The 62,500-nt window shown below is 41.9% G+C and overlaps 2 protein-coding genes across 2 annotated transcripts in view; one reads left to right on the forward strand and one right to left on the reverse strand.

Annotated features, from left to right (window-relative positions):
- Window positions 1-26,510: 26,510 nt before the first annotated feature.
- On the forward strand, window positions 26,511-48,074 carry plppr1 (phospholipid phosphatase related 1). The gene is made up of 8 exons (XM_083670126.1): window positions 26,511-26,622; window positions 34,357-34,450; window positions 39,274-39,462; window positions 42,240-42,372; window positions 44,487-44,737; window positions 45,432-45,608; window positions 45,945-46,076; window positions 47,489-48,074. The coding sequence occupies exons 2-8, from the start codon at window positions 34,391-34,393 to the stop codon at window positions 47,519-47,521; spliced, it is 975 nt and encodes a 324-aa protein (XP_083526252.1). The 5' UTR covers window positions 26,511-26,622; window positions 34,357-34,390; the 3' UTR covers window positions 47,522-48,074.
- Window positions 48,075-52,953: 4,879 nt separating this feature from the next.
- The window catches only part of grin3a (glutamate receptor, ionotropic, N-methyl-D-aspartate 3A), a gene marked incomplete at both ends in the record, with an annotated part of 11,485 nt that continues 1,938 nt past the window's right edge, over window positions 52,954-62,500 (reverse strand). The window contains 8 exons of the mRNA XM_083669979.1: window positions 52,954-53,308; window positions 54,315-54,385; window positions 54,507-54,668; window positions 54,914-55,065; window positions 55,260-55,375; window positions 56,640-56,785; window positions 57,061-58,111; window positions 59,854-60,455. Of these exons, the coding sequence (XP_083526105.1) occupies window positions 52,954-53,308; window positions 54,315-54,385; window positions 54,507-54,668; window positions 54,914-55,065; window positions 55,260-55,375; window positions 56,640-56,785; window positions 57,061-58,111; window positions 59,854-60,455 (2,655 nt within the window). The remainder of the gene's footprint in view (window positions 53,309-54,314; window positions 54,386-54,506; window positions 54,669-54,913; window positions 55,066-55,259; window positions 55,376-56,639; window positions 56,786-57,060; window positions 58,112-59,853; window positions 60,456-62,500) is intronic.

Raw genomic sequence — 62,500 nt, forward strand, 5'->3', positions numbered from 1 at the left:
CCATGGACCGACAGCAGTTCTGTGGCTTACTTCAGATGCACATTTTCTTTTCTTCCTTTATGAATTTCATCTTTCTTTTTTTGTCTGTTCTTTTCCTGACAAACATCTAGCTCAACTTCTTATTCATCGATGATTAAGCAAATTCCAATAATGGTTAAGTAATTTCAACGGAAAACTGGGAAATTTGTTGAAATGAATGTCCATGCCAGAATGGTATTCTAGAATTGGTATACAATACACAGTATTCATTTGACTGTATTGCTAGTCTCAAAGCACACATCAGAGCATTCAATGTCTCACCAGTCTACTGTATGTGGGATTATCAGTGAAAAGTGTGTGTGTGTGTGTGTGTGTGTGTGTGTGTGTGTGTCTTATAAGATACAACTGTAGTCTCTTAGTTAGGTGATTTACTTGTTTTTACAAGTTAGAAACCAAATGTCAGAAAAGGTCACCAGAACCAAACACGAGTTAATCTGAAAAGAAACTGTCTATGTGTTTTTGACTTGAACCCTACATTTTGACGAAAACCATGTGTGTGTGTGTGTGTGTGTGTGTGTGTGTGTGTGTGTGTGTGTGTGTGTGTGTGTGTGTGAGAGAGAGAGAGAGAGAGAGAGAGGACAACAGAGACAGCAGCAGAAGAGAGCAAAATATGAGAGCAGAAGAAGCATGTCTCCCTGAGAAACGCTTCTAGTACAGAGTGTAACAGCTGACTCTTCCCCTGTGGTAGCAGCATAACCCTGTCAGCCCTGGGAGACTGGAGAAGACATGGAGAAGCATGGAGGAGGCACTGAGACAAAGCAAACCTGCTCAGTGACAATGACTGACCCAACCCTATGAACAATATACAGTACATGACAACCACCCATATGAACAGGGGAAGGGGAGAGATAGATAGAGAGAGAGAGGAAGAGAGTGTGTGTGTGTGTGAGAGAGAGAGAGAGAGAAAGAGAGAGAGAGAGAGAGATGATGACAAGATTACACATTCAGCAGCAGTCTCCCCTCCCTGCGTCGCTTCATGACTGAGTGCCCTGCCCATCCAGCAAAGCTGCCGTTGCCGCGGCAACCCCGGGATGATGATGTCCGACGGAAAGAGGGAGAGAGGGAGGGAGAGGGATAGAGGTACTCACTCTGATGCAGGGGCTTTCCTCCGCAGAGGTGTGCCCATCATGGCGGCCGGCACGGCTCCCACTACCCGCTCTCCTCTCTGCTCCTCTCCTCCGATGCCTTCTTCACCTCAAAAATGACAGCTTCTTCTCCTCCTCCTCCTCCTCCTCCTCTCCTCCTTCTCTCCTCCTCCCAGGGAGTCACTCCAGCACACCAACGTGTGTCAGCAGTACACTGCGTCTCAGCACTCTGCTAGCAGCCTGCATCTCTCCAGCTCTGCCTGCAGGAGGGGGAGTGAGGTGTGTGTGTGTGTGTGTGTGTGTGTGTGTGTGTGTGTGTGTGTATGAGGGAGGGAGGGAACAGTCAGTTAACGTTTATCACTGTAAAGACCTTGACTACTGCACTCCCAGAGTGGGGAGTGGTTACATGCTAGGCTATAGGTTGTTGGATTCAAAACCTGTATAGTATTACCTCATTCATAAAATCACAATGAAACGTAATGCTTTTGCTCCATGCGCTGTGTATGTTAATTGATGAAAAAAAGACTTTTACAAAAACATATAGCTACATATTTATGTCAGACATTATGGTACAGCAAACTTGAGTGTCAAAGCTAGAGAACATTTTACAGAGTGCATCTCTATGGGTGTAAAATATTATAAAGACAAATACATTGTGGATTCCCAATTGTCACATCCCAATCTGTTCAGCATATACAGTAGTAGAATATAAATTGACATATTGTAAAAAGAAAAAATAGATTCTCCTCATCATCAACTTCTAAATGTTCATGTACTTCCCCACCACTCAGGCTGCACACAGATGGTGAAACAACCATTACATCTATTCATCTAATGCGTGCTTGATTATGACTGCATAGTAAAGTGATTATACCCGCATGGTTGTCTCTCAAAACCTCAGGGAAGCTGGGTGCAGGTGGCGGGAAACCAAACACTTCAATTGGAAATCCCAGTCAAAACAATCAAAGACCCAGTCAATGCAACTTATCACAACTAAGGCCAGCCAACTACAACAAAACCAATAATCAGAAAGGCAGCACAACTGAAAACAATGTTTGTTTGTGTTTAACTGACCAAGGGGAGCACTTCCGATAACTTTTTTTGGCATATTCTTATATTTGCCCACAATGGACTTAAAAATATATTCGTGGTAGGTTTCTCATCAGATCAACATTGATACATTATGGTCCCAAAATACCCTTACTTTGTCCATACAAACCTCAGATATCCTGGTAGCAAGTTCAGATTTACTTAGTCTCATTATAGGGATCAATTGTAGGCTGACTAGAAACATACTTAGTAAAATTCTGAACATCAAGATCAAGTGTTGCAATGCTTTTGGGAGAGTCACACCAAAACAACTGTACTGTATCTGGGTTAACAGAACATGTTTCTTTTCAAACCAGTCTCTGGTTAGCTTCTATCTGAATACTGTTTACATTCTCACAGAGACTGAAGGGACTGTCACACCAGGGGACATTCCATGGCAAGACTTGGGGGACAAAGTTAAGTTCACATATTATTATCGCTGAAGTGTTAAGACATTTCACATGCCTCAGTGTCACACACTTGCATGCTTGCGATTGTGGTCAGTGTTTTGGGATTTGTTATCAAATTGCCTGGAATGTAAGGTATGCTCTCTCTCCTGTGCTCTTACCAACTCCTCAACATCTTAACAGATAGGTATATAGAATATTAAAATAAAACACTGAAGAATAGATGACAGGTCAAACGTAAGACATACATTTATTCCCAATGATTACTCCTAACAGTTATGGACATGATCGAACGAACTCAACACAAGTGGTCACATGACCAACTAACACAAGTTAACAGTACGTTATATCTGACTCCAAAAGATATTTCATTATTAATAATGATTGATAATGGTTTGCTCATCCGTGTGTGACAGACAGTCGATCACATCGGACCTTAGATTCCATTAAGAATACCCCTAATGCTATTTTTACCATGCCCTCAAATTAAGATAAATCGGAATGCGAGGAGTTTACGCTCAGGCCAATATCTGAAGCTGATGACTCATCAACATTAGACATTAAATGGGATAAGCTGGTCACGATTATGTCGTGCTGTGTTAAGAGAACCTTTATCTAGCGCACAACATCACATTCATGCACATAATAAGAATGAAAATAGAGCATCAACAAAATAACCAATTTAACACTTTCAAAGCAACATATGACTAACTTTTAACCATACGTTAACGTGCGTCAAGGACTACGCGGGAGAATGGTGCCCGTGACGGGCCTAACCCAAAACTCAAAGAATATTTCCCTGTCCCTCTCCTTGAACATCATTTCCAACAAAGGACAAGGTGTGAGATACATTACAATCGCAAAGGAATTGACAAATAGTGAGTGTGCGACTTCTTCAGGATGTCCGCCAGGCTCATTCAACTGTAAATAGTTATACACATTGAAACCAAGGCTGGCGCCACCAAAATCCGTCTACAGCTAGAGACCTTATATGGACTTCTAAGATGATATTCATATCTAAAACTATACAATGTCTCTTTTAACATAATTTCGAATAATCCCCTAACATCATGGGGGCTGTAACCTGCCACATGTGCTCTCATCAAAAATGATTTGTCTTCCAACATTCAATTGATATTGAGTAAACACTGTTTATCTGAATGGTTGCCATGAGCTTATGAGTTACATTATGAGTTATAGAGCATGTGAACTGCCCGTTTGCCCAGTATTGAAAAGTGTTCTGCCAGACTGTCATCTGAGGCATCGACTATTTACCTGTCTAATACATGGCATGCAATCAACAATTGATGTCAGCAGACCTTAATTAACGTGGGTTTGAGGGATGCAATACAGTATATGATCAACACAAAATATGAGCGTACATAATGGAGTTACCTCTAGCGGAATCATTTCAATATGATCAGAAAACTGATTGAAGGCAGGAGGCATTGCAGCTGTTGTGGGATAGACCAGCACAAGCTGTCTAATAATCTATTGGACATTTTCCACAATATGACAATAATGAGATTAACAGAAAAAAAGAAAGAGTACATTGATTTAAATCTCATACCGGAGGCCATACTCTGTGATGCCATGTCTCCAATTATAGGCACCGTCAGAGAGAAACTCCACTGGAGAGGTCAGTCTTCTAAAACATCATACAAACATTGACGTCTCAGAGGAGCATTTTCTTTGAATGATCACAGAAGCAGTAGGAGGACCCTGTACAAGAGGACCCTGTGCACTTATAACCAGCGCCATACCTTATCTCTATCCATCACTGCCCTTATGACAGGTCATTAATAAACAAATGCCACAGATTAATCAAGTCCTTCACAGAAGAAAGAGCATGTCCGTGATCTTAGATAACGAGCAACCAGGACCACAGTAGAGTATGGTTGTTATAAGTAACCAGTGGTAGATGTTACTTACAGGTCCTTGATAAGCAGCTTCTGCTACATGACCCCAGACATTCCTGTAGTGGCTGACATTATCCTGCTGGCCTTCTCACATACCTCCGACCCTGGGGGCACGATGAACGTCACACGCAGGTCCCCTTTCAGCTTACTACCAGAGCCACCATGTATAGATGACCCCCTAGTAATGTCTCCTGAAGGTTGGTTGTTGTTTACTGTCAGTCCAGGCTGAATATGTTGCTGTAGTTACTCCCCAACATGGGCTGCTCGACAGTGTGTTCCTGGCTGTGCTGCATGGGTTGGCCTCTGGCAGTACAAAGGTAGTGTTTTTTCTAGCCTGTGTTTCTCTGAGTTTGGTTGTCTGTCGGGTTCACGCGTCAGTCAGTCGGCCAGTCAGCCAGTCAGCTAGCCTGTCTGCGTAGTCACTGTGGAGAAAGGAGAGAGAAAGACAGATACAAGAGAGAGGAGAGAGGGATGAAGAGGAGGGAGCAGGAGTGACAAGGCTATACTGAACACAAAGAACCACTGGTGTCAAAGGCTGGCTCAATGTTAGCCCTGTTAGCTCCCTCTGTACTGTATCTTGGGCTCGCTTAAGAATTCTCTCTCTGTCAGTGTGGGTGAGGAGAAAGAGGCCTTTCACTGGGACAGAGGTCTTTGAGCTACAGTAGAGTTCATTAGGATTGTAACTGAATAGACCCAATACTGACGACTGAGTCTGGCAAGAATTATAATGTAATTGTCTCGTCTACTCTAGATTCCCTAACATTGAACCTGAATAGCTTCCCCTGCTCTCACTATATAACATTGTAACTGAATCACCACAGTGAAGCCCACTAACTAAATCAACTCAGCTCTGACTTTCTAGTAACTGTATTGACTCTTTACTCTGACTCCCTTGTTGCTGGGTAGACTCCTTTGCTTTGACTCCCTAGCATTGTAACTGAATAGTGCTGCTGGCACCTCAGCTTCCCATGACTGTCATACAATGGCACTCACAATTGTCCCACAGTACATCTGAGGTCATTTACCATCCGTGTGATCACTGGATAATCATTACCACAGAATCAACAAGCGGTTATTGTACCTGACCCAACGTGAGAATCCTTCAACATTACATAATCCTGCATCATGTCCCAAATAATCCCTCACACAATGAACTTCACCTTATTGTTCTACATACATTCCTCTTTATTGTTCATTCTTGTGTTGTAAGTACTTAATCCCAGAGACACACATGACCATGGAAGAGCATGTCTTCAGGTCTCAAGCAAGGTTACACATGGTCACCAAACACCAAACACCCACACACACATGCACGCACCCACCCACGCACGCACGCACGCACACACGCACGCACGCACGCACGTACATACATACATACTTACTCCAATTAACAATGAGGTATACATTCCCACCTTGTGGATAGATCATGCAAATACACAATCTCTGGCCATTTTCACAGTGATTTTCTCCCCTCCACTCTCTCTCTCTCCTATTAACATCATGCCAGTAGGCAACGGACTCTGACTCAGTCCTCCTGACTAAATATGCTGACAATACTTAGCAGTTACATTGAAATAAGTGAGACAAATCTATAGGTTAAACTACTAAAATAAAGAAAAACTCTCCGGCTGGTATCTTTGAAGTTTGTTTATCTCTGTCTCTTTCACCTCCCCTCAGCATGGCCACCCTCCACTTATCACCACCACGACCACCATTACCAAACTCATAACAAGGTCAACAGGACGATCACAGAGCCAATGTTCCCATATACAAAAGAGTTCCTTTCTGCCTCTTCTACCTCCCCTCCTCAGGAACCCTCTCTCAGAAATTGGGTCACTTTAGATAGATAAGGTGAGTTGTTATCGTCATGTAATACTTTTCTGAGGTGTGACTTAGTTTGAATTTGAGGCCTCTTTACCCCTGAAATCTAGATCTGTCTTCTTCACACATTGTTTACAATTGACATAAATGCAAAATGAGATTCAAAGTCAGATATCCATGGCGTCTCCCACATGTGGCCCTATCTGCCTTGGTTTATTACCATGGCAGTGTGTTCTAGATAGTTACAACAACAAAGAAAAAGATGAAGGAAGGGGAATACAGATTACAGTGGGAGCAATTCATCCTGAGTTCAGGAGGCAGAATGAATGAACTGGGAATTTTGTAGGTGATTTTTTATTTGTATTAGCCCAGCCACTGTCCCCCTCATTGGAGAACTTTGTTTACTGCATTTGGTTTTACAGCTTTTACATATACATTTTATATAAAAGGTACTATTTTTCCACAATATTATATATGTGGATATTGTTATTTCAATTGCAGGTTCCTACTGTATGCTATGAAAATCATTTGTAAATGTATTCGCTTGACAACGATGACTAAAATGAGAATGTGTGCAGCTGAAACAGTGTCAAACCTTGAAAAACAACTTTTGCTTAGGTTTGTAAAGTCAACTTTCTCTCTCTTTGCCTTGCCCTGCATCACATACACTCAAATACAAATACACTTAAAAGTTCTCTGGCCCCATAAAAGTTATGGATTCTGATGTTGCAAATCAAGTGAATCAGAGATAGGAGTTCCCTCTTCCTATAATGTAGATCGAAAGTATGACAGTGGTTGGATCATGATGTGTCCTTTTTCTTAAATGACATTAGTCAATATGGAAACCACTCTTTTTTGGATGATACACAAAAGAGTTAAAATCATATGAAGTAAAGATACATATTTGCAGTTGTGACACAGTCCAAGCTAGTGAACTAAGCTACAGTATATTTTGCACTAAAAAGTTTGACCTTCATCCACTGGAGAACGGGTGCAAACGTCCTCGACATCCACCAGCGCTCTATGGCACACCCCTGCCAAGCTCTGTCTGAACCTCCCCTTCATATCCAGCCCCATGCAGAAGTACATCAATGGGTTTACGCAGCTGTTGAAATAGGCAAACCCCTGAGCCACTGTTAGCCCCACTTTCACCCCAATGCTGTTTCTGTTCACCATCTTGGCCAGCAGGAGGCAGTGGTAGGGTGGAGGAAGAAGGCACAGACCAGCGATGCCAGGATGCGGAGGGGCCGCAACTTGCCTGACAGGCGGGTGGCCGCACTTGGTAAAGACGGGGTGCAACACACACATCGCCCGGTCCAGGCTGATGACAGCCAGCAGTAAGATGCTGCAGAACATGTTAGAGCACTTGAAGAAGATGTTAAACTTGCACAGGAAAATGCCAAAGGGCCAGTTGACAAAGAAGAGCTTCTTAAGCAGCGAGAGATGCTACAGGGTGTAGAGAATGATGATGATGTTGTCCATGATGATGTCCACCGTTGTTTTTTCATCTTTGGGTGACTTTAGAATGAGGAGAAGGAGGCACACACACACACACACACACACACACACACACACACACACACACACACACACACACACACACACACACACACACACACACAGATAGAAGAGGCTGTAAGGAAGGGATGGGAACTGACCGAGTCTTCTCCCTTTGATTGTGTGTTCGAGTGGAGCCCAGAGCCACTGCCCCCTTCTCTCTGCTCAGCCAACAACAACACAGAGAATCAGGCTAATAGCCCTGAAATCTACTGTAATAAAAGGAGGAATTCTAGGGTAATTAGCAGAAAATAAATCTCGGATAAGATTTGACTGATTATAGACCCACTTTTTTGTTACCCACATATTAGGTAATTCCACCGTGGACCATGTCTTGCACCATTGTGAATAAAAGTAAATGAAAACAGCAGAAAATCTGTTATTATTCATAATGTATTTCAGCTGTTATTTCTTGAGTATGAACAACTTACATATGAACCCTGATAGTCCAGTACAGCTGTCCAATACTTCAGTGCTTCATTTGCATTTATTGCATTTAGCAGACTCCTTTATCCAAAGCGACTTACAACAAATACATTTGTTTAAGTAAGTGAATCATCTATCCATCAGTCATCATAAGGAAAAGTAATGTATGGTAGGACCAGGGGCTATTGGCAGACAAAGCTTTTTTTTTTTATAGGAGAGAAACTTGTACAGGGGGGTAGTGGGGATGAAGAGGTCTTTAGGAGGGACAGTTAAGATGTAGCCTGAAGAGATGGGTCTTCAATCTATGGCGGATGTGTGTGTGTGTGTGTGTGTGTGTGTGTGTGTGTGTGTGTGTGTGTGTGTGTGTGTGTGTGTGTGTGTGTGTGTGTGTGTGTGTGTGTGTGTGTGTGTGTGTGTGTGGTAATGGTGGTCATGGTGGTGATAAGCAGAGGGTGGCCAGATGTTGAGGGGAGCTGAAAGAGACAGAGATAAACAAACTCCAAAGAAAGCAGAATAGGATACCAGCCGGAGAGTTTTTCTTTATCTGTATTAGTACTTTAATCTGTAGAATTGTCTCACTTATTTCAATGTAACTGCCAAGTATTGTCAGCATATTTAGTCAGGGAGTGTGTCGGAGTGTGTTGCCTACTGCTATGATGTTAATAGAAGAAAAAGAGAGCGGAGGGGAGAAACTCACTGTAAAAAATGGCCAAAGATTGTGTATTTGCATGATCTATCAATCATCAAATCACTTTTCCAGGACGTAAATATAGGTTTGTCATTAGGATATCTATGAATATAGGTTCATTATTAGGATATTATACCATTCAAAGTACTCATTAAATGCCATCTGTTTTACTTAGAATATTTGTTTTTTCATGTCATGCCATATCATTTTGTGCAGTAATTTCTTCTGTGTTATGCCTTTAAAAAGTATTGTGTATTTATACCGCCCCTGCACACTGTATGTCTTTATACCTGAGGGGTGGTTGAGTCAAGATTGGATGAGGTAAATCAATTAAAATAATCTTGTATTGCTTAAACCACAGATTTTTACACAAATGTTTTAGAGATTTTCAAGAAAGTGGCATTAGAATTGCACTATAGTGATAAAACTGTCTTCAGTCAGTCAAATTCTGGAATTTATATTATAGTTGGAAATGAAGTAGCGTGGCAGTTTATCAGGTCAGAAACAGTATTTACAGTGAACAAACAGCAGAGGGCAGTATCTCAATCTGATATGTTCTTATCGAGACAGGATTCACAGAGCATCATATGCTCAAAAAAGGATATGGGGAATCAGATAAACTTGATCCATCCCACCTATTAAATTGATGCACACTTTACATAAGTTACATCATAGACATGTTTGAAAACACTGTTCAAAGGTAAATATAGGGTAAGCTGACAAATAATTATATGTGAGTTAAATATTCAGTGTGTAACACTCTTGGTCCTCTTTTTTTGTATATTCAGTTTGGATAGACATTTTAATTTAAATTCATTCAAGCTTTCTCTACATTGTAGGTCCCATTGAGGTCAAAATAACCTCTTTCTCAACGGAGACCTGTCCAGAATTGATATCTTAACAAAAAGGGTAGTTGACTCACAGTCTCCAGTAGGTCTAGCTTCTGACACAAGAGGGAAATCAATGCAATTAGACTTCAGATCAATATTAGGCAAGCTAACTACTTTCCATTATTCATACATGCAAAATATGCCCATGATTATGATTTTGTTTCACCAAAAACCAACAGGAGAGCACAAACAGTGAAGCTCCAAGTCAATTGAAAGGACTGTGCAATACTAATTGTCATCAAATCACTGTGTCTATACCCATGCAATGCTACACTTTCTCATGTGCAACAGATCAAATGTATGCGTTAAGTCCCTGAGGGTTCATTGGCAATGATAGGCCGAACAGCTTAAATGTAAACAGCAGTGGGATGCGGATGCATGTTGTGCAAAGAGGAACAGTCGGGCGTGTTTCCTCAGGCACGCTGTCACATTGGCTTCATGTGAACCTAGCAAGCAAGGAGCACAGCTGAACCTTCCACTCCAATGAATGAATTCCGGAGATGGCATTCGCCTCCACCACAGACGCAACTGCATCCACAAGAACAAGTGTCACCCCTGATGAAAATGAAATACAGCGAAAAATGTATTTTGCAGTGACCTATTTCTTGGCAGACTCCAATTACGTTGCATTCAGCTGTATTCTCCCTTCAGTGTGGGCAACACTGCCTCCACTCCTAGAGCTGTGGCAACACAATAACACAGATATCCTGCTGGGAGGTGGGCGCCTACTTTCAATATTTATTCATCGACATTTTTAATTATACATCTGGAATGACATTAATTATTCATCACAGCCAATTCACTGACCTTTTGATACTGGATAGTCACAGTTGTTGAATCTAATAGTCATAGTTTAAAGCTGTTGTCGATTGGAATCATCAGACAGTTCTTTGATCTGAGAGTTAATGGTGTGTGATTCATCTAGCATATGCTCAACCTAAAATGATTTGCTAAATTCAATGGGAACATATGATGCCATAGTATCATAGTTACCTGTATCTGCAGTAGGCCCACAGGGGTGTATTTATGGGATAGATCAGTGGTTCGCAACCAGGGGTCCATAGGGGGCCTCATAAAATACTTTTCAAAAGTCCTCAAAAAAACAGGACCAGCAGCATGTAAATAATGCTATATTTTATGGATGATCACTGTTTAACATGCTATTATGAGAACATTGTACATTTTCATATTTTGGGTGTAAATATTGTTAGACAGTAGACACAGATAGCAGAAAATTGACAAAATCTTATTTAGGGAGCCTCAGGGAAAACCTGCTTACCCAATACACATGTTCTACAGATCGACTCTTGATTTTAGGATTACTATCATCAATCACGATTACACCCTGACAGGTTTGGGAGCCTCCCCTATCTCCTCCTTGGTTTGGGAGAGCCCTGACTAATGTCTGGTTAGATGGGAAAGACCACTGCTTGTTTTGGAGGGAGGAGGAGAGGCGAGCCCTCAGATTGTAGGTTGGTTTGGGGAGAGCCCTGTTCGTAGATGCTGTGTTAATTGTGGTGTTGGGTGGAGAAGCAGCTGTGTTGCATGTGAACACAAGAACAAGGCCAGGCCCCTCGAGACAAACGTGTCCGCTTACCCCATTCCGTTGCCATGGTGACAAAGATGGGAAAGGCACTGGAGGAATTGCCATTAAATGGAGAGACTGTGCACATTGCTTCACACTGAATGCCTATACACTCACAGACAGAGAAACACACACACACATGCACGCATACACGCACACGCACGCACACACACACACACACACACACACACACACACACACACACACACACACATATATACACACACACTACTCTGAGCAACAATGCAGAGCAGAGAGCAAGCACTCAATGCTAATACTGACCCAAGGAGAGAGAGAGAGAGAGAGAGAGAGAGAGAGAGAGAGAGAGAGAGAGAGAGAGAGAGAGAGAGAGAGAATGGTCTTGGGTGTTCTATTCTCTCTATTAAATTTATTTAAATGGAATTGACTTTTTGAGTATTTATCAAGCTGAAGATTCAATCGGATATTGTTAACCATGCAAATCAGCAGTATATGTCCAACATCTATACCCATTCCCATCAATCACCTGCTCCTCATAAAGACTTAAGGAAATATACAGCTTTTACAAGGCTATTGAATACATGATAGAACAATTGGTGAAGTAATAAACTGGTGAATTAAACTGGTAGGCGAGCTGCTTGGTATTGACTAACGGAGTGGTGATTTGAGTTAATTTAAGACAAGGCATCAAAACAATACAACCGTTTGTTGCATAGACTTCGCGATATTGAACATGTGGAGTAAGCAAGCATCCATGCTTCAGGAGAGGGGGAAAATGGTCAATTTATGGTAATATGGTTCTCTAGGAGTTGGGAAATGTTTTGAGAGGTTACAGACTGACTGTTGGGTTATGTGTCTGTCTACACACTTTGATTTTCAATGTGTGTGTGACACCCAGTAGTCTATGAGGGTACCTTTAGTGTGAATGGCGTGGGGGGCGTAAGGGACAGACATTTCCCATGCTTGGGTATTCTTGTCTTTGAATGCCTTGTTGTCTGCCATTGAGGCAATAAAATGACCCCCTCCCTGTGGCACACAAACACACACACAGACACACAGACACAGACACACACACACACACACACACACACACACACACACACACACACACACACACACACACACACACACACACACACACACACACACAGAGAGAGAGAGAGAGAGACCAGTTATATCTTTCCACTTCAAAAATCACACGTCCAAATGAATATTCATGGTATATAGTGTAGCACATACAAGGCTAGTCTCACAGTCCTATCCTATGCAGACACAGCCACATATATTCTGTAGGGTAAACCTTTGTCTGACTATCCCCAAAGAGGCTTTTAAAAGTAAAATGTTGAAAATGTCTTCAGATAGTATGTCCGCTCTATAAACTAAAACTGGTTAGAATGTAATTTCACTCAACTGGACCTAAATGATTCCCTCCTCTTTCCCACCCACTTGAACATTTCTTTATCCATGCTGCCGGCTGTAATGAATATATTCATTGGATATCAGCATTACAATTGTTTTGTAGATTTGCAATAGGATTTAGTGTACTATTGCTGTAGTAGGATTCCTATTCCTAGTAGGAACCTATACACAATTCTGTAAAACTTTACATTACAGCTCAGAATAAGTGGGTAATAATATGGTAATTACCAGTAACAATCACATCATTCAGTGAGTCGGCTCTTCTTCTTCAACAAAATGGAAACAGGTAGTATAGAATTTTCCAGCACTGATGCCACCTTATCTCATAGTAACTACTTCCTTTGTTCAAGCATCTTTCATGCAAAATAATTACATTGAGACTACAGTCCAACTTACCATGTACTGTAATAACAAGGTAATTGTCTTTCTTGTTACTGGTTACTACATGCAATTACTGGTAATGACCATATTACCATGTTATTACTCACTTATTCCGAACTGTAATTTAAAGTGCTACCCAAAATTCAGTTGCAAAGAAGACAATGTAAATTATTTACATTGCATCAAACCCCATAATTCTGATATGAGCTGACTTCTGTCAAAAGCAATGACACCACAGGACACATTAAAGTGACAGTTTGGTTTACCTAGTCAGGATCTCCCTGTCACGTGTGTGTGTGTGTGTGTGTGTGTGTGTGTGTGTGTGTGTGTGTGTGTGTGTGTGTGTGTGTGTGTGTGTGTGTGTGTGCGTGTGCGTGTGCGTGTGCGTGTGTGTGTGTGTGTGTTCCCTACTGAGTAATGAATGCAGATACAACATTGAGACAATTGTAGGAAAAATAAACATTTGTGTAAATCGCTGTCTCTGTTCCTCTAAAACATAAACAGAGACATTATTCTGATTGCTGTGCACAAAAAATGTAAAATATCCACAAATATTCTCAATTGTGTATTCATCTTCAACAAATTCTCATCTCAACGGTACTTGGGACTCCAGCACATCTTGAGGATCACTGATTACCAAGGCCATGTGTAAATTCTATAATTTACAATAATAAAAAAGCTGCACTTCAAACAGTGTTTAAAGTCATTTGATATGCTTTCAGCTAATTCAGGGACAAAACATGTGGAACCTGCAGGGGGGAAACAAGCACATATTCCTTAATCTCCCAGCTCTTCATTGAACTTCAAAGTGTTCAGTGTTCCAGCTCTCCAAGAATGCAACTAGTGTCATGTAGGAGCATGGACTCACCATTAAATCCTCCAATTACCTCTGGCCACACCCCTCCCTGCCAATCAACACACCTGATACAACTCCAGTGATCACCATTCACTCACTGTATAACCCCTCAGTTTCCCCTCCCTGATTAATATCATTTTCGTGTGCATGTGGGGTGGCTTCTCCCTTTAATTGGTTGTGTGTAAAGTAATGTCTATGTTGTATAACTGTAATGGGTAATTTATGTTGTATTTCTGGTACTTTTTAGTATCATTTGGGAACATAAAAAACAAAAACGTAAAACGTAATTCTCAACATCTTATTATCTGATTACATTTGTGTTGGCAAGCTGCAACTGTGCAGGGTAGCTCTCCTGTCCGCCGATGTGTCTAGAATGACTAACTCACTCGTGGATCAATCCCTGTTTATCCTTAGAATTCACCACTGTGTCTCACTTTCCCCATCACTCACCTTGAGATCTGCCTTCTAGACACACTCTGTGGTTTCAGTTCCGGGGAAAAGTATTGACCCAGCTTTCGTGTGTGTCTGTATTTTTGTTGCAGTCTTCATTGTTTGTGATTGTCATCCTGTGGCCGCCAAGGGAAAAAAAAGTCTGTGGCTACAGATACGGATGTGTATAGGAATTACCATATGCTAGGTTTTTAATAACGCAATTCATAATATAACTCTCTGATTGTATGAGTGCAATGTAGGGGAGGCGCTTTCAATAGGGTAAAATAACTCTCTCGTAAACTCCTGTTATGTCATTGACGACAAAACAGTAATTGCAAAGTGGATGATAGCAGGCTATAGTTGGCTATAGCAAAGTACCGCCACAGCCTACAACTTAGCTTCCTGTCAAACAAAATGTAAAAACACATCATCTTTGAAAACCTAGGGTTATATGTCTCCATATAAGTTAAAATCGCTAGCAAGAGCTGCAGCTATAGCTAATTCAGTCAAGGACGTTTATTATTTTGCTGACAGGGCAAACTTGGTTGACTTTAGCAGAAAACACTCCACATATTTACCATCCCTACTCACTTGCCTGGTAGTCATTTTAACTTCTTCCACTTCCAAAAGTGGTTTATGGTGTAACATGCAGTACTTGTAGCTGGACTCTCAGGAATGTTCTTCATTTGCTAGACTATCATATGACAATAATAGGCTACAGCACATTAAAGTATGAGACTAGTTGAGGCTGTATTTTCCAACAATAAAACAAAGGCTGCAAAAAACACAGTCACAAACAACGTTGCAATCAAGTGCTTTTTATTTCCACAGTGGAGGAGAAAACAACTAACATATTATCAGTCTACTGTCTGTGTGCCTAGTAGTAGAATTCACAGTTCGGGAGTTCCCGTGGTACCGCTGCAAAGTTTACCTGCCATAAACTGTAATCATCTCAGAATGTGAATAAGCTCCCATATCAGCAGCCACTTCCCAAAAAAGAGACTTACTGCACCTTTAAAGCTAGGATCCAGGATGGTATGTTATCACAAACTGACCTCATTGGCCTATGAGTGACTGGTCCTGGCTGGATGAATAACCATGTAGCTGTTTTTAGAGTCTAGGAGGGTGTGATCCAATATGTCAACCAGCCCTGCTATGGTAACAGACAGCCTGGAGGGAAAAAAATGCAGTCTAGAGCCAGGAACCAGAATGATAGGACATGATATCGCAAACTGTGACAAACTGTGATGATAATTTACCTATGCCAGGGATGTATAACCACACAGCCTAAAACTGGGAAGCAGAAGAGTAACATTAGGATATGTTACGATATGATACGATATGATATGATATCCTAACCCTTCCTATGCTTGGGATTGGTTGGATATTAAAGCTATGGATCCAGGAGGGATGGAATGATATGATATCCCAATCTAGCTTGCTATTCTGACAGCCTGGATAAATAACCATGCAGTGCTGCGAGACAAGACCCGTGACCTCCTCAACACCCAGATGCTAATGCAGCAGGAGGAGAATGAGAGCTAAATTACCTTGCTCTCCAGCACAGCTGGGGACACCCACTGTGTAGGTGTCTATGGTGGGGGGTGGGGATTTGGCCTCCCCCGAGAAGGTACATAACTAAGATGGCACATATACATGTGGTTATACAGCATAGAGCACTGGTAGACTGGTTCCAGATCTGCATGATTTATCCAAGTCCTATGATATGCACAGGATGATAATGAATGACAATGATAGTCATAGGAGTTGATAACATTTCATAGATCTGGAGTTAGGTCTCAATGTTTTGACACTGAGATATAAGTATATCTTGTTCATGTATTCAGTGCATTGTGTGGCATGAGAAAATTAAGATTAATGGCATTATCGAACTACAGCTGTCAAAGTAATCATTTGGAGAACATTAAACTGCTAGGACAGTACAATTGCTCATCCAATATGTTTTGAATCTCAATCAATCACTATGATTTCTTAGAAACTTAAGGAAATATAATCATATAAACCAATGGATGAATAATACTGACATGACATGCGTATTACCATTACAACATTAGCAAAGATCTATTTCCCTTACCATACAATACAATGCAAGTTTGTTGTGTATCCATAAATTCAAGATGTAAAATTCAGTCGGATATGATCTAAACCCACCAGATATATCATAGCAGAGTTATTAGTCTCATGGTGCAGCCCTAACTGATGCAACCACCATTACTTGCTTATAAATACCTGGGCATTTGGTTTGACAAAGACTTGACGTTCAGACAACATACAGAGGAGCTTGTTATGATTGTTTCTCCTGATATATTGTGATTTTATATGATGTATTGATTTCTGTATTTAACTGTGTTGTATTTTTTATTTCATTGTGTTGCTATTGTGGACAGGGTGCACCTGCAAAAGAGGCCTTGGTTTCAGTATGTTTTCCCCTGTATAAATAAAGGTTACATACCAATTACTGTCTCATCCCTCACTGGGGTGAATAGTTCACATGAAACATTAACAGTTCCATCTAAATGTCAATATCACATTCATAGTCTGTCTCATTTCACACGTTCAAAGACCACTTCATTCTACATCTGCGTCTTAGCTCAAAGACACGATGGAAATGAGATCCTTTGATCAGAATATACACTTGACTGTTCCTTAATCTCGGGATTTGAGAGATAAAATCTCATTTTACAGAGGGCCCCAAGGGCAAGATCTAAATAATATTATGCAGATCAGAATAACATGATGATATACATAAATCAGGCCACTCTAATATATGACATTGTGATGAATCCATGCTTTATCTGTTTGTTACAAAGTTACAACCCAATGCAGTAGTTCAGCCTAAAACAATCAAAATCACTCAGTCACTGTAATAACAGAGAAATTACAGTACTACACTGGTATCAGAGCAACATAATGAAATGCGTTTTCTTTATCCATTTTTTTGCCAACAACTGCTCTTCCTTTTATTTGTCAATATAACAATAATTTAAAAAAAAATCAGTATGGCTATATGCAAGCTGTCCAGATAATTGCTACATATTTTCCACTTCGTGAAATGACCAGTGTTCTCATCAATAAAATTGGCTCATAAATCACAGGCAACTCTTCTGGAGGGCAAGAGCTTTACCGCCTGGAGTTGAACACAATTAAAACAATGACATTTACTTCACGTCTTAATATGTGTTCACTGTCAGGCGCATTTGTGGGACTGTAACTCACTCCTAACCAGAATTTCCAAGTGTTACTTTACACTGTTAAATACAGTCCTCTGATTGGCTTTTAAATACAGAGAGCTCAATATTACAGCCAATCAGAGGGCTGTAATTAAGAGCCAATCAGAGGGCTGTTAAATACAGCACTCTGATTGGCTGTTAAATACAGAGGGCTCAATATTACAGCCAATCAGAGGGCTGTAATTAACAGCCAATCAGAGGGCTGTTAAATACAGCCCTCTGATTGGCTGTTAAATAATGCATGGAAGGTTCTGTTAAGTTCTGTTTGGCCTGTCCTTGGTTCTGTTTGACTGCGTTAGGTTGTGTTAAGCTCAGATGGATCTGTCCTTGGCCTGTGCTCAGTCTCTGCTCCGGCTCCCCTTACACAAGCCTCCTGCATCGTGCTGCCCAAATGTTCTCTTCCGCTCGATGGCCATGGTTGTTTGCACTGATAGATTCAGGTTACATCCCCAGGGCAGAGTTGCATTGTTTTCTCATGTTGTCTTTTTAGCTCCAAATATGGTTTCATAATGCATCCAGATTAGTGCCCTCCCTTCCTTTTTCATTTCCACTAGACCGTGACGAAAATGTCACAGATGTCACTGTGACATCGCTCAAACAAAAACCGTTGTATTCCTGAGTGTTTATGCAATTCATACTGAATCGTCAGCTACTAATTAAGCCCTTTTAATTCTTCAAACCCAACAGTGAGATGTTGAGCTACTCTGAATGGAGGTATGTGAGTCATGCGGATTGCCTTTTTAGATCTTCCTGCGGGTTCTATACAGTGTCTCTGTGTGTCTGTATGTTTGGAACATCAGCCGTAAGACATTATGAATGCGTATTCCAAAATGCTTTAGAAATGCTGAAGCTACATACAGTAAGGTATTAGCTTCGTAAACCTAGTAGTATTCAGTACGCACAAACATTTTGCTACGTAAAAAATCTGAAATCTGTTCTTATTGGGGCCAATTCTTCAGGTATAGGCATCCTCTTTCAAGCCTAATGAACATGACCCAAAATGAAGCCAGAAACTGGAGCTATGGTCAGAAAGCAGGGAGAGTTGTATAAAGATGGGTTCCATTACCCGTACGTCTGTGACAGTCAACTAGCCAAAAACCTCTTGCTCTCCCGAGACAGCACGGAGAGAATAACATTTCAAATTTCATTATTCATCTGCTTGGGAGGTAAACTGTATATTATTCATACACTAAGATGTCTGTATCTGCAAAGACATACTTTCTTACAAATGCCCCACTTTAAAAACGCTGTATACTGTAGGGCTTAGAATTCTGCTCAGACCCTTCAAATGCAGGCACACTTAGAACCTAATGGTCTTAAGCTGGCTTCTCGATAGATACTGTAGATCTATAGATGGATAGACGGATGGATGGACAGACAGACAAACAGACAGACAGTCATACAAAAGCAAAATTGATGCTAGATCAACACTCTTACTGAATACGGATCCAGATCATGGTCTGACATAAGACATTACAGTAAGACTTCGGTCCTACTAACTTGATTAATTGTTTGAATGATCCACTTCACTTAAAATTTAAAAAAAGCTGATACTAATATGGTTAATGTATAGTCTTCTGGGCTGGTACAAAGTATGAGTGAAGTAGGCGATTACATATGGCCACGACTAGCAGCACAGTAGCTGAAACATGAAAGCTGACAGCAGAGCAAAGCAGAGAATTCAAAGTTAGGAATCTCAACTGTCAACTTAGTGCTGTTCGATGCAAGATAGCATTGATGTGAGATGTGAGATGTGAGCTGTGATGTGATATGTGAGCATTGATTACTTTGTCTTATGATGACTGTTGGATAGATGATTCACTTACTTAAACACATGTATTTGCTGTAAGTCGCTTTGGATAAAGGCGTCTGCTAAATGCCATAAATGTAAATGTAAAAGATAGACACACTGGCTGGCTGAGGGCTGACTGAGGTCTTAAAGGGGCAGTGTTGTATTTTACGAAGTCCAAGTTATTTCATCATAAGGCTACAATTGAATATGCTTCATAGGTTTGAGGTCAAACATGGCTGATGTTTAAATAGCAGTATTTTAATTTTACCAGTCATTTAAAATAATGTATACTGCATAGGCCTACCCCGGGATTGGGATACATATGACTTATAAATAGCACAATGAGGTAATTGTCTCACCTTTCCATAACCAACACATCAATGAGTTAATCTAAGATCTCTCATTAATGTTAAATGTACTGAAGGATAATATTTCTCATACTTTTCCATCTAAGCTGGATATTCGTCCACTCAATACACGTTGATAGTGTTGTTTTGTTTTGTTTTTTTGCTCGTTTGCCATTTCTGAAAATTAATCTGTTAAACGATTAATCAAGTTTGCATGGCCTTATTGTATTGAGAAACAATAGATCATTATTAGTGCTAGAACTTATTGCACATTATGATGATACATTACCAACCACATGCAGTAGCTCCCACGAGTACAGTTTAGTGAAAACATTGTAAGATAATTATATGTCTTTATTAGAGTGTACTGTAGGCTATTCACTCAGATTTTCTTCTGTACCACAAACACATACTGTATAGTCTTCTCTCAGCTCAGTTCATCTCAGTGTTGAGTCATGAGCCAGTGTATTCAGTGTGCTGTCAAAGGCTAGTCTCCTTCCCATTGAATCTCCCTATAATGAAGATTAATAGCGCTGCTACTTCACATTCAAATGGTGATTTTAATCAGATTAATTGGAAGGGGTTACAGCCAACCTCACCTTAGTCTGTGTGTGTGTGTGTGAGTGTGTGTGCGTGTGTGTGTGTGTGTGTGTGTGTGCGCGTGTGTTTGTATTCTGTTCATACTATGCTCTTCAGATTCTGGGGAAATGCCTCCAGGCCAACATTCCCCACTACCCCCCACCACCACCCTGCTAAATCTCTGAGGTCAACTGTAACATCTGTGCTATCATTAAAAAGCGTGGGCACCGTGTATTTCACAGGAGAGAACAGGCTATAGCCAACGTCCAAGTGTATCATCATCATCATGTTGCCTACATGTTCTGTTCAGCCTGGTCCTGACTGATTTGGGGAGGTAATTAGTTAATAACAGAGGAACAGGTTTACTGTTTGATACACTACAGAATCTTTTAACTCCTCATGTGCCATGTGTACTAGGAGTAAGCCTATAATGTCTGTCCCAACCACTAAGCCAGTGGAGAAATGGGATAAGGGATAATGCTGGCTGTGGAGTGACAGTTTTAACAAGGGGTGGGGTGGGGTGGTATGTGTGTGTGTGTGTGTGTGTGTGTGTGTGTGTGTGTGTGTGTGTGTGTGTGTGTCTGCGCGAGTGTGTGTGTGTGTCTGCGCGAGTGTGTGTGTGTGTGTGTCTGTGTGTGTGCAGTCATTAGAGGGAGAGAGAGAGAGAGAGAGAGAGAAGAGAGAGAGAGAGAGAGAGAGAGAGAGAGAGAGAGAGAGAGAGAGAGAGAGAGAGCGAGAGTGTATTTGGGGTGGTGGAATGGAAGGATCTCATTTAAACCCAATCCCAAGGAGAATTACATTTTATGAGATTGAATAGCAGTTTAGACCCCCTATCAGATCAGCACATTCAGCAGTGTGTTAACAAAGACTAAGTTCGGTTAGGGTTTACCACAATAAGAAACATTAGGTGTGTCACAATTTACATTATGAATGTGCTGAATTAGATAATTATTCTATATCTAAATACACAATGGGAAATGTTGGCATAGACTTCTTGAGAAGTGGGCTTAGATGATTGGTCAGAATAGTCACATAGCTAGATTGTTAATAATGCATTGTACATTATTATTACATTCCAGTGCATGGTTATTCTCTAGAGAGCCTTCTAGGGAACTGAGCTAATGAAGGGTGTGTGTTTGTGTGTGTGTGTGTGTGTGTGTGTGCGTGCGTGCATGTGTGTGTGTGTGTGTGCGTGTGCGTGTGTGTGTGTGTGTGTGCGTGTGTGTCTGTCTGTCCTTTATCTGGCTATGTGTGTATATGTACATATGCAGACATGGACTTATCTGTACATGTCCACACGTACATAGACACACCGTGTCCTTATGTGTGCAAATAAAAAGTGACATTGGCACTGATATGACTTATACTGTATATGTGTATTGTGTGAATGCAACATAATAATATGGTATGGCATTTGAACAAGAGATCAAATCGAGCATGATAAGACTGGACTCTGATCTGATTTAATATATCAATCACTTATGTCTTGTCCAGTTGTTAAATCCTGTTCATGTCAGTATATTATTTTAAAAATGATGAAATCCGGTTTAACAATGGAGATACGGATTAACCATGCAAGGCACAAAAATCTCAGAGCTCCATCCCTGTTCTGTTTTGGAGAGCATTCTTGGTGTTGCATTGGCTTTGATGTTACCATGGCTACCTCCTCAGCCCAGGTTATTTATAGCAGCTGGTAACGTTCACTACAGGCGGATATGCTCCCTGTGAAAACAGGCTACCCTGGTGCCAAAATGGTTGCCAAGGAGGGGAAATATGGACTATACAAAATGAAGAGGATTGAAGTGTTTCATGCAAAAATGCCTTTGAGTAGGGAAATTATCCACATACATATCCACAATATGTATACAGCAAATTAGGCATTTGTTAGTATAGGTATGGGCCTACAGTACTTTATTTAGTTTTCCTATTCCATTTGTCATCTGCTTTTCGACTTTTTGCAGTTTGATAGAAAATTACAAACAGAGGAATTGGTAGAAGTCTGACTGCAACAGCACGGTCTCCCAGGGGAACACTGATTATATGCTCTTTACTCTAACTTGTTTCTGTCTTCCTTTCACATGATCAGTCAGAGATAGAGACAGGAAACCCAATTTTAGATCTATTCTGTTGTTCAGGTCTCATCAGCAGGCAGGGTCAGCTCTTTCCATGACAAATCTCCATTCCCACCGAATATAACCAGCCACCAGTCATCCACCATGTTTGTTTCAGACTATCTGGTACCTTCTCATTATAATAGCTAAATCAATAAGTGTTCATTTTACATTGGGAGAATACAGGATTGTGTGCACACACCCAGACACAGACATGCACATGCGCACACACACACACACACACACACACACACACACACACACACACACACACACACACACACACACACACACACACACACACACTCACAGTGTACAACCATTTCTGAATAACAGACATTTTGGGAGTGCAACTGCAGAGAGAACCTCCTGTAATAGAGTACTCACTTCAGTGTACACACTCCATCTAAAAAATCTCCTCCATTGTTTCGTCTGTTTAGTCTCTCTAGAGACTAATTTGAACACTGCTCCAGCCAAAACCATCGCCACATTGATTACAGTCGAGGCCAAAAGATACCTATGCCCAAGCCTGCATGCTGCATCACCATGGCAACCCCTCAGTGGAAGCGCCACGGAAGAGCTGTGCCGAAGAAACCAAATACCCCAATCAATAAGCTGCTTAAATACAACCCCATACACACATACGGAGCGTCTCAGAATACAACCTCATATACACATGCAGAGCGCCTCAAATACAGCCTTGTACAAAACAATACCCATTTACCGTAGCTTTGTGTTAACTGAATACAGTAAATAATATACAGCCATATTTTCTGACTGAATACTGTAGACCAATGTATTTTGGCAATAATACATTAAAGATGGTGAAAATCGACTCTCTCTCCCCGCGAAAGAAAATTTCATTTTGACCTTTTGCTGCCGATGTAGCCTAACAAAAATAAGTCACTCAGTGGTTAGGGAAATAGCACTACTGAACTACTGAAATCCCTGCATGGACATGATTTCCAGATGGAAAATATTGTCCTCCCTTGATGCTGTCTGTGAGTCATCGTAATCTACTGTAGCACAACATACAATGGACTGACAGCAACTGCTATACGAAGGTAAATCGCTCCAAATAAAGGTCAATGGAGAAAAGGTTGTTGGGGAAAAGAAAATGTGTGTTTTTACTGTTTTTATGTGCATCCAAAACATAAGGAAGCTTTCAATTCATATAGTATCCAATGTGTGTATCAATGTGTTTCTAATGAGTTGAGAAATGTGGGTCTCTAATATGTGTGTCTAATTTATGGCCCCATGTTTCTAATTTGTATTTCTAACATGCCTTCTGCCACTGTGTTTCTTCAGATGTTGTTTCCTTTAGTGGTGAGGTAGTGATTTACTAGACTGTCTGACTGACTCACCCATCACAGATATAAGCATAGTATGTCCAGATGCATTCTACCGCTCTTGATGATCAGTCCTGAGGGGCTGCATATGACTTACCGTCCCAAACTCCTCCTCAACATACCCCATTCAACACTGTGCCAGCTATGATGATAACATGCTAATAAACAGTTAGTAATACAAATAATAATAAAAAAAAACTGTTAATAAAACAAAAAAAAAACTCTTTGTTAATCACTATTGTAAGAGAGAAAGTTCTGGAAAAGATTTATTGTACAGTACACCTGAGTGAGGTGAATAGAGGTGGTGACCACTAGGTGAAGCCAAATGTGCTCTCTGTTTAACAGTGGCCACACCTTTTTGTGTAACACAATATGAAATGATCATGATTTTCCATTTCTAATACACAGTCAGTGCTAAATTGTTGTTGATTGATGTAGGCCATGTAAGGATGACTGTATCACTGAGTTGCATTATATATACTGTAGTAAATCTGCATACACAGCAATAACATACTGTGATAGCTTAATAAAATCATAATAATGCCAAGTTAAGCTCATGCTTTATACGTACCTCACACAAAGCGTCTTATGAATCTATTTATATTAATATTTATATTAGATTTTATTTTTTCAACATTTCTTTTACCTCTTGATTTCCCCTCGATTCACTAATTAACTGCATTAGTCAAGACCCAGTTGTGTTACAAAACAACACAGGGTCCTTTGGAACCTTATGTCCTTTCTGACATATTATAACTAAGGTGGGAATTACTTCTCTTTTAATGGCAGAACAGTGTCCCTGCTAGCTTGCGGGATGCAATGGTACCAACACACACGAGTGTGTGTAAAGACATGCACTGCATTTTCAACAATGAAACATTTAAATACATTTAATATTTCCTTGTTGACAACCACTTGGCTGTTGTAGACTATACTTACTGTATGTATATTTTGATTAACATAAATACATTTTGATAACACTTAAAGGTAGACTCAATCACTTCTGTGGTAATGTCATATCGTTGAGTCTACCTTTAAAGTTTAAAAGGGTAGTGTTTACAAATGAGGTACTATTCCTATAATGCAATTAACAATGTAGAAACCTCTCTATGAAAGCATACCAGAATGGAGTAGGAAAACACTAAAACTGTGAGTTGAAGTGAGGAACACTGACCCCACACTGACCCCAGAGCTGCTGTGGTTCTTCTACAGTACACAGACTCAGATAGAAATGCAGACAGAGCTGTCTAACCTTTGTATGAAGGGAATATCATTGTACTGTCAGTCTGAAGCAGCTTTTCTCTGTACAAACCACATCGGTACCCTGTGGAATGCCAGACTTCTGAGGAGATGAGGGACAGTGTGCACTGTGCAGTGTTAAACAGAAACTTGAAGCCACAATAGAGTCTGTGGGACAGTTGGATAGTGTCAATACTGCACTTTGAAATAATTGCTGAAAAATAAATACTGAGCATGATATTGGATACACACCCCTTGATAAAGAAATATGACTACAAAATATGTTATGAGCTTTTCAGGGTTTTACAGCATTTCCAGTGTGTCAGCTCAGATGACTATGTCACGTTCTCTTTATTGGCCATGTATGAGAGGAGAAGGGGCGGGGTACATCTCATAGGAGACTACTTCCACCCTCTGAATCTAATGTAGCATGCTATCTGAATCTAGATCACTGCACACACACACACACACACACACACACACACACACACACACACACACACATAAAACACACACACACACACACACATAAAACACACACACACACACACACAAAACACATAAAACACACACATAAAAAACACACACACACACACACACATAAAACACACACACACACAAGCCATTATGCATACATGAAATTATGCAAACTGCACTCCCAACACGTATAGGCTACCACACTATAGACTGCCATGATGGCATCTACAACCATGAGTCAGTGTCTTGAGTCGTTTTTTCAAGAACTATCATATTAGCTACATATGTGTGCATCACCTTTAGTCTAGAGTTCACTATTGAAAGAGCAAAGCCAAGACTAAATTAACTGTCTAATTTATAACATCTCAAAGCCTTTCCATAAAAGCTCATATAGTAAAGATTAATGTCTGTTTTGAGCTTACTCCACCACTATTTGTGGTATTCATGGCGCGTGGATAGTAACACGTGGACGAACAACAGTTGCACATCTTTCCATGCATTCCTCGGGGAAAAGACTTAGAAGCTACAGTAACATGAAAAACATTACAGTAATCTCCGAGACAGGGAACAGGCTGGGGTTGTGACATAGTTGCCCCATCGGGTTCTGGGGTTGGGTAGTCAACCGTCCCGCTTCGTCGCGGGGATCCTACTTGTATGGACCCACATTTACCACGCTTGACTGGATGCTCTGAGTAGTGAGTACCCGCCTTGACTCCGCCTCCGACTCACAGCATCCATCCCCTTGCATTCACGCACGATTTCTGCTTATCACCCGTCTCAAAGCAAACACTGTGGTATTGGAACAGTGGGAAAATACGATGGAGTAGCATGCACGCGTTTGGGCACTATTTCCCATTTACTTTGATGGATTTGCACCTCCATTGGATTATACATTCATCGCACGGTAAGTTCCCCGATACAGTCGGTGGCACTCATAGTACTGATAGAAATGAGCCGGATTGTGTTTGCTACGAGCCTTTTCAGCTATTGTCTGTCAGTCCTCAGCCCTCATGTGCTTTGGTATTGACCAAGTTCGGACATCTGAAGTGGAAAACATACATTTTTTTTTTCAAACGTTAATTTATCGCGAACGTTTAACAGGGTGTTACTTTGTTACAAGGTGGTAAACCCTGAAAATGAAGCCACACGTTGAGGGCTACTAGGATCCTCAGAGGGGTCGCTTAGTGTTTTTAACGATCGTTTGACAGAGCTAGACCCAGACACCTGTCTCTCGAGCCATGATGACTACTGTATAATCATCCTATCGTTCTCGTACTAGACTATGCTATGAGTTCCGATTGAGGTGTGATATAAAAATCGCTAATGGGCATATTAGGCTATTTGTCCTCCATTCGCAGGAACATTGGGATGGTGTTCAGTCTGTTCATTGTTTATCAGTGTGTTGATTCAGTCACCTTTGGTCATGGCCTCCCCTCTCTATCAACCATGTCTTCAGCCTAACATGACTACACCTGCCCCAGACCCAAAAACGAAGGGATTCTCACACCCATATGCGTTCAAGACAAGAAGGTTAAAATACATATTGTCGTTGCTACAGTGAAACTATTTATTGATTTCACTAGCAATCTTATGTCATAGGAGTTCTAATTCACCTCTATTGAATAAGCTGTTCAATATGATCAGTGACTTAATGAGCAGATGCAATAGATGTGTTAATGACAGAACATTTATAAAGAGGATTATGCTGTCTGATGACAAGTGGTCGATCAGATGAATGCTTCGCTATCAACAGGCCTATAGATGGATACCAATGCCTATGGAATGACAACTATCAGCATGATTTATACACACATGCACACACACACACACACACACACACACACACACACACACTGGCCATTGGACAGTGCTAGATAATCCGTAAAATGGTACAGTATACTCTACATCCACATTTCAACACATTTGATTGAGTTAGCACTAGCAAAGCAAGCTGGAAAATTTTGGCTGGATTTCAACTCAGAAATTCTATTGAAAAAACAATGCTCTAACCCTCAATTACTATAAGGCCAGATACTGTTGGCCTAACTGGTATTTATTGTCTTTTAATGTAATAAATGCTATTCAAATTAGATGGATTGTGTAAGGGGGGGTCTAGGTGAGTGCTCCATAGTAATCTGACTCAAATGTCATGTCAACGTTGCTGAGTTTGCACTACAGCCCATGATGTATCCACAGGGGGTGACTTTCAACCAGACATCAACTCTATTCAAGTGCCCACCCAGCTGAGCAAGATCGCCTCAAACACCTTTCCAGCGGGGCTTTTGATTACAGGACCTCTGCACTTGAGTTGCTTGACAACAACCACACAAGTTCCCTGTTTTGAGATTTATGGAGGTTTTTTGCCAAAATGGCCATGAAGGAATTCTCTACCTGCTGGATAACCAGCAGATATGAAGTTTGGATGCTCTTCAGAACTCTGAAGTGGCAAGTTTAGTTTTGTCACTGTGTGCAATGGAGAACGCAGTCCAAGTAAAGGGCGTGCTTGCCTGCTTGCATAGAAACATTCCCAAATGTGTGTACCATATGTGTACCATATTCTTGTTTTTGAGTTTTGAGTTTTCATTCACAATATTTCAATCTGACCACTTTGGCCTATTAGAAAAAAGTTGAGGGGATACTATTACTACAAAACAATAGTTTCCATTCGGATAAAGAATCTGATGAATTAGCATTGGACCACACAGAAATTGAGTGGACTGTTTATCCCAGCTGCTCTGACACCTAATTCACAGAGAACCACACAGGAGAAATAATCAGCAGATATAGGCCATGAGTCATGCCATATTCATGACGAGTCAGTCAGTGGACGACTGGCATTAACATCAGAAAGCTGCTGACCCGTAAGATGACATCGGACAGGCAGTATGAGTCCCTTCATTAGAACAATGAGGGTCTTTTCTGGGTGATGTCTGTGATAAGGCAATACTGCATTATCAGGGAATATTAGAACCATTTTAGAGAGGCATGCTTTTTACAAAGTAAACAACAAAAACAGAAACATTTGATAGTTGTGTTAAGAAACTACCATAAAGGACTAAGGACCCCTTTTGAAATTGAATCCTCCTTCCAAATCCAGTCGGGACTCCCAATTGATTTTTTGGGAAGGCTCATTCTCCATCCCCCCTCCCCCTTATCCCCTGTGAGCAGGTATTTGATTACCTCACTGGCCGCGTGAGAGGGCCTCCTGCTCTGTGATACGGCGGGAGATGTCATTGCGATAACCCCAGGGGACAGATTGGACCAGTGCCAGAGATAAGGACAGCCACATCACCCCTGGATACACACAGAACATATGCTGGCCAAGCCATGAATGATAATATGCTGGAAAAGTGCTGATATCATCTGTCCTACATGGCTGCAAATACAAGGGTGTCCAGAAACAACCCATAGTCCCTTCACCCCAGACACTTATGTAGATTTTAACTGCTGCATATACTGTTTATCACTGTTACACATGTTGTTCTTATCCAGAAAAAAACCAAAAACTAAGCCCCTGCGCTCTATACGCTTGTGAAGATCTGCCACACATCATTGCTACAGGCGTTGGCCCTGTCAGGAAACAACCCCTAGCTTCTACTCTTGCTTGTCACATAGATCTCTTCTACCTCATGTCATTACTACAAACGCTGACCCTGTGCAGAAGCATCCTTTAGTTCCTATGGCCTAGACACATGTCAAACTCTCCTACCACAGATGCTTGTACAGAAACAACACCTAGCACTGACAAACTAAACACTTGTTTTGTCGATCTCCTCCACCTCTTGTCATTGCCACAGACGTTGGCCTTGTCCAGAAATAACCCTAGGCACTTGTGTCAATCTCCTGTACTTTGTTACAGTATCTTTACTACAGTGTGTATTACAAGGTAAATCAGACCAACTCAATGTGAAGAAGATTTAACAGCCTGGTGATGATTGGATTAGAGCAACAATGGAGTTTCCATTGGTTGATGCAATTTTGCATCAGTGTCCCTATGGGGAATGAAAGTGAGGTAAATCAAACCTGTTTCTGAGGAAATGTTTGGGATCCTACGACACAAGCCCCTACTGCGAGATAGCAACAGCTTGATAAAGTTCCATGTCCTGTAAGGCATATGGAGTTAAAGGTTTTGATGCCATGCAGCTCCACTCAGATGAAAGAGAAACACAAACAGGTTCCTTGACGTGAAGACGGTTGTTTGATCTAAGTATAGCTCTAAGATGTCAAGCTTATGTCATCTGAGTGCTATCACATACAGCTTCTTCAGCTGTTTCATGTACTTCAGCTACAGCAATTAGCCTAGATAGCCAGGGAATTGTGTGTGTGTGTGTGTGTGTGTGTGTGCGGGGGGGGGGGGGGGGGGGTGAGTTGAGCATCAGTGGTTCAACTGGATCTGTGAGAGTGAGTATGACTAAAGGGAGCTGTCTCACTGGTCTGTTCCCACCTACTCCATCACAGGCTCTTCTGTTGCCTTCAAATCTGCCCAGATTCACACCGTCTGTGCTTTATGCTCCGGTTTGAGCGTGGAAGTAGTTTTATTAAAGGAGATGTACCGTCGTTGTTTTTACAAGGTGAAATCATAACATTACCAGTCAACGTTGCCGTGTCTGCTTCCCCTTATAACCCGGCAGGCGGATCCCATGGCAACAGATTTGTATACAGTAGGCTTGCTGTTTGCTGTGTGTGTGTGTGTGTGTGTGTGTGTGTGTGTGTGTGTGTGTGTGTGTGTGTGTGTGTGTGTGTGTGTGTGTGTGTGTGTGTGTGTGTGTGAGCGTGTGTGAGCACAGGCTGTTTAGAGATTGTGTGTGTATGGGTGAGATGCATTCCTCTACACACAGTCTGTTTAGAGATGGTGTGTGTACAGGACAGCTAAGCGTCCAGTCTGTGTACAGAGGAAATACTATGTAGTAAAGAGAGGAGTATTTACAGTATTTACAGGTAATGGTGTGTTATGCATATGTGGTGTGCATAATGGTGTGTTATGCATATGTGGTGTGCATAATGGTGTGTTATGCATATGTGGTGTGCATAATGGTGTGTTATGCATATGTGGTGTGCATAATGGTGTGATATGCATATGTGGTGTGCATAATGGTGTGATATGCAGTATTTCATGTGAATACACTGGTGGTTGTTCACCAATTCAGTTACAAGTTCCAAACAACAACATCCTCCCAAATAATAATATAACCCCCCCCCCCCCCGAAATGGACTTGCAGTGTCAGACATTAGCTGTTGTGTTTCTGCATGCACGCACAATTCGAAGAGGCCAGACATAAAGGTGAACATCAGTGAGTCCACTCCCCTTGAACACCCCTGGCAGTAACAACATGTTTATATGCAAAACTGAATGTTGGGTAGGACACTCCATTTTAGAATTTTTTTTCCGGACCAAAATATTTTTGGGAATATTTCTTTCAAGGGGTCTCATTCCCTGATCGTTACCAATTAAACAGTCATTACAACCATTCGGAAGCTTTTAGGAAGCTTGAATGTAACATATTGGACCTTTAACTGCCTGTTACACAGAGATTGTGAGTGACAGGTTAATACCACCCATATTGCCTTCAGTAGAACTGTCAGCTTCAGTCAGTCTACTCCCTGTTATTGAGGCTGTTAAAGCATGGTCATTGGCCTATTACACAGTAAAAAAAAGCACACCCGTATCGGCGTAACACAGAAAATGTGACCATAAATCAACCGGTGTCACCCAGTGGGTCTCTAAGTCAGCTCTGCCGACACCTCTCCTGCTGTAAGCGTTTTGATGTGGCGTTGCGGCGGCGGAGGGCTGTGAAATGGAAAGGTATTGATGTTTGTCAGTCAGAGATTGCCGCCTTCAGCGTGACGCTCAACCCTGAAGCGGATCCGGATTGTATATCACTTTGCGGAGATAATAGAATCATGAATCACTGCGAGTGTGGACGTGTCCCAAATAAAAAGGCTTTTAGTGAGACAACGGAGCACTCCTCTGTGTTTACACACCCGACTCAATGAGGGGGCATTCAGAGGTTTGAGTCACATCACCGACAAAACATACTGTAGATTGAAGGTGTTTAAGGTAAACTACATTTCCTGTGATATTGTACTCAAACTCGAACTCTACTATGCCAAACACTCAATTTAAAGGGGACCATTAGAAGTACCATACTTAAAGGGATGGTTCACAAATAACAAAAATACTTGCATGGTTCCCTTCCTTCTAAGTTGTCTACGGGCCAGTATAGACTACAGCCCAGGCCTTGAGTTTCTCTGCTCAGACGCAGGCACTGACTGCTAACATTAGCATTGATGACAGAAGAACAGTGGGAGTGCTGCGTTGCACTCTGGAATCAGAACTGAAATTGACTTCAAACAATCCCTTTGGAGGCAAGGACAAAAAAAAAACTTTTTTATTTGTTTACGAAAGCTTTTAAAAAAATAAACTCCGGTTTCCCATATGTCTCTGTGTGCTTCCTTTCAACCTTGGTAAGGCACGCAAGTGCGGTTTCAAATGCAAATGCAGTTTTTGTACTTTGTTTTGCTGAATGTTTTGCCTTAAACCCAATATTTACTAAAATGTGCAGATTTTAAAGGTAGACTCAGCAATATGAGTCTACGTAGTCTTAGCGCTTGTTATTTTCTCATTATTTACGCACCTTTTTTTTCTACCATTGCACTCCTGGTTATTACTTCACATTAAATTGCGACAGCATTGTATAAATACACTGTTGCATAAGCCACTTTCACACGGGAACAAAATGCCAGCAGTTTCCTAGCATGAGGCTTGGCGTGAACAGTCCTTGGCGCCATGTTGTGCCACCAATTCGTACCAGCAATAGAGGTAGTAAAACTGCTGACATGTGGCGCCATGTTGCCCGGTGTGAACAAGGGAGTTATTTCATGGCACCATTGTATTGTCTAGTCAGCTAGTCAAAAAGGTATGTAGGGTTTCCGTTTTTTCTCATACAGTCCTTCTAAAAATCATTGTCACAACTCTAACCTAAGGGTCCTAAGAGCCTTAATGGATTTTCATGTGATTGAAAACTGATGTCGACAACATTGTAATTGTTGATTGAACAGTTATTTTAGCAGTTTCTACATTATTTTGAAAACCCTGTTAGACTGGTGAACCAGTTGGACCAGAAGTTGGACCTGCCCCTCCATGAATTTGATCTGTTGCTCAGCATAATTATGCTTTTACTTCTGGTTGATGGCTGAATTTCAAGCTCTATGGCCTATGTAAAAAAAACTGGATGGCACCAATTGAGGTCAGTATGAATAGCCAAAAGACAGCAAGTCGGCACCTCATGTTATTAGTAGTTTCCTAGAAATCTCGTGTGAAAAGGGCTTTGGTAGTCTAGTAATTACTTTGTTGCTACAGAATACATTCAGCTTGTGCTCAACCCCATTACTATGTAATTACAGAGCAATTACAACTACATGTTGTTATTGGAGTAATTGTAACATGTGCTTACAGCTCTCATAACAGGCAGGAGAGCAAGTTCATACAACATGATCCTCTGTAGTTTTTCTTTTCAGAGTGAACTATTCGTTCCTCAAGCACAGTTCATTTCCATGATTCTATTGTTAGAAAACCAACCTACTGCTATTGCTACTCTCGTCTAGTCTAGGGCTGCTGGAGGCTGCATAGTAGCTCTGTATCTGGTCTGGATGCATGCATTAACATGACAAGTCAGAGTTATGCAGGCCGTGTTGGGTGTGAATGTTCAGGGACAGCTCTAGTGAGACTCTGTGGCTGGCCAGCCAAGCAGATGGTTGATGTTCATGTGGTGACAAGTAATACATCATAACATGGAAAAAGAAATCCAAACAATAAGTCCAACTAAAGATACACAACAAAATCTGGACAAAGGCCTCACGGGGTCAGGAGATCACACTCGCTCATTAGCCTCGTCAGTCCCCATTTACCATTGCTTAAACACACCGGCACTTCCGCCCTAGGAAGTGTTTTGTGATGGTGTACTGCCTAAACCAGTGCCTATCTAGCCTGGCTATTCCTAGCACTATGTTCAGCTTGAGTTTTGAGAGCTCCTCTACAACCAGTGAGCTGCTGTAGCTGTTCTCAGTGTTAGCCCTACATATACATGGGTTGGGCCACCAAAGTGTTTTTACAGTGAACCCCCAAAAGATAAACATTTTCCAAGTGCCAAAAAGCTGCTATTTGTTCTAGTCACTGTCTAAGCCCTGTCAGGTCTTTGGGAAACCCTTGGATATTACTGTAAGGTCTTTTCCTTTGAATTTACCTTGCAGAGACCAGATCAGCCAGAATTAGCGAGTTGTGAAATGAGAGCACTGTATCTGGAAAGGGCAGGATTTGGAGGTGAAGCCTGATATTAACATATCCCATGCACTTTGTGAGAGCGTTTGTGGAATCAATCAGATAGCCTTTCAGATGTCAGATCTGCTCTTTAACTAGTCTATCGTTTCACATTAGCGATCATGTCACTCAGTTAGATTAGAATGCTTTTTGTCTCCCTCACTTTTCCCCCTCATCTTCAATTTGACACTCTCTCAGAACCAAGGGGGAATGCAGTAGTTGGTTGAAAAGTCTTTGTAGGCTTTGAGAATGTTAAACCGTGTCATGAGTTTCTTTGTTGTACACATAACCAGTCTTACTCTCTGTTCTTCTCCTCTTTAGACTGAGACACAGCTGAGACCTTGGTTGAGAGAAAATGGCTTCAGACAACACACAACGCAGTTACTCCATCATACCATGCTTCATCTTCGTCGAGGTGAGTCTGTCACGTTTACCAATCTGGCAGGTAAAAACGGTATGTCCTATTTTCCCGGACCCAGATTAAGTTTAATCCTGGGCCGAATCAAAAGTCAAAAGCTTCTCTTTGATTCCTCACATCCCCTATCCTTGCCTCCTTCTCTATGCATTGGTTGAAAAGGTCCAAGGAGGACCTTCAGACACTCTCCTCCATTGGCTTCTGAGAAGGAGGTGAGGAAAGAGAACACAAGCAATCAAGGAAAAACTTTTGAGGTTTGGTCCTAGATTCAAGTCCATTGATGGGGTATTCTAGTCCTGGACTGAGCTAATATGGCCCCAGGAAACCAGCCCAAAATATGAGACCTTGTACAGTATCTATAGTCTGTGTGCAGCTGCTGCCTGTGATCCTGTTTCTAGCACTTGTATAGGGTTAAGAGGAGTCGACTGCATGGCTCAGGAGCTCTCTCTCTCTGTCTCAGAGACAATGCTCACAGCCCCAGCTCCATGTTTAATTAACATTTCTGCCAAAGCTCTTTAATCACCGGGAAACGTCTAGAGACGCTTTACATCAAAGCCTTGGGTTCTGCGAAGAAGGACATGCTTTGCATATCGCATTCAGAATTCTGTCAATTCTCTTTCTCTCTCTATCTCTCTCTCTCTCCTCTCTCTCTAGCTTGCCTCCTGTCCCTCCAACCTCTTTCCAAAACCACCCATTGTTGTCTTTGCCAGACTAGAAATGCTGTGAGAAGTGAGGAATTACAACAATTACTGAACATATTTTTAGAAGCAGGAATATTTATTGGCTGCATTATGTCACTTCATTGGGAGTAGGAGGGGGACATTTACAGTAAATTGAGTATACAGCTTAAGTGCCTCTCATGATGTTTATGTATGTGCTCCAATTTCTATTCAGTCCTCATATCTCCTTGTTCTGCTGTCAAATTTCAGAGACACTCTCTATATCCTTCTCTCAGTCTTTCCTCTCTGTCATGCTCAGAGTCCCCCCCACTCTCTCCTTTTCTCACTCTCATATGCTGTCACATGCTTAAAACCTCTCTCTTTTCTCTCCGTCGTTCTCTCCTCTGTCACTTGCTCATTGCGCCCCCTCTCTTCTTCTCTCCTTCTTTTTCTCTCCCCCTTACCATCGCTCTCCTTCTCTCCCCTATTACATTCTATTTAGCCTCTCCCTCTCTCTCTCTCTCTCTCTCTCTCTCTCTCTCTCTCTCTCTCTCTCTCCCCCCCCCATCCTTCTCCTCTGTCACATGCTCAATAGCTCTCTTCTCTCTCTTTCCTCCCCTGTCATCTTCAGTGCCCCTCCCCCCTCCTCCCTCCTCCCTCCTCCCTCCTCCCTCCTCTCCATCTCAATGGCTGAGTGGAGTATCTCAACTGTCACAATCAGAGCAGGGTCAGGGGACTGTCACAATCACATGACCAAACTGAGCTAGCCCATTTGAGCTCGTCTTAATCAGCCTTGCCAGAGGCACTGTGACATGGAGGCTGTGCTCTGTGTTTGTTTGTTTATTCATTACGGTATTAATGTGCTGCTCTTTAATAAGTCACCGGGACCTGAGGCGTGTGGGCAGGGGAGGAAGGGTGTGTGCATTTTGTCACACCCCGGTGTACTCCCCCTTTGCCTGTGGACCTGCTTATCGGCATACAAACAACATTGGGTCACATTGACATCAAAGTGCAGACATAGGTGTATAGATGTTCTAACTCAGACCACTCTGCAACATTGGATCATATACAGTAGACACCATGGGTTATATAGATGCTATAACTCAAACACAGGGGTATATAGATGTTATAACTCAAACATAGGGAGAATATAGATGCCATAACTCAAACACAGAGGTTTGTTGACATAATAACACAGATCCCAAACACTGGCATTTAGATGGTTTGGCACAGACCCATACTCACACAGGGAAGGACATATATGACTTACTTTATGACACTTACTTTATGACACTTACTTTATGGCTCTTAGATTGAAGCAGTTGGGCTTCAATCTAAGACACAGAAGTCAGCTGGATCTAAAAGAACTGGCAGTGTACGTCACTGCCTCTTAAGGTGTATGCAAACAGCTAGATTCCATTAATCGAACCACCTGCCTGTCAGATATGCAATGGCTCATCTGATGTTAACCCTTCACTCACACTTGGGGTACACGGCACCATCTGTCATAGTTTTCTAGATCTGTCACAGCCATATCCATCTCTCATAGCATTTGACAGGAGGGTTATCTATGTTAGCATGTATCTGTCTGGGCGTGAACGATGGTCATTAATCATGTTCAAACACACTGTACTGAATGCATAATGAAGTCCCACAGCCATAGTGTGATGTGGTGTGAGAGGAGAAATCAGCAGGTAGCACCTAGCCTAGCCTGGAGGGCGGCCATCTTGGCTCAAACCTGGCAAAGGCAGTGTCTCTGAGGGAGAAGACACATGGACAGTTGTCTCTGGGATCTGGGCTGTTTTTTTTATATATGAGCCTTGGATATGCTGTACTGCATATTATTGTGTTTGTGTGGAAGAGCTGGGTGGGTAATAGGGTATCTATTCAGTTGAGTAGTGTTAGTGTAACAAAAATATACATACAATATTTAGGTAATAAATGGTTTATTTGGAGATGAAGGAAGTATGCAGGCCTATTTACCAGAGTGGATTTCTACTGTACAGTTGCAGAAGTGTCTGTATCTCTGTGTCGGTCAACAACATGCTTCATTCTCAGATTAGGAGTTTCCTTTAGGGGTGCAGTCATCTGAGTAGTCCATCGGCAGAAACATACTGACCCCTGCAGGACCAGATAGGTTTTGCATCTTATAAGAAGCCGGTTATGGGCATAGATGAGGCCAATATCTTTCAGACATTTCATTTTCTAAAATTGAATATAATGGTTATGTCATTACCATTTTCCAAATGGATAATAGAGCATAATGACTCAGAATTAATCTTTTGTTATGATTTTGTATTACTAGCATTGTATTGGAAAATTATTATGTGCATTTTTTCCCCATGTTTGGATATGTCATGTCAGCATCCCCTAGTGGCTAGTAAGCTATGATGCTTTTCACACTTAATAGGGCAATGTCCAACCCTCAGCAGTGGCACTACAATGTCACATATGACACTTTTAATGAACCCTGAACTTTCAAGTTTCTTAATTGTCTTTGACAACACATGTACGACTAATTTATTTGGAAAAAGTCACAGAGCTACACATTTTGCCAGGTCATGTCACTTTTCATGTAGACTAACGTACTTGATATGTGACATACGTACTTGATGGAAATATAAATATTGACAATATCATTTGAGGTTAGGTTGCTCTCAGAATGCTCATGCTTCTAGTCTCTCACAATGTCTTAAGGTGTTGTACAGTGCAGCACATGGAAATCTGGCCATTGGTGAACTCTCTCATCGGTCATCATCACCCTTCACATCACGTGGTCTTATCCTGGATGCTGGCTCACAAATGGTCAATATAGACAAACTGTCCTGTGTTTCCTTCATCTCCTGTCTTTTCACTCATTGTCTTGTTTCAATGAGTCATTTTAAAAGGGGAGCAATATTCAAGCATGGTGACCTTGTGAAATAGAGGTGTTGGAAATTAAATTGGATTTAATCTGGCTGGCGTAGTCCTCAGACTGTCTGTAATTACAGTTCAGGTATTGGTGTCATATTAGAATCTTTTTTCGATTAGGAATTTTTATCTGATCCGGTACAGCAATTACATTATAGGTATTGATGTATTGCGATTATTACATGGTTCTTCCTATCCTCTTACTTATTGCTGCAAGAGAGTTTTGAATAATCTCCACTTTGAAAGAAACAATCATTACAACATCTCCTTGATCCCGGTAGACTTGGGCCTATGTCCTGATCATATGCAAAGTGGCTGGTGAATCAACATAAAGTGTGGTTATACATACCAGATATCAAATGTTCACTTACAACTTAAAATGATACTTTATTAAAACATATTTTTCATGTATATTTCTCAGCAGTCCACCATTGATATGTTTCCCAAAATATAATCATTTTTTTGCAAACAAGCATCACAAATATCCTAATGACAAGCTTATACATCCTGGAAAAGTGAGATGATGATGCGTTTTGTGTTAAAAAAGCATAATCATCTTACTTTTCCAGGAAGTAAATATGAGGTCATTAGGATATCTATGATGCTTGTATGTACAAAATAATTATATTTTTGGACCCCATTTGGACTGATGAGAAATATACTCAAAAATGTTTGTTTGAGTGGAAAGCATTCCTTAAAAACAGTAGTATTCAAACATTTGAACTTTCTGACACAATATATGTGTTTAAATATACTGTATATTGTATGTAAAAATGTGTTCATGGCAATAGGTCTGCATTAATGATCAACTATAGTTAATATGATTAAGAGATACCTTTCAACTCTATCAACTGTAACATAGTAATATCAGTGGCAGGTCTTGGTTGTATAATATGCTGCTTTAGAAGTGATGCCTATGGCCCATTTGTTGACCTTGTTCATTAGCAGTTTACTAAAAGGGTTTATGTAACATGCTAGAGCTGTCTCTGAGAGTGGAAAGAGCCCAAATAATATGAGACATGAAAGGAAAGGGGGGGAAAATAGGGAGGAGGAAGAGGAGGAGGAAGAGGAGGAGAAGAGGGGAATTGTGCACCATTGAAGAGCCTGAGAGAGTGGATGCCAGACAAGTAAAGAAGGACTACTAGGCACATTGCTACCCAGGCTTGGACGGACAGACATACAGACAGGCAGACGACCTTTAGTTCCAGACATGTGGACTGATGCCTTCCTGTGACCACCATGTTCTACTTCCAGCTGGTCATCATGGCGGGGACAGTACTGCTGGCCTACTACTTTGAGTGCACCGACACCTTCGGCCTCCACATCCAGGGCTTCTTCTGCAACGACGCGGACCTGATGAAGCCCTACCCCGGGGTGGAGGAGGTCAGCTTCATCCCCCCTCTCATTCTCTACTGCGTGGTCGCTGCCGCCCCCACCACTGTTGTGAGTAGAGAATTGGTTAACTCTCTTTTTCTTAACTGTCTGTCTCTCTGCTTTTACATCTGTCTTGTCTCTCTGTCTGTCTATCTTTCTCTCCTTCTTCCTATCTGTCTGTCTCTCTCTGCTTCTGAATATAATAACTTTCTCCAAGCATTTTGTGCTCTGACCACAACTTTAAATATTGGTGGTGGTCACCGTATCAAAAGAATGAATTTTAAAATTAAGATTTGAATCAAGGTATCCAAATAGCTCAGTGCAGTACATCAACATGTTTGTAGGTTTAGCAAAACCCCTTATGCTAGCACATTTTTTAACATTTTATTTTCATCTTTAATTAAGTGTTTTTGGATTGCAGCTGGTGCTGTAGTTGCAATGGATAGACTCAATTTTGAAGAAAACACTGAGACACAATGTTAGGTTGGAATAGCATGAACATGAGCACTAGATGGCAGTCCAGTACCATGGTTGAAGAGCTAGTCAGCACTTTGGAAGTCAACAGATACAGCGTCTCTGCAAATGTGCCTGCTTGCACCTCCACTGCTGTTAAATACTGTTAAAGCCCACAATGCACTACTGCATGAACACTTCCTGATTTGTATTGAAGTCTCGTATGGAATCTCACTCCAGCCTGGATTTAAGTTGTGACTGTCAGCAGTATTCAGTAATCTGAGGACTCCCGTCAAATCCATTTAAATGACAAATGAAACTCTTCAAGAGTGCTGTGTAAGAGCCTTTGGATGTATTTCATGGGTCACATTGCATCGTTCACTTGAAACACTCTCACAGACACTAAAACAGCCATTCATAATGAACTGTGACAGCTATTCCAGCCTTATTGGATGTAACGTATGGCCAATAAAAAGGCCGCCACTATTTCACACTGTCCGTTTTGGTTGGCTGATCCGATGAGTGTCCGTAGAGGTGAAACGGGTCACAAAGTGCTCTAGAGCGTAGACACCGTAGTCATAGTAATGGCTAATGCTGCGGTCTGTTTGTCAAACTAAAACCAAGGATATTGTATCATACACGTATGATAACCATACATTCAATTATAAAGCCCCAAAAATGTAGGTAAACAATTAGCAATTTAATTTCCGTATTTTATCTTTAAAAGCGTCGGAATGGTTTCAGCATAGGCTACGTGGAGTTTCTGCCATGTTTCTTATGCCAGCCCTTTCCTTTTGGACCCATTAGGGGGAGTGCACAGGTGCACACTTCAGTGAAAAGGGTGGAGCATTGGGACGCAGTATCAGTCTGAACTGTGTACATTAGGAACTGTAGAAATGGGTATCTAGAAACTGGGTGTTATTCCATTGGAATGGAATTTAGCTTAGTTCCTAGGTATGCTGCTCCGTTAACTCCAAAGCCACACACAACCCTAGGAGGAATGATCAGCAGATTGATTGAACACAATGTGCTTTATCTTCAAGTGTTCATCGTTATAATTTTGATCATATGCTGTGTCCCATTTCTCCACTTCTCTCCCCTGAAGTGTACACTTGTGCACCTCCCCACAAGGAGTTTCAGCATGAGCTCTTCCCCATTGTAGTCCACGTGGGGAAGAGCACAAGTGCACATTTCAGGAAAATGGTGGAGAAATGGGAAGCAGAAATTGTGTCAATAGTATTTCCAAACTAATGTCACATCTAAAAATGTGGCATTCTGGGTGATTTGGCATTGACCTGTTCAGTTTCTTAACAAAAGTTCCATCTGCTACAGTATCTCCTGTGCCCTGTCTTATAAAGACATGTATTAGGGCTGTGTTCACTAGAACAGGCTAACAAATGGCATCAGGCTCTTTTCTTGCACTGTCCTTGGGCAGAAAAAGCTCTCTCCACTAGCCTTTTTACCTTCCTCCACTTTAGGCTACAGTCTAATAGCTTTTTTGATTTCATATACAGTACAGCAGCAAGACATCCCATTAGGACAAATTCAATCATCGAAAATGTACATTTCATAGGAGGAAATCGTGGCTCCTATGAAATATACCCTGTCAAACGTAGATGAACGTTATCACAGATTCAATTTGTGTTAAGTGATTTTTCAGATGGTGGTGTTTCTGTAACAGTTGCCTGGGGGTGTAAAGTTGTCTGTTTTGCTAACCTGGTGTTATTTGTGATACTTGGTCATAGTGGGAGAACCATAGCCTGGGACCAGACTGATTTTCTTCAAATTTCCATTTCGACCCCTTGCCCCTAGCCTCTATGTGCTTGTGAAGATCTGAGGGGTTTTGACAGGTGTAAGCAATCTGGTAATAGCTACACGTTGCCCTCAGATTGGCTGGATAGAATTTCTGCCATATTGCTGGGGTTCTCAACCTTTTCCTCTGAGGCTCCCCTGAGATTGGAAAAACCTGGGTTCCCCCTCAGTCAGCGATAACATTAATATAAATTGTCCCCTATCTGTCTCAACTGGTAGTTCAACAGTAATTGTTGACACCAAAAATAAGAAAACATACAATATTTTGATGTTTTATCCTCATGATAGAATGTCAAGCACTGCTCTTTCATAAAATGTTTATTTTTTTACATTTTCCTGCTTTTATTGTTGTTTAATCTTTCATTAGGCCCCGTGGGGGTCCTTGGACCCCTGGTTGAGAGCTACTACTTTACACCTGTCCAATCTACTCAGATCTCAGAAGTGCATAATGGAGTAGGGGTCCATTTCAATCTTCTGTTACTATTACTACTACTACTATTACTACTACTACAACAACAACAACAACAAGTCATGCTTGTGTGTGCTATGTGTTCACACAGTGTTTCGGTGTTTGTTGTTAGATCTTCATCGGGGAGGTCTCCATGTACATCATGAAGTCCACCAGGGAGGCCCTCATCGCCCAGGAGAAGACTATTGTGACAGGAGAATGCTGTTACCTGAACCCTCTCATCAGGAGGATCATCAGGTTTATAGGTGAGCTGTTACACTGTCTTTACAGTATAAGCAGGTTTATAGGTGAGCTGTTTCACTGTTATTACAGTACAATATCACCAGGTGTGTAGGTGAGTTATAATAATAATAATAATAATAATAATAATGCATTTATTTTGTGTAGCGCTTTTCTCAGTACTCAAAGACATTACATTTCATGGAGGGAACAAGAAAAGATAGATAAATAAAAAGTAAAACAAACGCACAATCAGTAAAAACAACAATAAAAATAAAGATTAAAAGCAAGTTTTAAAATATTGTTTTTGAGGGACTGCTTGAAGGAGGAGAGCTTGCTGCATTCTTTGATGTGGTTTGGGAGAGTGTTCCAAAGAGTGGGGGTTGCAGTGGAGAAAGCCTGGTCCCCCCAGGTCTGTTGTTTAGTCCTGGTGATGAGGACAAGGAGGTTGACATCAGCTGATCAGAGACTGCTGGAGGAGGAGGTCAGAGAGGTGCCATGTTGTTGAGGGCTTTGTAGGTGGCGAGGAGAATCTTAAACTGAATCCTAAATCGGACAGGGAGCCAATGGAGGTTTTGGAGGACTGGAGTGATATAGTCTCTGGAATGTGTTCTAGTGAGCAAGCAGGCAGCTGAGATCTGAACATGTTGGTGGCCCCAAATACAACCCTGTTGCAGTAGTGTTATGCCAGTTATAACACTAATTACAGTGTCATTAGGTTTATAGATGAGTTATTACACTGTAATTACAATATAATTTGGTTTATAGATGAGTTATTACACTAAATTATTGAGATTATACATTACATTATCAAGTTTGTAGGTGACTTGTCACACTAGTAACCTAACTACATATTTTGTATTGGTGATTTGTTACACTGTCACATTTACTGTAGTATTGCTATATCATCCGTTTTCTAGGTTGTTCCAGTTGTATTTGCCATAATATACATCTTTTTGAATTAGACATTCAACAGATATTCCATTTTATCTGTCAGTCAGCTGAACAGCCCAGACTCCGGAGGTGTGTGTTGTCTGGGTGGTGTGAAGTGTAAGGTGACAGTCTGAGTGGCCTGTCTGTGTTTGTCTAATCCTTCTTATTACAGAGAGGATGAGTGTAAACATTCAGATTTAACAAGGTTGGAAGGTTGTCAACCTCATGTTTTAATTAGAAGTCCTCTCACACCAGAGCCAATGGTGCACTCTGTCCCTCCCTACCTCCATGCATTATGGGAGAAGTGCAAACTCTGTTTAAGTGCACTTCATTTCATAATTCCCTTTCAAAATACTATTTTTGGGATATCTGCATGGCTATTTTTTTTGCAGGATTTATCAGGAGTTGACTTTGTTATATGAAGTCTGTGGTACAACACATGACGCTTTGCTGTAAGCTGAAACTACATGACACTTTATAGGCTGGGCTTAATCAGATTCCTGCTTTGCTCCTGCTGTTTCTGCTGCTGCTCCTGCCTAAAGCAGGGGCCCGTGGGTAACGGTGTTCTCTCAGGCTTGGTATTGGAATGATTTGGCCCACCGTATCTCAGACAATCTTCCACACTAGTGACCGCCACCAGAGAGCACACCTTTCCTCCCTTGTCTTCTTCTACTTTCTCTCATTATATCCCAGCACAATGTTCTCAACCTATACCTTCACAAAAGAGCTTCTTCAGTTACAGGCTATGGAGGATTAACATACAAACGATTGCAATTTCATGGGCAAGCAACCCAGATAACAATGAGTCATATTTCATGAACGTAGAAAATAAAGCATCCGGATTCATGTAAGCGATCATATGTGTCCACTGCTTATCATGCGAATCAGTATTCGAAGGAGACATTATTCATTAGTTCAGGTACTGTCGATTACCGTATAATAGCCCCTGGTTGATGAATGTATACATGGCATGTAATTGCTCATGTAAAGACTGTGACTTCATCAAGGATGCAGTGGGAGTATACATAATTTCCATAGTGCTTAATTATGCACTTTGTCTAATGGGCCACTGTTTGCCAAGCAGAGTGTATGTGTGTCCATCCAAACATATTGTTTATGTTGTTTAGCACTTTGTAATAAAACAGTTTTCATTAAAATACAAAATCTATACATTTGACTGATTGATTGATTGATTGACCCCCTGCAGGTGTGTTTGCGTTCGGCCTGTTTGCCACTGACATCTTCGTCAACGCTGGCCAGGTGGTGACGGGGAACCTGGCGCCTTACTTCCTGACGGTGTGCAAGCCCAATTACACGGGGAGCGAGTGTCGCTTCAACCACCAGTTTGTCTCCAACGGCAACATCTGTACCGGGAGCCCTGCCATGGTGGAAAAGGCCCGCAGGTCCTTTCCGTCCAAAGATGCTTCGCTCAGTGTGTACTCTGCCGTCTATGTGACGGTGAGGGATAAGATAAGATCAACGTTGTTGTCCCAAAGGAAAATTGTCCTGTCGGTCACACAATGTATTATTAGTATTCTGTTCCATTGTCACTGTCAGCAGTTTGTTATCACCATGTGACTTCAGTAGGCTATGGCAGTTGTTGGCATGGCAATCTGTTTAGAAGTTTATCTTTGTTTCTATCTGCAAGTGAGATTCGGAAAAGGTGTATACTCGGACCATATCAATTGATAAGTATATTTTGGTAATATTGGTATACTAATATTGGTATAATATTGGTATATTGGTATACTTTATTACAGAGGTACTTTATTAGGTACACCTTGCTAGTACTGGGTTGGCCCCCCTTTTGTAGCCCATCTGCTTCAAGGTTCGACGTGTTGTGAGTTCAGAGATGGTCTTCTGCATACCTTGGTTGTAACGATTGCCTTTCTATCATCTTGAACCAGTATGGCCATTCTCCTCTGACCTCTGGCATTAACAAGGCATTTTCGCCCAGAGAACTGCCGCTCACTGGATATTTTCTCTTTTTCTGACCATTCTCTGTAAAACTATATATATATATATATATATATAGTACCAGCAGGAATCAAACCCATAAGATTAGCATTGCTAGCACCATGCTGTAGCTCCAACTGAGCCACAAGAGGACCAGTTCTGTCAGTTTTCACCTCACGTCTTGTTCTGTTTTCAGATGTATATCACCAGCACCATAAAGACCAAGAGTAGCCGTCTGGCCAAGCCGGTGCTCTGCCTAGGCACACTGTGCACCGCCTTCCTCACCGGCCTCAACCGCGTCTCGGAGTACCGGAACCACTGCTCCGACGTCATCGCTGGTTTTATTCTGGGAAGTTCAGTGGCTCTCTTCCTGGTGATTTGACTTTTAAGTTTTTATTTTTAAAGTTATTCTCCTTCAGGGCTAACGTGAGCTGTTGAGTTCTGTACATACTTTACAAGCAAAATAGCTGACCTGAGCGTTTATATAATATAATTCAGTATTCTACGGTATTATTATTATTATTATTATTACTCAACATCTAACTGTTCACCCTTGCTATGTAAAGATGTAGTTGTGAGAGTGTATTAAGGTGTGATTGTGAATTAGTTGCGTTGAAATGTGGATGAAAAAACACTTCCCTTGATTAAAGTTGTAAAAGTGTTCTGTTAAGCTGTGATTGAGAGATGTTTTGTGTCTCCTTTCCTGTAGGGCATCTGTGTGGTGAACAACTTCAAAGGAGCCCACTCCACTCCCGCCAAGCAGAAGACTGAGGAGTACCGCGGTCTTCCACTTATGACCTTCCCTCGCGTCGAGAGCCCACTAGAGACGCTTAGCGCACAGGTAGGTCACAGCCCTACCATGACCTGTTGCACAGGTAGTGACCCTCACCCTGACCCAATGTACAGGCAATGAATTCCCCCTAACCTTTAGTGCCAAGCAGACTTGGGTCAAAGCTTTACTTACTGTAGTTTGCTTGTCGCATGAAATCGATGAGATTTACACCTAATTGAAAATCCTGACCACCTGGGCTCGCTGGGTCAGCTAAATCAATTGCAAATTACGTGTTCGAAGTTCAATTATATTTTGACACTGCAACCAAAGATTGTGCATATTTGCCCTCGACACCTTCACACAGCTGACCTTATCCAGTCAGTGTACATCATTATTGATAGCTGATGCTAAAATGTGTGCTCAGCAGTCTCCCTCAGAGGAGGGAATCATGTTAAATGTATGAGCCGCCGCCACCATGTTTATGTGATAACATGCACACAGCTCCCCCCCCTGCATCACATTTACTTCTGCTGTACACTGGCTTCAGAGTCTAAATATGAGAACTACTGCCCCGAAATGAAACACAGCACTGCATGTGTCAAATTTACATTTAGATGCTTTCCATAGTGGTTACATGGAGAGTTATAAGTGCAGTGGGTATATCTAGTGACTCGTTTTACTCACTTACCTGATCAACCAGGTGGAAGTATTTCCTTCTCTTTCAGCCATTTTGTGCCTATGTGATTTCCCTCCAATTTGTTATAGGAGTCAGCTATTCAAAGGGATTGAAGATGCATTGTCTAGCTGACGGCTGGATTTTCATCTCCATCAACAGCAAGGGAATACGGTTCTCCTCTAAATTGACATCCTATTGCAGTGGGGAAATAGATAAAGACAGCTCTACTGACAGCAGGCCAGGCCAGGCCAACACAAACAGACACACACACACACACACACACACACACACACACACACATACGCACACAGTGGCCAGATACACACCTATCAACCCACTGCAGTTAAAACATGTCTAAGAAAGGCCTGGCTGTGTTTAATGTGTAAACCACAGACGTCAGGCTCTCCCTGTCAGAGTATCCCATCACTGAGGGAGACAACCTATTGGTGGAGCCAGCAGAAAAAGACATCTTGCTGGTGGACTCCACAGTTTGTCTCCAGATTGATGACGGACATGTAATCAATGTTGGGAAGAGGGACTGTTTATCAGATATCAACCACAGTTGGTTTGCCTCAGGTTGTGGTCCTGATTGGTCCTTTTTTTTTAAAGGATGGGAATTCCACCCTCCCTTTGTATTTGTTATACTTCATTGAGACAGCAGGAAATGCAGACAGGGAAAGTGGCGGTGATCAAACTTACAACCTTGTGCAGTGGTGTTCATGTGCAAGACGGGTAGCTCAGTGGGGCACTCATGAACCCCTTTCTAAACCATTTTCTTGCCTTTGCCTTTTTCTTTGTCTTCCAGAACCATTCTGCATCGATGACTGAAGTCACATGACTAAGGGGCCAGCACAGGGTCACTTTTGCGTCACCTCAAGACTTCTAGGCACAAATGATGTTTTTGTACTGTGTCATACTGTAAAAAAAGGACAGTATTATGGTGTAACTAGTTAGAGGCCGATGTTTTGTACATTTTGTATAAGAGAGTGCTGTCGCCAACCCTGAATATGTTAGGTCTGTTACATGTCAGGATACACACATTCCTCATCATGTTTTACATCACAAAGTAAATATATACAGTATACAGTCTATCTAATGTTATTGAAATATTGATGTCGTTATGTGGTATTTGTACAAATCCCTCTTCGTTTTTTTTCTGTACATTTATTGACTAAAGTCTTATTTTGTATTATTTTTGTTATCTCTGTATAAAACATTTTGACCGACTTTTGCCTGCTGTTTTTCAGGAATGTTTTGGTATTCATTTTTGGTGTATGGGGAAAAAAAAACTCCTGTTGGATTGTGACACGATATTGTGCTTTGTTTTCCTATGGCATACAGACATGAGCATCTACTCAGCATGAAAGTACACAGAACTGTTTGAATAGATATTCCCAATTTGTATATGGTCTTTCTTTGAAAATTGCATTTCTTTTGAAATGCTGCATATATTTTTCTTGATTTGTCCACAAAATAAATAGTTAGTAGCATAACATGTTGTCTCACTAGTTTTTTGCCCACAGATTTGAGTGAAAATTGAGTGATCTTTCCACTGTGCTATGCGATGTCTTGTTATGAATCATGTTAATTTTGTATTTATCATGTTTAATGATCAAGATAGTAACTACAATAATATTGTATCCCCACACATGAGTGCTAAGTAGAATCAGTCTTTTCATATTAATTGCACAGCTGCCTCTGGGAGACATGATGAACCCTCTAAGCCTTTGTCATTAACTAACTGTCTTATTATAGTCAAGACAGAACAAACAGGATGCATATGGTCCTCTGTGGATCAGTTGGTAGAGCATGGCGCTAACAAAGCTTAGGTTGTGGGTTCGATTCCTGCTGGGACCATATATACTGAAATGTCTGCACTCACTGCAATGTAAGTCGCTTTGGATAAAAGCGTCAGCTAAATGGCATATATGTTATATATATATATCAATGCGTACATTGGCACACAAAAAGCCTGAGGTCTGGAAAAGGTCTTGGACAGATGAGATTAATATTATCATGTACCAGAGTGATTGCAAGAGGAAAGTTTGGAGAAAAAAAATCTGCCCAAGATTTACGGCGTACCACCTCATCTGTGAAACAAGGTGCAGAGGGTGTTAGGTTTGGGCATGTATCGCTGCCACTAGAACTTGCTAACCTGTCTTAATTGATGATTGTAACTGCTGACGGCTGCAGCAAAATGTATAATGATTAGATTGTAGGCAAAAATACATCAAAACAAACAACAACTGAAGATGGCTGCAGTACAGGCCTGGCAGAGCATCACCAGAGAAGATACCCAGTATCTGGTGGGGTCAATGGGTCATAGACTTCAGGCAGTTATAGCATGGGTTGAATTATAGAATTGCAGGATTGTCGACCAAATACTAAACATGAGTACTTAATTTGGACATTTGATGAATCTGTCCCATTACTTTTGGGTATCCTGAAATAGGGGGACTATGCATAACAAGTGTTGTAAGTTCTGAATGGTGAAACCAATGTACACAAATACCATCAAAAGCTGAGAATCTCTACGTTAACTTCACGGTATTTAAAATCCAAACTTTTGGAGTGTAGAGCCAAAAGAAGAAAAGACGCTTCACTATGACATTGCTTACGCAGGGCACTGTAGATCCATTGTTGGACCGCAAACAGAACAGGGTTGATCAAATGGCTACACACTTGTGAATGTGCATTTTGCTTCAAAAAATATGCTATGACACAATCAGTAGTCCTCAACCTTTTTGGCTCACAAACCCAACAAAATGTATGTCAAGACAGAACCCCCCTTCGTTCTTGCTCCTTGCTCCAAGGCATCTTAACATTGCATCTGACCAAGAAACATGCACAAACAACTTTCTTATCCATAACGTCAAGCGAATGAACAAACAACAGACATGTAGGCTAACCATCTGCTTCTCAGTTCTCCCTCTCTCGCCTCCGCTGTGCCCCTCCTCCTTGTGCTCTCAGCAGCCGAGACTGAAGCATATGATGCGAAATGGTTTCATCAGTTATCTACTTTAATTCACAAATTGACAGTTACATGACAGCTATTTCCCTGCAACGTCATAAATGAAGGCAATTCACTGCAATGAAGTACAGCAGGCCCAGGCCAAAGTTGTGACCAATGGAGAACGGTGGGTTCATTTGTTTTAATTCTGCTCTGTCTGTAGCTATTGGGGGTTGATGGATGTGTGGGCTCTCTGCCATGTTAATATCCAGTACTGGTTTATGTTGTAGTCATTTATAACTCCCAGGCAGGGAGCTCTCAAGATAGCGGAGCCATCCAAATATGCCAAGTCTAACTGTATAACCCTTTAATATTCAATAAACGGTTAAACTAAGATGTCAGAGTTCCTGACTGAAATGCTATTTATGTAAGCCAAAGTAGAGCAGCGGTACTCTCAGTACTTTACCTGTCCCTGATTTAAAAGGTTCTTTCTAGACTGTTATGCTGTCAGAGAGTATCCGGTTGGGCATGCTGCATCGCACCATTGTGTCTGTAGGAAATTTTGACCTGCCTTTCCATGCCACTTTGTGTGGCTAAGTGTATTACGCAACCAATATTCTGTCTCTTGGCTGTCTTATTTAAAAATGGAGTTATTTCAGTTAATGTCATACAGTGACGTGAAAGGTATTCGTCCCCCTGCACAATTTTTAAATGTTGTTTACCTTAGAGCCTGAAATTTAAATACATTTCTCACTGATCAACACAGCCTATGTCAATAATTTATTAAAAATGAAAAACAGAAGACCTGTGTGAAAAAAGTATTAACCCCTGTTGCTGTGACTCCTAAAATGTGCTCAAATGCAAACATTTATACAACAATTGACTCAATATGTTGAATTGAGTCCATTGCAATGCTAATCGTTAAAACTTGTTTTAATGCATAACCTTGTCTTTGCAGGGTCCATTATTCGAATAGGAATCAATTACTCACTCTGTTGATCAGATTCTCACCACTAACTGAACAAATGGAACAAAACTGCCTAGGAATGCTACCCTGGGGAGGCCTGGGGAGTCTTAAAATATCTACTAAGTTGAATGGCTGAGAGCAAAAAGCACAGTTGATGGGACAACATCACTCCAGTCACTCTATACAATTGGTCGATATAACCTAATGACATAAAAAAAAAAAAAATCCATAACTGTGTTTGCAACAATGAAGTCAAGTGATACAGCAAAAAAAGTGGCTGGAAATGTGTTTCTTTGGTTTTACTCCAAAGCAAAGTTTAGTGCAAATCCAGCACATGCTTCGCCGTTTTCACACTATGTCCCGTGTGAACTATAACTTTAGGCTTCTGTAATAGGCACCACTATCCAGTGAGAAAGGCGCTGTTTGGATAATGCTCTACCCCGTGCAGGGTCGGCAAAACACACAGTTTATCACATCCCCTTAACGCCTCAGTTTTGTTCATGTTAATGCATAGTTCGCACACTCGGGAGTGTTCAGGTGCCTATCCACCGGCGAAAAAGTGGGGGATGGAAAATAACTACTTCAGTGACTACTGTAAGTCATAGAAATTACTTTGCGTGGTCAACACTAGCAACGACGCTGTTTTATAAGACAATGTCTTTATGTCGTTGGTCTCCAAATCGCGCTCGTAAGCGTTGGATCGAATAGACTCCAACAGAATGCGATACGTGACCGTTCTGAACTGGTAGGTCCGTAAGTGCCAATTGAGGTGCTGTAGATCCACTATAAGATGTACCCCCACCCCCCCACTTTTCTTGGGGACCAGGAAATAATGGCTGTAGAAGCCCAGCTAGGATCAGGTCAAGGGACAAGGAGTGTTCCCTTGTCAACAAGGGAGCAAATTGCACTCTGTATCCCTGTTCTAGTGTGTGTAAAACCCAGGGGGAGACTGCACACATGCGCCACTGCTCCGAATGGAGAGATAGGGTCCCCACCTACTCCACGAGGGGAACAGAGGGTCCCTGCTCCAGCAACCAGGATGAGTTTGAGGTACAGGCGCCCTGCCCTGCAAAGGGGGCAGATGGTCTGCCTAACCGTAAAACTCTTTTCACCGACCCGTGCACCTTCGGTGTGCGCCCACTTACGCAGGTCCTCATAGGACCCATGGGGCCCAGAATGCTACGCTTAGAACAAAGGGTGACATACTTGTGTGACCTGGCCTGGAAATGATGTCTAGGTCAGGAGAGCTGGAACGGCTCCCAAGACCTCTCTGCCCTCTGGCAGTAGGAGTGCCGCTTCCACCTCTGAGACCCCCCAGCCTAACTGGGCAAGCTGTTGACTTTCCAGTGGAACAGTTGCACTAGGTTCTATTGGAACAGAACCAAATCTCCTTTTTTCAAAAGTAGTAGCCTATATGACAAGTTTATAAGCCTGTCTATCCCAATGCTGTCCAATGATACGATAGGACATGGTCAAGCTTGAGATGAGCCCACTGCCAAATTGTGAAATCATGTGTTGCTGCTATTTGAAAAAGATTTGCAACACTTACACCGTTTGATATACCTTTGTCAAAACCATTGCATTTATGGAAGACTGGCAACTAAAGAAAGTACAGGTGCACATGATCTATCTGAGATCAAGTTAAAATCAGGGAGCTTTTTTTTAATAAATATAACACATCCAAACCCATACACAATGCAATAAAAATAATTCCTATCCAGAGTCCCCTCTGAACAGAACAGAATAGAACAGAACAGAACAAAACAGAACAGCTGTTACCGGAGTCAGACAGAGCATTCAGAGATGCATCAGCACTGGAACTCAGTATGCAGAGGGAGCGTGTCGGCAACAGCTATCGTACATCAGAGTGACATCCCTGTGACACGCTGCACCTGACAAACGAACCCCCCCCCCCTGTGACACAATCACTCTCTGTCTCCACACAGACTCTGCTGTCCCATTCACAAATCCCAAAACGACAGCTCTGGAAAGCACAGGAGGAAAAGGTCCGATGTATCACATCGACATCTTATCACCATCCCCAAGTCCCTCTTCACATTAGTCCCTGGGTCTATTGAGTGTACTTCGACATCCAAAAGATCTCATTCGTGAGAAAATAAGATGCGCAGAGAAAATGTGGTCCAGAATTTAGAAGCTAAATTGAAATAGTCCACCACATGGGGCCAAGCCTTCTGGTACATGGTCTCATCCATCTGACTCCATAGTCAGTGTGAGATTGGAGTGGAGGATAGAAACTCCAGCTCCAGAGCTCAGGAGAAGAAGCCAGGCTGGTCTGCTCTGGGTGGGGCTCTGGGGTGTCAGAAGTCACAGTCTGACCTCTGTTGCTCCAGCTCTAGGACTCAGGAATCGTGTTGGTCTGTTGGTACTGCTCCAGCTCTCTCTTTCTCTTCATGGCTAAGTGCAGCTGCTGTTTGATTATCTGGATATGGGTCTCCAGGTCGGTGAGCTCCTGCACCATGGGGTGACGCCCCAGGCCCAGCATGTCGGTCCTGCCGTTGGAGGTGGCCTGTAGGGGGAGCTGTCTCTTCACCTGATGGGGCAGAGGAGGAGGGAGATCCTGGCTCTGGCTCGTTGGGAACTCCAGGTCATTTTGCTGTAGGGCCTCTTGTGGGTGCAGCTTCCTTCTACTGCAGTTGGCGTTGTCGGCGGGATTCCATGGCATTTGTTGGTTGTTCCCCACATTGCACCTAAGGTTCAAATGGAGAACGGATACTTTTCTCAAAAATCATTTTATACATTTTCCCATGAGTATGGTTCCAAAATATCAGGCTTGTATGTAAAAGTAATAATATTGTGGGACCATATCAACGGTGAACTGAAGGGAAATATACTCAAATAATTTTTTAGATAAGTATCCCTTCAAGTTTGAGGATTCAGATATTTCTTGTTGACATTATTCACACACATCTTGCTCCAGGAGGGAGCCGGATGTGAGCTGGTGACTGGAGGGTTACTGGCATCATATCCAGGTGCCTACCACTGCCGTTGTGCCCTTGAGCAAGGCACTTAACCCCTAACTGCTCCAGGGGCGCCGGAATATGGCTGACCCTGTGCCCAGAGCCCAGAGCTCTGTTCTCCCTTGCGGGTGTGCACGTGTGTTGTCTCGGAGGGGGGGTGTGTGCAGTGTGTGTGTGTTACCATATTCCAACAATTGATGTGAATTGATTGCATGGCCAATAAACAGTCTTTGTCTTTGTCTCTTTGTCTCTAGGACAAGGGAGAGGAGAACTCAACTTGGATGATTAGAAATAGCAGTTCTATACCAAGTGGGGTATTTGTATGGGAGCAATTCTAAGAGAGCACATGGAGTGCATGGAGTGCTCGTGTTGTTAAATAGGACTGACACAAAGATTAGATTTGGAGTGGGTAATCTATCCAAATTAAATGAGATTTCTATTTTTAATAGCATTCAACATCATCACACTTTCTATTACACTAAATGACATATGACATTAAATGCTATCTGTTGCTGACATTTACCATGGATAATTTGTGGGGCATATCATTGAAGATGTTTTAAAGACTTCCCTGCAATCATCACTGACAGTTTCAGTTTACAGTCAATTTCAATTCACCTTGAATTAACAGATGTCTCTTTTTCTCAAGCCAATGGACATTTCTGCACCTCTTGCTGTTTGTGAATATGATTTAGGTACAGTATAACATCTTGATGACACCAAAATGATCTGTTACCTTTTTTCTGGCTTTGCAACAGTTTGTAATTTATCCTCATTGAATGCTGAGTTAAGGGCTCGGTGTAATCTCTGCAAAACAGACGAGTCATTAGGTGTCAGAAAACATTTGTGAACCTTTTCACAGAGTCTCATAATTAGTCATTGAAATTAAACTTTTTAAATATGTGTGGAGTCAATATACATACAGTACCTGACTTGTATGTAGCCAGTACTTGAATTTGGGTTCGTTGATTCTGGGAATGATCAGGTGGTAGATGATGTGCTCAGCTAGGGTCGTGAGGAGTGACAAGGCAAGTCCTACACACAACATCACAAACAAGCCTGAGAAGTGTTTGATCCCCATCTGTAAGGTCTGGAGAGAGACAATGCATGAAAACATGTATGATGTATGATAATGATCATAACATGAGATGATATGATGATGATTATATTAAAACAACTCATGACACATTCAAATTAATTTTACATCATTACTACATAGGTCAAGAACAACTCAAGGTTAAGTGTTATTTATTTTGCTATTTATAATCCACCTCGCAATGACTTCTATTAAAGAAATTAGAAAAGGATATGATTATAATGATCATGATACTGTACCTCAGTGACTGCAAAGCTCCTTTTCCCGCATGGTACAACTTTGTACCACTTGTCATGCAACGTGTCCATGAAGCCGTCTGACTTGTACTGGCTCACAAGCTCAGAGATGTTAGAGGTGAAGGGGGAGTTCTGAGGCAGCCCGATACCGTACCCTGGGAACAAAATACACACAAAATAGACATCTGTGCTGTTTGGTACTTGCAGTAAGTCTTTCAAAAATTTATTCAGAAGTTGGGGTTTCAATGTACCTAGTTACGACTGAAACTTGGCCTGTTATTTTTTGCTAGACTGTAGCTATTACAAGTACTGTACTGTACATATGGGTCTGACATGTTAATGTACTTGCCTTCAATTGCAAATGGTTTTCCAACAGTAAGTGTCTTGCATTCGGCGTCTATAGACACTTCATAGTCTAGTAGAGCTTTGTCCATGATAAAAGCATCCAGTTTTTGAGGTTCATCCCTGAAATGACAGAGGAAGATTAGCTAGTCAATTTCACCCCTCTCTTCTAGCATTCAGATAATCAGGATTGCTTTTTTCAGTATTCATTGTATTTATACAGTGCACTTTTAAATACGGAGAAATCTCAATGTGCCTAAGGGCCTCAAGGTGAAATTGAATATCAACACATCCCTGAAAATAGGTTTGGGTACCCAATATATAGGCAATCATAACTGCTAACACTAAAGAATTTACTATATTTGCCATTGAAATAAACCCAGAGATGTGGACACAGTGTGTGCCTCCTTATTGAAATTCATTCCAAATGGATCCTATCTTTGGTGAGCAGGTGTCAGTGTGAAGGGCTAGGAATGTTTTTTTTCCAACTCTGGGAGAAGATACTGTAAATTTCATCAAACCTCCTCCAACCTCAGCCCTAGTCATTCTGCTCTGCTCTTCAGAAAATGTGAGATGACTTGAAAAACAGCTTCAAATAGGGCAGCAGAGGTTGCAGGAGAAGATCAGAAGGGCACAGCAGGGTGGAAATCACCTCCAGAAAACAGCAGATCAAGTACTGAGACTAGAGAGGGAGAGGGGGGCTCAGAGCAGCTGCCACTAATGGGGATAGTTCTTTCCAAAAGAAAAAGTTTTATATTGATTGAGGGGCATTTCACAGATTGATTTTGTTAAAGGTCCATGGGGCCAGATTAGGGAAGGTTTTGCAGTGGGGCGAAGTTTACACCCCTTATTGTCAGAGGGGAGTAAAACCTAAAAGATAGATAAAGGTTAAATTAATAAAATATGACCTAAAATGTAGGTTTGAATGATGATGGTTTAATGGTTTAGCATTGAGCTTTATTCTCGAGTGAAACAGCTACAAACGGCAAATATGGTCTTCTGTGTTAAAACCACAATCAGTCATTTGTGAAGCTGTTGATATATATGTGGATATATACTACTTATCCACTGATTCTTGAAGAATATTACTTAGATGTCTCATCAGCCTTATACATCTGTGGTGCCCCATCATAACCCAAAATAGAAGGCAACAATGTAAACAAACGCTGTATAGCTTCAAAATATATTTTTCCATGTTGATGTCACAGTCAGTGCTTTCCTCCAGAAAAAACATACTGTATACCGTGTCAAATATTAGGCTAACCCTAACCCTTCCTCTTGAATCAGGTATACATTTAAACTGCATGTTCTGTCAGATATATTCACAACCATTTTATAAAGTTTTCTTAGGTTTGCATTAATCTTTCAATGTGTGATTATGACTCACTTTAGATTGTATATCCCATCAGGAGTTGCTGGTACGTTGAAGCGTCTCATATATTCATGCATTTCTGGAAAGCTTTTTTTCAAGTAATCCTCGGCACTGCTCTCACGTACGGTCGCAAATCGGAAACCTTGTGATGGATGATGGAGCTAAAAGAAAAGGGGGAACCATTACTGGGGTATTTTACCTTTGTAAACTGCGATACAGTGTGTTGTTTAAAACTGCAACCCAAAGTGCTTTAACTCTTTCTTGAAATCATGAATCTAGCGTGCTGCTCTTTTCAAAAATGCAATTTCTGACTTCTAAGGTATACTATCCTTAAAAAAGCCTTACTACACCTGTAGTACTCCCAGTAAATCACTAATACTTTGACCACCTTTTCATCACATATTTGATATAAGGCAAATAATGGATTGTTTCTTACCTTTGGATCATGTATACCTGAGAGTTGCTCGTAGGTTTTCTCCCCCACCATGACGGCGGCCAGGTTTGCTGTGTATGTGGAGAGACAGAACAGGCAGAAAATAGCCCAGAGGTTCATCAGGAAGCGGCCCGTCCAGCACTTAGGAGGCTTAATGGCCGCCGTCCTGCCGAACAGGATAGCGTAGCACACGTTGAGTGCAGAGGAGAAGGAGAACACCTTGTCCCTGTTCCTGCCTCGAGGGGTCATCCCGAATGGGCTCTTCCACTCATAGATAGTAAGGAACACAGCTGTGACGTGTAGTGATACGAAGATGCCCAGCCACATGCTCCAGTGGAGGGGCCACATGAAGGCCCCGATGGGCGCCGCCGTGTCCCGCGTCCGCACCAGGATGCCCAGGCTGGTGGAGAAGAAGGGGCTGGTGAAGTCGATGACCCGGCTACGGGCAGAGTTGATGCTGAAAGAGGTGACAGCCAGATGGGCCGCCCCGGTCAGAAGGTCCCCCACCAGACCTGTCCAGCGACCATTCTTGTAGCCACCGTACTTCCCATCGCCAACGATGTACAGGTCAAAGTCAAAGCCCATGTCCTCCGCAAGCTTCTCCAGCAGGTCTATGCAGTAGCCGTAGCAACACTTCTTGAGCTCCCTGGGCACGCTGTCATTGAGCCCCTGCAGGCTCAGGAAGAGGCTCTCCAAGAGGGCTGTGTTGTTGGTCATGGGGTCCAGGCACAGCTGGCCTGCAGGACACAGCCCATCATCGTCCACCTCGCGAGTGAACACGAACGGATGCTCCACCAGGGTCACCACCCTCAGGTGAATGCGAGACGGGTGCCTCCAGTAAGCACCCTGGTGGGACAACTGCTTGTTGGGCCAGATACCGTAGTCCATCATGACCCTGCCCTGCTTCCAGCGGCCCAGGCGCGTCCACATGGGGTTGCCAATGGGGTCATGCTGGAGGCTCCAAATGAAGTGATGGCTCTCCGAGGAGATTACAGAAGCCTGTTGTGTGACGATGAAGCCGCTTAGGCCGTCGAACGACGTGTTGGCAAGGAAGCTGCAGAACAAAGGCAGATGTGTTGATTCTGACAATAAGATGTTCATGAGCACTGTGCATAACACACCTACCACCACCATCATCATCGTAAGCGATAGCACAAAGTCCTCGCTAGTAACAGGAGCTTTAATGGGGAGCTCTATTTCACTATCCTCAAAGAGAGCGTAAAAGGAATTTAGCTCATCGGGGAGCGAAGTGACAGTGTCCAAACTGCTTGGTCTCCCTTTATAGCCTGTAATAGTCTGTAATCCCTGTTTGTAAATTGTAAGACCATTGTAATGAGAAGAGGAATATTTATCACACACATAGCACAAGTTGTCTCTGAATGCAATGGCGAGTTCATTTCTAAGTCGATTAGCCTACTAATTTGTTTTCCACCAAGTGGAAAAGGGGGAAAAACTTGGAGCCCTGCTATAGCCTATCATGTTCATCTAATGTCTCATTTAAAACCACAACAACAACCTAGCCAACATACACAACTGGTCTGTGATGGTTCAGACAGGGACGCTGGAAGGTACCTTGACATTGTGCTGCATGTGAGCATGGTTCAGCAGTTACGGCACCTCCCTCTAAACGTGTCAGCTACCTGGAAAGAGTCATGCACTACAGATCCTCATCCCTGCTGTATTTTTATCCCTTCAGCCTCCTACCGGTCCGTCTTCCAACATTTTTGCTATCTCTGTTTTTTCTTCCACACAGCTTTTGACCCCTGTCAGGCGTGCCTCTCTGTGTAGTCATTGAGGATAAGCTGGAGCAGCGGTTGCCCTATCCTGAACAGTGAGCTGTTCCCTGTCATTCTAAAACAACAGCAGGCGAGGGCATTAAAATACAGGCACCTTATCATTTTGGAAGACGTCTTCTCTCTCACACCTAGCTGGCTGTATACCTTCAGTTTGTTAGCTTTATCACCCTGTCAGTGTAAGAGTGTGACTTAATTATCTGAAGTCAGATCTGGACATTGTTTAACTTGTCAGTGCCAATTGTAGACCAGGGCAGGGTCAGTGGGCACCATTCTGGCATCATCCTGGCATTATCTCAGGCTCTGCCAAACAGGGCAGGAAATGATTATTTGACTGGGTGTCTTGTGCCATGCCCAGTCAACATTATCTGTTGTTGTTTATGCCAATAATACTACTCTGGCTGATGCATTGACTTGATAACAATGCCCCCGGGCAGCAAACCAGTCCCTGTCTGTACTACTGCAAGATGCCCCAGTTTCAGCATGAGCTTCACACCTTGCCAGATATTAACACACTACACAGTGAAACCAACATACAGTAGTTCTACATCATGATATGCTTGTTTAATGTTAATTTATCCTGTGTTTTACTGTAGGGCATTGTTTGTTCTATATATACTGTGTGTGCCCTTTGTCTTTCCTGGCCCCTTGATTGTGTTGTTGCCGTATGAAAATATGCCCATAATTCCCTCCTTGGAGGACAACAAATGCAAACTATTCCATTCTATTCCATTACATCGTTTTCAGATGAAAAATGTCTAGTTATGTAAATAGCAATACTTAGAGATGCAGCAATCTCCAAGATATTATGGCTAAAACCTCTGCCACAAGAGTGCATTTGTGCTATACATACACTAAGCTGCCAAAACTAGATGCTTTTCTCAGGAGCTCGCAGGGAATGCTCATGTTATAATTGATTGTTATCTGTCCTTTGAATGGATTATATTTATGTAACTGAATCTGGATCTCCTGAATAAACAAAGGATAATAACAAAGGCAGTACCTGGACAGATATTTTCCTGAGGCCAGGTTCCCATGCTGAATGGCCATACAGTTGGTGATGCCAGGGATGAGGGCAAGCCTGGGGTCCCTTTGGGCTGCGGCCCCCACTGCTCTCGCCACCAGCTCCAGGGCGTCCTGCACGTAGTGATCCAGAGAGGGCGACCCCATCCTCCCATGGGCCAGCAGCCCGATGGGCAGCCCCTCGGTCCTCAACTCCTCCACGTTCTGAGTGTCGCCCAGCACCCAATGGTACTCAGGCAACATCAGGCCTAGCTTAGTCACGACACTAAAGATCCTCTTGATGTCTTTGATGTCGCAGCCAAATGTGACCACAGTGGAGGTGGACTCCTTGATAGACTCCAGGTAGCCTTGAAGGGACTGCTGGAAGTCGCTCTTGGAGGTGCTGTTGGTGGTAATGTTGACGATGGAGCCCAGGTGAAACTTGGTGTTGTTGCGCAGGCGGACGATGAAGTCTGAGACGTTCCACTCCTGGCACAGCACCAGGCTGATGTCATACCAGCTATTCATGGCCAGGAGAGTGTAGATGAGCTCGGCATGGGGCGTGGGAGGATTCCGCATCACCATCTGGAAGTGGAGAGGGTTCTGAGGCGTAAGGGAGGGAGCGTGGGAGAGAGAGAGAGGAAAGATAGGAGAGGGGAGAAGGACATTGTGACAGTGCAATGATTTGCAAATATGCTGAGCTAAATAGGCTACAAATCGGTCAGCGTCTAGGAACTTATCCGGTCTTATCTGGTGTCATGAACAATCAAAATCGGCAATGTTTCTTTTTAAGAAATCATGTAAAACTATGACATATCCAGCAATTTAAGTTATCAAGTTTGTTTACCAATAAATGAACCATTGTGATCTCCCATACCAGCAGCATAGTATACAGAAATGGAAGAGTGTGTTTGTAGTTGTAGCACTGACTTCGACAGCAGTTTGTAATGGTACAGATTGGTTAGTTGCCCTAACATTTTTTGATCTATTCATTACATAACTCTCAGCAAGTTTTTTTATGCGCTTATTGCACCCACATTTCACATTAAACATCCACTAAAAGCAGTACAAATTGGGTAATTGCATTAATCTCTTTAATCACTTTCCCCATTACCATGGAAATTCGGCAATCATTATTCGTCTGCATAATTTATTTATTTGCCTAATGGGCACTGCGTATTTCATCAGCAATATCGGAAAAGGCAATATGTGCTTTATTTCAGCAAATTGATTGTCTCTATGTACTGCAATCTGCAAATCCCATCTCACCAAACCCAACCTGTGGACCTGTGGACCCAGACTTATTAGAATCGTATTAGAATCCCCTGAAATGAGCTCCAATGTATTTTAGACCTTTTTCCCCAGACCTTTTAACAACCTTAATGTTCAAGTGACAACTTCTTCAATTTCTCGACAGGACTATTCCTGTAGACAGAGTAAATAACCAGTCCATTTTTAATCACCAAGGAGTGCAGTGGCCCTGGGTGTTGTTCTCAGGCCCTAACCCTGGATTCTGGATAGATGGTGTGTACACGACTCGTCGATAACCTCTCATTCACTGAGTGAGCGAGGTAGGCCCCCCTGAGAGGCAGAACCTGATGCTTAGTGAAGCTGACTAATTTCCCCAGGGGGCTACCTAAAGTTACAGCAAAAAACAGGCTAATCTTTTGATTAAAGCAGAGCTTTTCAGGGATTTATCTCAAATATGTCAAAACAAAGCTGGGCCACTTTTTTAGTTTAGCGCATATTAAAAGACGAGTCCCCTACTGGCCTGATGGTACAGAGACTGTATTAATATGGAATCACTATGGTAATGGTTCTCAAACTCATCCTTGGGGTACCCCAGCCATTCCAAATATTTGTTACGTTCCACCATCAGCACATCTGAGTCAACTAATCAAGGGCTTGATGACTTATTGACTGGCTGAATCAAGTGCACCTCTGCTGAAACTTGAACACTTATTTTCTAAAACAAGTGTTGTTTCATGTCCCTTTTAATGATTTGACAATGAGCCTCTTTTGTCATGATGGCTGCATGGATAAGCAGGATGTTAATTGTTTAGAAAATGTACGAGTGCCTGTGTAAGATTAAACCTGTCATAAGATACTGTGTCATGATTCAGTGAACACCTGAATTGTGCCAAATTGCTATTAATCCCAGTTATATTCTACTCCTCTGTGGCATTATTTACCTTTAAGCAGAAACACAGTTTGGATTAAAAGTCAGCAGACTTCATCAGGAAAAACAATACTCAATAAGGTTTATCCAGAAAATGATGGATAGTCTTTGTTTCCCCTGGGTGTTCCTTTGGGGGGAGAAACAGACAAATAGACCACACATGCATTTAGCAGACCCCGAGTGGGTGGCAATCTTCCCAGAATCCTTCAGGTTAACTAATTGCAGGCCTATTTTATTCATCCTTCTAATCAACAAGAGCTTCTATTGAGCAGACTAAACACACATCGTTTTAGCTCACCTCAGGGAAGGCTTTCATCAGATCCCAACAAAAGCAGAGTCAAGGGTTCTAATTGTTATTCAATCCTCATTGATATGCATGTCAAATTAGGAACAATTTGATTGTACCATAGTGTGAGAGTGCAGGTGGTCTGACCAGAGGATGGTGCTAAGTTGCTTGTATAAGGACACA

This window comes from Argentina silus (assembly GCF_951799395.1).
Source record: "Argentina silus genome assembly, chromosome: 5".
Taxonomy (NCBI): Eukaryota; Metazoa; Chordata; class Actinopteri; order Argentiniformes; family Argentinidae; genus Argentina; species Argentina silus.

Coding starts and splice junctions, on each gene's coding strand:
- plppr1 (XM_083670126.1), top strand. CDS start 34,391: ATGGCTTCAGACAACACACAACGCAGTTACTCCATCATACCATGCTTC. Junction 39,463..42,239: donor CTGCCGCCCCCACCACTGTT/GTGAGTAGAGAA, acceptor GTTTGTTGTTAG/ATCTTCATCGGGGAGGTCTC. Junction 46,077..47,488: donor TAGAGACGCTTAGCGCACAG/GTAGGTCACAGC, acceptor TTTGTCTTCCAG/AACCATTCTGCATCGATGAC.